We start from the raw sequence: 72,089 nt of genomic DNA, 5'->3' as shown, positions 1-72,089 counted from the left end.
TGTTTTGTTTCTCCTTACCCTCTTGGTAACGTATACATTACAGTTCTCTCTTCTGTTTTAAAGTTTTTATTGTCTATAATCTGCTGATACGCATCACTGCTAGATGCAAATAACCTAGTAGTTGGCGCACCATCACTCGTAGCGGTTTAACTCCTCCTTTGCGCTAACCTACTTCACTCCCTTGCGGCCACAAAACTCTTCGACTTGGCCGGAATTTGCCGCCTTTGTAGTCGCTTAAGAATTACCAACTGCTCCAGAGATTATCGGCTAAGTCCTGTGACGCGGGAAGGGGGTGGCAATAAAGAGGAGCTGTACTTGGGTGGCGAGAGGCGTCGGAAACGACTCCTTACACCATGCGAGGGCTCCTCGTGGAAGTGCAGGGCCCTAATCCACGTCATCAGTTGACGAGATTGAGCTCCTCTTCCTCCCACTTTTTAAGCTTGCGGGCAGTGTTGCCATCTCCGTACGAGCTGCGTGCTAAAGCTCCAGGAACGGATTGAGGACAAGACCCCTCAAAGAACTTGCTAGCTGGCCACGGATGACATATTTAGGGGGGGGGGGTTCAGGGAGACCAGATCCGCAAAAAGACATACCATATACTAAAATTAAATAACGAAAATATACCTGTTTTGTATTTGCTGTATAATCAAGGGTTATTTATTTTCTTTGAACTTATTGGAAGGCAAGGATTAGATAAGGATCATATGACTTTGGAGGACAGTACCAAAGAAGATTTATTCATATTAGTACTTATGATAATGTGCATACAATATTAATCAGGATCTTTACGTTTCGTCATCTGGATCCAGCATACTTTTTATTTAATAAATATTCAATTCTTTATCTTTTCGACATCAATTTCCTTGTCAGGGCAGTTGTTTTAGACTAGGACTAGAAACTATGCGTAAGCTAGATGATGAGTACGTGCTATTAAATCTCTGTTATTATACCGTATTTTTACCTATTCATGCAATATAACACTACAATATTAAGTTCCATATTATGAATTGACCTATTAATTATATTGAACTATTAATTTGAACATTTATATTACTAATATTATTTCTAAGATATTTATTTCGGACCCCCCCACCAAATATATTTCTAGATACGTGCCTGCTGGCAAGCACAATATGTTTGAATGTCCTGCATGTTCGTGTCACATTTGTGCTTGTCTTTATGTCGCTTTTCTTCTACTTTCGCCTCATGATAAAAGAATGAAACTACCATAGCTAGCGAAATCGCGATTGGTCACCAGAACGGCTTCATGCGCATGTCAAAACAGGTTGTACTATAAAGCAAGTTTTCGCAGGTGCTGAAACCACTCACCAGAATTAGGGCTTCTAAAGATTTTACATAAAGAAATAAAATCATTGGCGAACGCCCAGAAGGAAAGAGAGAGAGAGGACAAAGGAAAAAGAATGAAAACAAAATCCGAGAGTGCAGAAGAGAAATAATCATAATGATTGACAAGGATATATGAACTGGAAGACCAAGAGAAGAAGAGGAAAAGGGAAAGAAATTTATTTAAATACTTCGCTCTTTTTCAAGTGGAGCCTTTCTTCCACTTAACAATGGTTTCTTATCAGTTTTTGGATATGGAATTTATCAGACTTCATTTGTCATTACATAAATGGAAATATTAGTACATCAAGAACAACAAAGATATGCTCACGTACTCTGACAATAATTTGAAAAGGGCGCCCCGATGGCGCAGTGGTAGCGTCGTCGCCTTGTAATCAAGGGGTCCCGGGTTCAATACCAGGCGGAGGCACATAGTGGTTCGGATCCCACTTTAAACTGTAGGCCCAGTCCCAATTAGCCTTACTGTGCATAAAGCGAACTTAAAACACCAAATCAATCAATCAATAATTTGACATTTTTACTATTATCATAATCAGTGGCGGCGATTAGGGGACAGTTGCCCCTTTCCACTTTTGCCCCCGAACTATGCTAAACCTTATCTACGAGGGAAAAGTAAATTGTCTTTGCCCCTCCTCAGTTTTGGCCCCTTGGCCCTTACTTTTCGAACCTAATCGGCGCCACTGATCATAATTAATGAGTTTCAGTGCTATTCTGCAATTAATCGAAATCAATTTGTGTCCAGCACACGCTTCCATTAATATAATTAAGACTGAGGCCACTTTAAGAGAATAAAACACAATGTCCTCGCAAATTTCAATTTCTGTTAAGGTTATGAAAGCGTAAGAGTAGCAGGATTAAACTGGTCTCGACATTTAAAGTCAATCTATCACGAATGTTTCTGGAAATGCCAAAACGTCCAGCATCTAACATTCAGTTATTTGTCGGGTAAAGTCCAGGTACAGTTCGTCCAATCCTCCCCCACTTTTACCAACAGATGAACAGGGGAACGTAGCTCGGAGCTAGTTAACAGCGTTGGCACATTCTTGTATTTCAGCTGCCTGTTCCACTCTCGTGTCCTCTTCTGAAATTTCCGTGCGAAAGTGAATGGGCCTGGTCAAAACAAGGTACTGTAGATGGCAGCACCCGTGTTGTGTCCACACGCTTTTCATGGGCAATTGTTCTTCCATTTAAATAAATGGTTAATTTCATACTGAACGTGCTGCTATTACATTAATTTGAAAGTTTAATTTCATCTTAACCTGAGAAGTTATGTCTGAATATGGTAGATGGTGCTGTAAAACTAAGATTTTTAAAAATACGATCGTCAACAACAGAAGAGATATCGGAACTCAAAAAAGCCCTAAAATTTGCACAGCTTTTGTTTACGTCACTTGCCATTTTCACAATTTAAGTCCTTTTTTGTTGTGAATCCGGTAAAGAATAATACATAATCATTCCGTGTGACTGTACTTTTATTTTTATAGTTGTTATTAATACTTTTCCACATGGCTAGTAAATATGGTCCTCTGTTTTATATATACACATCTATCGAGAAGAATAGTTATTATCTTCTATTTCATGTCTTGCAACCTCTAGGGCTTTCTTATTAACAGGAATTATAATTTTAAAATGGTTGTAACAAAAAAAGAGGACGAAAATACGAGTGGAAAATATATCCGTAATACAAAGAAAACGTAAGTTAATATTAAGTTATCGGATAGGGCATACTGTAAGGTGTATAATAATAAATATCATGCACTTACGCACTTCATACATTTTTTCTTTATAATTTGGGGAGTTCCTCCTATTCCTACTCCCTCCGTTGAATTACACATACTCGCAACCAGAAAAAACATAAAGCGTAGTGCATAAATCTAATTCATGATGGGTTAAAACAAGGAGATGCATTATCTCCATTGCTCTTTAATTTTGCCTTAGAATATGCTGTTAGGAAGGTAAAAGAAACTAAAGAAGGACTAAAATTAAATGGTGTGACTCAGTTGTTAGCATATGCAGATGATGTAGACTTACTGGGGGATGATGTGAATACAATTAAGAATAATGCTAAAATATTTTTCAAAACTGCTAAAGAGATGGGTTTGGAAGTTAACAAAGAGAAAAGTAAATATATGCTTACAGGCCGAAACCAAGTGTTAGGTAATAATCAAAATCTAATTATTGATAACAACTCGTTTGAACCAGTTTCCAAATTCAAATACTTAGGAGTAATATTAACAAATGAAAATTATATTAAAGAGGAAATAAAAAGTAGGCTTAATTCAGGAAATGTATGTTACTACTCTCTTCATAAACCTTTGTCTTCTCGTTTAATATCTAAGAAACTAAAAGTTAAAATATACAAAACAGTAATTTTGCCTGTAGTATTATATGGATGTGAAACTTGGTCCCTTACATTGAAAGAGGAACATAAATTGAGAGTATTTGAAAATAAGATCCTTAGGAAAATATTTGGAACCAAAAGGGATGAGGAGACAGGTGAATGGAGAATGTTACATAATTTAGAACTACATAATTTGTATTCATGTCCAGATATTATTAGAATAATTAAATCAAGAAGACTTAGGTGGGCAGGCCATGTGGCACGAATAGGAGAGGAAAGAGGAGTTTACAGGATTCTTGTTGGGAAACCTGATGGTAAGAGACCTGTAGGAAGGCCAAGACGAAGATGGAGGGACAACGTTGAGATGGACCTAAGGGAAATCGGTAGGGATGGAAAAGAGTATATAGATCTTACTCAAGATAGGGAAGCATGGAAGGCCTGTGTTGTTGCAGCCATGAACCTTCGGGTTTAAGAAGGCTAGAGAGTTAGTTTAGTTAGTTAGCATAAATCTAAATTGTTATATTATCTACCCATGGCAGCTAGAGGCAACCAAAGTGATGCCAAGTTTAGTGCTCTTTGTGCATAAACAAACTATATTTAGCCCGTTCGAGCTACCCTGCCGTTGCATTTTAATATTATAATTCTTAGGTTCAGGAGAACATAATTTTTTGAAACGTATGACCTGCTACATGATCTTAAAGGTTTACTAAACATATTTTCATTATCGATTTACACGATAAATTCTTACCTTCGTTGAAAATAACTTTTGAATAGCCATCCTATCACGCTTCAATGTAAAGCTTAAGGCAACAAATGACCAACGAAATTATTTAAGGACATAACAGAGATGGCGCCGCCGGGAAAGGTTGGCAATGAACAGCCCAATTCTCCACTGACCACCGCTGCCCTTGCAACGTAGTTTTCCTTACAAGAATTGGCAACAACTGTTGGCTACACGCCTCGTCAACATTCTGAGGAAGATAAGGTCTGATTTCTCTTTTTTTTGACCAAGTTTTTTGGTCGGAACTTCTGCAAAGAATCCAATTGACAACGTATGCAGAATTGCAGACATTGATTTTATCGTCACTACCAACTGAATTACCAATGAAACTTGAAAAATATTAGTCTGAACAGAGTAGAATGACGCATCTTCTGCGCAGAATTGAAGACAATAAGGTAAAAACATGTATATGTAAAACTATTTGTTTATAGACGTAGCTTTTCTGTTTAAAAATCAAATGTGCATTATGATTACAAAACTTTGAACTTTTATGGTGCCATCTTCAGTTAAATTTGGTAAACAAAATAATATCGGCAATGCATAAATTAAAATGACCAACCCTCGTACACTCATGAACGGAAGAGATTTCATGTTTATATACAAAGCAATAATATTGATTGATTTGGTTTATTTTACTTCACATTTCTGCCACTTTTGGCTAATCGCGATAATTGATGAAAGGACACCCGTCCCCGGGTCGGCCGGTATTCTAACCCAGGGCCCTTGGCGTCAAAGTGCGCTGTGCTAACCACTCCGACACTGAGGTCGGCACAAAGCAATAAGAGAATGTCAACTTGCATCCAGGCGACGGGTAAGGACCTTTTAGAAATTCCGAGTTTGGTATTTGGACAAACTATAAAACGAAGACTAAAATTGGTAAACGCTCTAAGTGCCAAAATAATTCAAACACCGTTTTCCGCGTTAAACTGTGAAATGTGCCATGCTTTATAATGTGGTAAACGTGAAATGTGGCTGGTAGCCCTCTAAGTAGTTCAAAGGGCGTGTAAAGAGGTCACTAGTGTGAACGTTCTTACGCGCTGATGTGCGGAACGATGCGATTTCCCAACACTTTCGCTTTTAGCACTTACAACGTTTACCACTTTAGTCCTCAAACCATTCCAACGTGTTTGTTCTCATTATATTTTATTGTTCCATTTTTCCGCTTCTCTTCTCACTTTCTGTTATTTCCAAGGGCCCGGATTTTGATGACATTTCATCTTTTAACTTGTGCAACGTAGACATTGCTAACTAGTACAGAAATCCTGAACACTCTCCTCAGGTTGAAGAAATCTATTTTTTGGGTCATTTTTTTGGTTATTTTTTACAATTTCTTTATTTCTCGGTCTTTTTTTAAAAAATTTGGCGTCATTTTTAGGTCATTTTTTAAAATTTTGTGTGATTTTTAGGTCATTTTTTAAAAAAAATTTGTGTCATTGCATGCTGAAACATAAGAAGTTCAAGTCATTTTTCAAAGATTTTAGGTCATTTTACAGGATTTTTGTTGTCATTTTAAAGGTCATTTTTCAAAGGTTTTTAGGTCATTTTACAGGATTTTTGTTGTCATTTTAAAGGTCATTTTACAGGATTTTTGTTGTCATTTTAAAGGACATTTTTCAAAGGTTTTCAGGTCATCAAAATCCGGGCCTGTATTACAACGGTGGTGTTGTGGTGTTAACGTGCATCCTAATTCGTTAGGCAAATTGCCATATAATTGTGTGTTGTGCGTTGCCACTTTCTAAGGATTAACAAGACACTTGCACTGTAACACACTTTTGCTCTTTACTGTAATAACCCATTCGATCCCCGAATTCCACGATGCTACATAACAAACCAGAAACTGCCACAACGCTTGCCAGATGGCAACAGTGGTTTGGGCGATTGCCTCGTATGACCTCAACGTCCCAACCAGCTCATCTCCTGCGCTTCTTATCCCTCACACCCTAACGCCCCAACCCCCTCCCGTCAACCACGAAACCATCCCATCCTCTCAATATACCCACTTCAGAACTTTGAAAACGATGTTCTTTCGGGAAAGGGGGGGGGGGAGTTTCGTGTAATGATGCATTTAACCTGCTTGCATTTTGCGGCAAAATATAAGGGCAACAGAAGGGGGTCTAAACTGTTCGTCGCATTACTACAAGATTCCCCCCATTTCTGCAGGTCATCAGAGAACAGATTGAAGGTTCTTCCCAGTTTGCTTGAATAAGCTTGTCGAGATAAAGGATAAATTAGTTTCGGGAGCTCCCTCGTAGAGGGCCAAATTAGATCTACAGTACAATTTCGGTAATCAGAACTTCGGCGTGGAGTGCTGCGGAGGACAAAACAGGAAATAGTATGCGCCAAAATATACAGTACTGAAATGAAAAGATGAACAAAAGTATAAGACATGTTACAATATAGTGACTGGTCTATGTGCAACCCAAATAACAATCGTGCCTTTTGGGTTGCATAACTGTCAGGAAACCTAAGGTTAGGTTAGGTTAGGGCATGTGGAGTGGACGATTGTCATTTGGGTTGCATATAGACCAGTCACCTTTTTCAAACTCAGTCCACCTTCACCCGTGCAGCTGGAGCTATGCCCCGTCGATAAAACCAACCACGTGTTCGAGATGCGCGAGTTTCAGTACTGTATATTTTGGCGCATACCGTAGTTGTCAGTTAATATCAGAAGGGAGATATCGAGTGTACTGAAACAAGGGAGCTTTGTCCCTAATGTTTCTTTTTTAAATTCTGAATCTGTTCCGGATACTGGGGAAATTCAGGCACAAATAAATATTCAATATCATCATATATTGTAAAATGATCAATTATTGTAAACCACAATGAAATAGAAAAAATAAAGCACACAAGAAAAACGAGGGAACCACAATTCCAAGGATTTAAGGCACATTTAGGCGCATACCCCTAAATGTATGCGGGTGGAGGTTGGACATATTCGGGAGTTGACCTCTTTTTTTGTCCCTAATGTTCAATGGGAGGCTTACTCCGTGTCCACAATGTCTAAGACCGTTCTTGAAGCTAACATCTTTCAAGAATGTTCTCGTAGTCTCGACTGCAGCGCTTAATTCAGCCAGTAGATAAAACTAACAACACATATAGCTTTTCCTGCGTTATAACTACTTATTTTCGCCATAGAAATCTCATAGCACTTTCAAAAGTTCTTACGCTTTACATTTCCACACAACAGCACAACTCAACTAACACTTGGATGAATTTCGACTTCCTGAATTTAAATGGTTCCCCTGCCTTTTTTATTCTCGTTCCTTATTTTCAATTTTCATACATACATACAAATACAGGGTGTGTCAAAAGTCCCTGACCACCCCTTATTAAATGAAAGGGAGTGTAGACTGCAGCAATTGGTCATAGTAGCAATATGTTAGGCCTAGGGAGAAACTTCTGGTGCATGTCATTGCAACGTTAGCCGTCTTGGTCACGCCCATCTTGGATCCAACTTCATTTCTTTAAATATGAAGGGGAAACATGTGGGATATGGTTTTGGGCTAGAATTTCACCAGGAATTCAGTGGAGAAGTCAGATTTATGAAAACTTTAATGACCAATTGCTGCAATCTACAGTCCCTTTCATTTTATAAGGGGTGGTGAGGGACTTTTGACTCACCCTGTACAATAAGAAAAATTAATAGAAGAAGATTCTGTATATATATTTAATAATTTTGAGATTATAGTATTGTATTGACCCGTTCTCGTGTTCGGAACAGGATTTTCAATTGTTTATTTATTTACTGAGTATTGGTTTTATTGGTAGTATTGATTAAGTTGAGTTAGTTTTTGTTAGTTTACAGGTTACTTTAGTCATCTAGTTGTTTCACTTTCGAACTGCACTAGGTGACTTCACTTCCGACAAGATCATGCTTCAAGCTTGCTTTATGGACGTTTCGGACAAAGCCTTATATTTTCTTGTCAGGAAAATATGAGACTAAGAGATTCACTTTCATGGCAGATGGGACGGTGAAAACAATAGTAACTTCTTCTTACCCATGCCTGACTCCATGACTCTCCCCAATTGATGAGTTTTGTTTCTTAATCTTCAAAATTGGCATTTACTTTATTGTATGTATTGTAGAGGCAGAAATATCCCCTGCAATAAAGATTTTTTAAACTTCAGTGACATAATTTGTAAAATTACCGTTAAACACCCTCGCGAGTATTTTGAAAAATTTGAATAAATTATCACTCATAGTATGCGAATAATCTGTCTTGTCAATCCACTAAAAGCTAGTTCATTAGTTATGTAATACAATACACACATATAATAAAAATTAGGGCCTCTCCGATAGCGTCGTCGCCCTGTATTCAAGGGGTCTCTGCTCCGATACCCGGTGGAGGCACATAGTGGTTCGGATCCAACTTTAAACTGTAGGTCAAGTCTCGATTAGCCTTACTTTGCATAAAGTGGACTTAAAACAACAAATGAATCAATAAAAATCTTGTCAGAGATTTGAAAACATCAAAAGATAGTACTGAGAATAGGAAGGAAGCCCAATTGATCGAATGCTACTATTATCTTAAATAAGATTTACTATATATATGAAATGAATGTGTATGATAAAGGTAAAAAAACAACAAAAAAACAATATGTTTTCTGCGTTGCAATGCTAACCTATTCGAATGTCACCATATTGGAGTCAATATGACTTCAATTTCAATAGCATACAGTCAGAAGAATAAAATACACACAGTCATAGTGAAGGAAAGCTTAACTAATCAGATTTATTTCACAATTTTTCATCATCAACCATCTCATACGCCGAACAGTCGGTTTCTATGGCGAAGTGGTTAGCAATGCGCGCTGCACCAGGGTTCCCGGGTTCGAATCGCGACCTGGACGTAGGTGTTCTTGATCAGTGTCCCTTCATCAATTTCATCATATCATCACTCATCTTTGCGTTAAAACAAAATTGGCAGAAAAGGAAGTAAAATAAACCAAATCAACCAATCATACACCGAAGAGAGTTTGGCTATAGCTCACGAACTTTACCTTTTGATCTAATTTGTGTGAGGTGAAGAATTTCTGCAAGTTCTCCGAGTTTATAACGCTTGAGACCATAATAATTAGACTCCAAAATGAGACATCGAAAGGAAATCTTGAAAAATCGGTTAAGCCTTAATTGTAAAATTATTGTTATTATTAACGCATTATTATTATTATTATTTAATAAAGAATAGATCCATGAACAATAACTAAAATATGAACTCCCTTTGTCAAAACATATCAATTATTATAATCTCGGTATAACTTACCTAGTGTTTGTGGTTCCTTCTGATCAACCTTTGACGTTAGTCCTACGCTGAAGTTGAGGAGTGTCAGAAGTATTTAAAAGAAGAACCAATCTTGAGAACAACATTATTCTTCCCCAACCGTTCATAAACTTCCCCGAAAACCTTACCCCACATATCAGACACACAACGCGAGATTTGTCTCTTGAGTTTGTGTCAAGATGCAGGAACTTTAAATTCTTGTTGCAATTCCGTATTAAAACTACATGTACGCTTCTTGCCCATGGTAAAAAAACACTGCTCTACAAATAACGGAACACTCACAAAACATCTTTTTTTAAGCATGAAATGTCTCTCAAATTTAGACTTGGTTTTCAAGATAACTACTGGACGTTTATAAAACGGGACAATGGTGGCTTTTTAATAATATCGACGGGACGACCGGTACACGCCTCTGAAACGGGACTGTCCCGGACTGGGGGTAGAAGGGGCTACATTAATTTTTGCTCAACGAGAGAAAGAAGTGGACTAGCCTGGTTCCTGCTGGGTGGATGGAGGCAGAACATGCTGAAGGGGCGGGACGGGAGTGCAATCTGCGCATTGTGCGGTGAGGTTGAGACGAGGGGGCACATTCTCGTCCAGTGTTCATGGTCAGCTCCGAACAGACAGCGCAGATGGGGAGACGAGGCTGCGAACAGGATACAAAGAACTAGGCGTACGATAATTCAGGAAAGCTGGGCAACGGAGAACGCGCAGCGTCACATCAGAGCCCCAGGTATCTATCTGAACACTATCTGGAAGGAACGAAGGAAATCTTTGCAAACCTTAAGGGAAAGTGAAGGGTATGACATGACTGAGATAGGAAGATAGGAGGGATGGGGGGGAGTATACGGGGCAGGAGTGACTTCTGTGATTTCCTTCCTGTATAGGTGTACTACGGTATCGTTCCTCTGCTGTAGTGTGACCACAAACTGTAACCTGTATATGAATCGGTGAGACCAAGAAGGGAAAGATTCCACTCGACCTTACTTTCGGGAAATAAAAAAAAAGAAAACCTCATAGCAACCAAAACTAAAAGCCGGATGAAGAAACTTACAATTACAAAGTTATTCATCATAACCATAGTAACAATATTTCATAAGTGGTTTGTTTTTACAACCTTTATTTTAGCTCTGATATGTATTGAAAGTATTCAGCCCATTTTGTTCAAAAAATGGAATGTTTCCCTTCTTGGTCTCACCAGTTCATATGTGTGTATGGCAGTGGCGTATGCTGAGTCTAAGACCTGGGCTATCTCACTATGACACCTGGTCCTAGAATTCAGGTTGCCAACTCCTAAGAATTCAGGTTGCCAACTTCAGAATTGCCATTTTCTTCTCTTGAAAATCAATTTATTTCACAATTTATAATCGATTGTTCTTCAGTATTTAACTTTCTAGGCTTCAGGCTTCGCAGATAGCCTAGCTAGCCTGGAATATAGGCTACGCTCCTGGTGCATGGATATAGTTATTCATGTAACATTATATCTTTACATATGGTATGTGTGCGTACAGCCTTAGGGCTAGCATTTCAGAAATAAATAAAAATATTGTTTACCTATATTGAATAGGTGGTGGCCCTTTTTTGCTGCTGTCGTGAAGGATAAAGAAACTGTTGCTGTCATGCACAACAGAAGAAGAGGCGAGTCAAGACACTCGGTTGAAGAATGAAGCAAATCATTGGCTACTCGCGGGTGGAAGAAGACGACAACGCAGCCCCGTCTAGTTCGCTTCACTTTATGACTCTCCCTGCACTCACGCGTTGAGTTGGTTACTGATTGAATCGGTTTATTTTACTTCGCTTTTCTGACACATTTTGGCTAATCGCGAAGATGAAGATGAGTGATCATATGATGAAATTGATTAATGAACATTCACAAACAACCAAGCCCGAGCGGGATTCCGACACAGGTCTGTCTACTTCATTAATTTGGTGTCAAGTAGTGTGTTTGGTGTCTGCACCTTTTGCACTACGTTCTGGTGCGGTGTAGTGTGTGGTGTATGGTCACTAATCAAATGAACGTTTAAGGAATCAGACAGGCATTTGTTGAATCCTCTGAACTTGAGCACCGCTATTCGTTTACTTGGTTGAACGTCATTTCCTTGCACCAGCCTGACACCGGGATACACATGCACTACACCAAGTGTCAAAACGTGCAGCGAACTTTTCAGCTTTCTTTTCCATTGCCCTTGCACTCTTCGTGTCCCATTAAAGGGAGGAGGAGGAGGCCCTCAGTGCTTCGGATCCCACTTTAACCCAGGGTTGTTAAAGGTCCAGGAATTTTAAATATATTCAATTCCGGTCCAGGAGAGGAAATCAGCGAGCGTAAATGGCTTCTGGACCGTAAAGGACCTTTTTATCTGTAAAGTATTTTAATTCGGTCCAGGAACCTTTTTTCCGTCTCAATTTAAATACGGTCCAGGAACCTTCTCTTTTTTTTAAATGAACCAATACGCAACTTGGACCGAATTTGAATTGTTCTAGAAAAAAGGTTCCGGTCCTGCAGCGGAATCCAGTAGCACCCATTAGAATTTATGGACCTTTACCAACCATGCTTAAACTGTAGGTTTAGTCCTGATCAGCCTATCTGTGCAGAAAGTTACCTTAAAGCAACCAATCAAAATCAACTCAACTCTTCCTGTTCAGAACCATGAAAAAGTCCCTTTCGCTAAACCTCAACAGATCATCTTATTGTCTTCTGAAAACAAATAGCGCCGGACCCTGTGACTGAGTGGTTAGCACATCGCGCTGCGACGCCAAGGGTCCTAGTTTAGAATCCCGCTCATGCATGGTTGTTTGTGGATGTCCATTCATCAATTTCATCATTTCATCACTCATCCCCATCTTCGCAATTTAGCCAAGAGGCACAACACGCGAAGTAAAATAAAATCAATCAATCAATCAATCAAAACAAGTAGCTCCTTACGTTGCGCCTGTTAATTGACCGTACATCTTCGAAAATCTCTACTTCTTTTCTCTATCTTCAGATTTTGATGTTTTAGAATGTCTTAAAGTTATTTCAACATGCGGAAACCACAAATTCCCAAGATACTTAACCACGAAATGTGACCTCGCATCCCGAACCAATATCACCATTTTTAATAAATCAATTTCAGTTTTACTCGAAAAAGAACAGACGGAAATTGAAGAATATTGTAAAATTACTAAGCGTGTGATAGCTGCATGTACAGTGAGATCCATAAGTATTGCTCAGCAAATTGTCCATGACTATTTTCGTTGGTTTCTATATTCATATATGTATTTTAAGGGCTGTATTTTTACGTCTACTGGTTCAGAGGTTGTAAGCAGATTGTTTGGTGTTTTGTGTCAGTTCTTGAAGCTCTCGTTGCATAAAACAAAGGGAGTAAACGTGGTGATGGACAATTTGCTTGGTATTTATTATGGATCCCACTACCAGGTGGCCACATTTAAAGTTCATCTACTCAGAGCCCTCTGGAGCCCGTTCGAAGCAATGGATTGCGCCGAAACTTGGTAGAGAGGCTATGGCGACTGGAAAACGAATGCGGCCGAAAGAAAATAGTTAAAATTTTCACCACCAGGTGGAAATGTGGCGCTGAGAATTAGTCCCCCTACTCAGAGCCTTCTATAACCTGTTCGAAGCAACGAATTGCTCCGAAATTTGGAAGAGAGGCTATGGAGACTATTGGGAAAGCGAAAGCTGCCGAAATAAAATAGTTCAAATTTTCACCACCAGGTGGAAATGTTTGCGCTGAAATTGGTGCACAGTGAACAACATCCTGGAAAACGCTTCGTGTGACCATTGAACGCGCTCTCTTATGATTCTAAGGGATCATTCACGTTTAGAGGTCTCCATAGCTTCTACACCAAGTTTCAGCGTAATCTGTTGCTTCGAACAGGTTCCAGAGGGCTCTGAGTAGGGGGACTAATTCTCAGCGCCACATTTCCACCTGGTTGTGAAAATTCGAACTATTACTTTTTCGTCTTCGCTTCCCCCTGGTCTCCAAAACGAAGTTGCTTCGAACAGGCTCCAGACGGCTGTGAGTACGGTAATTTGTAGACCACCCTGTACTGTACAATAATGGGTCTGTCTTCAGGCACACGTCGCGGAAATCAGTTGCTAAGAACACTAAATCTGGCCTTCTAACTTAAAACGTAAACATTATTAGAGTTGTAATTTTGAAACCAGTGCATGTTGGTTAGTTAGGACAACTCCAGGAGATAAAGTGCCAAAGATGGGCCGCTGACGTCAAACTATCACGTCGTGACGTCATAAATATTAACGCATGAAATCGCTAAAAACAACGACAAACGTTCACGTAAAACACAACCTTTCCAACGCACTTAAAATTCTTGCGCGCGTAGTGAGTCTCACCAGCGCCATTACATTTTGCTAAAGTTGAATGAAAACTCAGATCTACATTCATTTGTTCTTTTGCCATATTCAAATTAACGTATACAGTACAACTGAGAGTAATGTAATTTAAATTACACATCATAGCATTCCAATATATTTTCTAAAGATGCATTATACACCATTGGTATGATACTATAGTTCTATTTCTGATACAAAAACATAACATAAGAAATTAAAGCAAATGAACATCTTTGCGCCAATCGCAACTGCAAAATGTTTATTACGTAAAGCTTTCCTGAAATATAGTAATTAAGTATTCACTATAATTACGCATTCTAAAATGTAATTACTTTGTAACAATCGAAGACAGAGCAATAATGTATTAGCTGAATTTGCTTTGCGAATTATATTTAGTAAGTAGCTCCATCTGTGTACAAGTTCAACGTTCCATGCTGCTACATAATTCAGTAACTTTGAGGGAGAAAATATGGAAGTTCTTGGATTCTTCATTCATTTGACTACATATCAATCAATGAAGATGTCTACGAGACGATTACCTCAGGGATCTCCGATGCTAGCGATCTGTCCAAGTCGGCATCTCAAAGCAATTATTCATGTGATCGAGAACTGTACTCGGAGGAAATCTCAAAACGAAAGGTCGGTGGATGTCTTTGAAATTAGATAAAAAAGGGTCTCATGGAAATTTGAAAGATATATGATTCATGCAACGGATTCTACGCATTTCTTTCGGGTTTCGGCTTGGAGGAGCAGAGAGGGAGCCATCAGGAATCTTGTAATTCGTAGCCTGCCAATAAGAGCAGGAGACTCTGGTGGCTGACAGGAGTTCAACGAAAATGGATTGCAACGTGATCGCCTTGTAATTGAATGCATTGCTTCAAATTTTCTTGGTCTGCGCCACCTACATAAAACAAACAGCAGTATTTTGTTTCACGTGTATTTGTATTAATTTATATTAAATTGTACCAATTGAAACCAATTTGGGTAACAGTTCACTATGGGTGTGACAGATTTCTTCACATTTACAGGAGTACCGAAATCATTTTCTGTAGCGTTGTGGAAGTTCTTGAATGTAGTTTTGATCCATTTTAATGCGAATACATTTTGTTTTCTGTGAAAATCTCTGTCCAACACGCTGTTTCTGCAGCCGCCATTTGCTTTCTGCACTAGAGCACAATGTTCCGTGTGTTAGATGACGTAAACCCCGTAGTCAGTGTTTCAAACTCGCCGTAGTTTCAATAGAACATGACGTGTCGAGTATTGTTTTTTTAACTATGCTTGCCTAACCTAACCTAACACAACCTTACGAAAAATGGTTTTTGGGGCTTACGTGAATGGTTTTTGGACTAACGTGAATGGTTTTTGGGGCTAAAGTCAATGGTTTGTGGGGCTAACATCAATGGTTTGCGAGGTATTAGCATAATTTCAAATCCGGGCACGAAGGTAGGTATTTTCCGGTGAACAAGGTTGCAACACTGCATAAATCGACAAAACACTCGCATAACGCGCGATGAACCGGTACACTGTCGCCATAATGTGTGTTACAGAATGAAATAACGAGTAACAGTAAGTACTCTTAAATGTAAGAAATATACATTATTTTCGTTAGAAATGCATTATTTCACCTTAGGAAATGTTCCGCATTCCAAAATAGTACGTTAGCAATGTAAAAAAGTGCGAAATATATGATTTATAGGTGTCACCCCCATAGTGAACTAGGACCCGAATTTGGTCAGTAAGCTAATGTATTAAAGGTGGGGGAATAAGCTTAAAATTGGCGCAAAGGAGTTATTAGTAGGGTGTGAAATTTTGCTTATTTTGTAATTTCTCTTTAGGCTTTAATATTCTATTTTCATTTCATGTTGTGTCTAGCCTGATAATGCACTTATAATCACTAAATAAAATAGGCAAATAAGCCTTTGACTTTTTTCAGTGTTGTACTCCCGAAATTTTCATAGGGTATACGTTAAGTTTCGTGAAACTTCCTTTAACTTGGTCCATTAAATATATGACTGAAATCATTTAACCTCTGAAACATGTCATTGAAAGCAGAATAGCGATGATGATGATGGTGATATACCCATACTTAGCAAGATTGCTACGCGTCTGGAAAACCTAGAAAACAGGGAAATGTCAGGAAATTTTGCAGATGGTATGGAATTTACGTGCATTTTGGAGTCTGCAAGATAAAAAATTGCAAAATGAACAAGCAGTTCACTTCCACTTCTGGATTCGGTTCTTGTGATTTCACTCCCAAAAAGATTCAATTTAGAAACTTGTTTCTTTCGTTCTTATGATTCTCAGTCTTGCGCAAAATTATGATTCCTTCGAATTTCTGTAATGAATTTTCGCTTTTATAATACTAGAAATTAGAAAGAATATCAAAGTAAAACTAGAAGTCCAGATATCTGATTGATAACTAAAGTACATTGACAATATGATCATAATTATCGGAAAGGTTGGTGAAGTTGACATTTCCTATAGAATTCCTATATGCAACAAAAATTTCTCCAGATGCTGTGTACTTATAAATGTAAGCAAGAAAGCAGCATTTTCTACGACAGTATAAATCCGCCAGAAAATGAAACATTGTGTATGGTTTATGAACTCTTTCTGTTGTTTTTATATTGTGGAGATCTGTCATGGTGAAATAATGTACCTCTGTTTCTTTAGGCTGAAGACTATATGTACGCGATTGTAGCACCCAATACATTTGATGCCGATTTTAATTTTACACTTTACTCTTTCGAATTTTCAGGTGTATTTTCAGGCGGTGTATATGTTATTGTGTAAAGTTAAGCAGACTACACCCATGACTTTGTTTTGCCTCTCGAAGCTTTCTGTTGATGCTTTGGCTTGCCCACAGTACACCGTAGAAGTTAATCTATTGTTTTGTGAGTTTCCATATCTATTTCATGTAATCACATCATCATCGTCGCGATTAGCGTAAAGTAACAACAAAACGAGGTAAAATTATTAAAAATTCAATAGAATACAAACAGGGGATCGGCTAGTCTTATTTCTTCCTTCCCAACTTGGTTAGGTCAGCCGCACACCGGATCTGACACGACGAGTCACGATGCGACGATACGCAACACGACGGGACACAAAGCGACACGACGAGTCACTTTGAAAAACTCAATATGCTGACCAAGGCTGAAATGTATTTTATTATAAAAAATATAAACTAAACGTAACGTTTCAACCTTCTAGCAAGGTCTTCATCAGACTCTGCACCAAGTACAAATGTAACAAGGTACAAAACAGGACGATATATATACACAATCATTACTCCCCTCCAGACTATTAAAAAGTTGTTCTGGAACATTCTAGCAGGTGACTTTCCCTTGTCAACTGTACTTTCACCTGAAAGTGAATGTGGTTGGGCTTTTTATCTCACGCTCTTTTTCCTTCATTCTTCTTCCCTCTTCTCTCCTCTTTCTCTCTTGTCCTTTCCACTCTTTCTAACACCTTCCTCCATTCTTTGTTTATCATCAGTCCCTCATTCCAGTTCATTGTGTCTTCTTCACCTTTCTACTCTATTTCCTTGCCTCTTTCCATTTTCTCACTAGTATTCTCTTCTCCCTTCCTATCTGCTTAGCCTCATCCCACTCTATGTCAAGTCCTGTTTCTCTCATCTGTTTAGATATCGTATTTCTCTCTCTCTCTTAAGTCGTACATCATCCCTATGTTGTTTCAACCTCTCTTTCAGCCTCTTTTTCGTTTCCCCTATGTACACAAACTGACATTCTTTACATTTCACTTCGTATATAATCCCTTCCTCTTCCTCTTCTCTGTTTTCCTTTTTCTTTTTTGCATTCTTCGCTATTCTTAAGATGCTTCTCCCTCCCTTCCTGTAAGTTTTAATTCCCACTTTCCTAAGCATTTTGCATATCTTTTCTGCGGTCTTCCCCATACTCCTTATTCCAAACTCTTCTCTTCCTCTTTTTCTTACTTTTCTGTTTATGTCCAGTCTATCCTCCTTCTCATAGCCATTATTTTCCAGCTGTTTCCATAGGCTATTTATTTTGCCTTCTTTTTCACATTCATTTTCATATTCTTTATAAAATTTATTTTTGTCATCTCACTTACATCACTTCTTTTGTGGCAGAATACCTTGCTGGAAGGTTGAAACGTTACATTTAGTTTATATTTTTTATAATCAAATAAATTTCTGCCTTGGTCAGCATATTGAGGTTTTCAAACCATGGAAACAAGGCTTAATGGAGTCACTTTGCTTCCCACAAAACAAATATTAATTATTCATATCAGCGTTTTTTTGTGGAGAGAAAGTTTTCGGTACAAGTTAGTTTGTTGTTATTATTTGTTATTGTGTTTATCATAAGAACTGCTCTAAATATTGTGGTATGTAAATGATCATTAGACTTCGGATTTTACGTATTTAACCTATTTTTTTCCTTTGCAGGTAAATGAGAAATAAAAGTTACATCAGCGTTTCATTAAAAAAAATGCAACAACTAATGAAGTTTTATAGTGCCTAAAATAACCTATTTTGCTTGTTAGAACCTATTTTAGGTTTTTGTGCCCAAATTAAACATTTTCTTGGGCTTTTGTATATTTTTTAAGGTTTTATATTATTGTTACATCACACAGAGGTATTTGTTCCGTTTCCTAACGAAAAAAATCAATGACTAACTTGTTTCAAACATACTCTAGAGAGTAAAATTGCTAATGATACAAGTATTAGTTTTACAATAATTAGTGGATCATTTTGAAAATGATGCATAGAAATAAACATTTGGTTAGAAAATTAATATTTTTGATGGTTATATATCTATTAAAATTTCTCACGGTCCCTTTCAAATTTTGTTTTTAACAATTGTATCTAATTAGTATTTTTCAGGAACTATGAACCATTTTAAGTAACACTTTTTCCACCATAATTTTCATTTTCTTTTTTTCCTGTTTCCAGTATTTCCATGTCATAGACCATCACTAAACACACCTTTTGTTGCCTTCAAACATCAACAGTGTTGCCACTGTACCTCATATTTTTTTAAAACACCCATTTGGACCGGTACGCCTTTACGAGGCATTTCAGGATTGGCTATACGCGAAAACGATCGGTTTTCTTCTCTGAACTATAGATGGCGAAATAGTCCACCTACCCAAGGTGGAAATTGACGTCCAAATTGCCGTACGAATGTTTGACATGCAATTTTCCATGCTTTGTGGAAAAATAAATTTACACTTTCACTTACATTTGGCAACACTGCATGAACAACTGCACCCCGTTTGTTGTTTCTATGTTTAAAAATATCTACTTGGACAGGGCTAACATTTGGTGTATGACTTATGTATGCACAGGTTTTGGTTACAAAGTAACGCCACTCTTAATTCCCAGTTGCGCCGTTCGTGGGACACCCTGTACTTCAGGATTTTTTTAGTCTAATTTAAAATTTTTAAAACCTATTTTAGGATTTGTAGGACCTATTTTAGGAACCTAAAAGTACATTTTTAGAACCTAAAAATCCGAAGTCTAATGATCATGCATACATGTACTCTCACACACACACACACACACACACACACACACACACACACACACACACACACACACACTTCTTTCGTTAAAATAAAATTCTTTTAGTTTCATTCTCACATATAAAAGTTACCGGTACGCTTGAAAAAAGCATTGCTTTTTATTATTATTGCATCTAAAGTAAATGTATAAACACAAGATCTATGACATCCGTCATTTCAGGAAATTAGGTTCTCATTTGCATCTTAAATGAATAGCACTCACCGAAATATATTATTTTTGTCTACATTTCCACCGACAAGGGACAAATTTAGTTTTTATCCATTTCATCTATTCTTTACAAGAATTAATGTAACAAAGAATGGACTTTTGTATGGTGCATTAAATAAATAAAATGGATGTTCAATGTCGCAGCAGGAACAGAGTTTTGCCGGAATGGAGTTCCGGTGCATTCCGACTCACTTTAAACGCTGCTTCCCTCCAAAAAAAAAGGAAAAAGTTTTATTCGCGTGCTGCAACCACATAGTTATTCGAGGAATAAATATCAAACTGCTCTGAACATCGTTTTCTTGTACAATTTATGAAATGTTTTGTACATTACAAGATAATTTCTAAGTCTATTTCTTTCACGTAATGTAATTGTAATGTAATTCATCTCCTGTGCCACCTCATTCCATAGCACATCAATTTTGTCCTTATTATTGAACCCATAACCTTCACCGCACTGTCAAACTTACATATATATGTGCTGCCAAGCAATACAGTGATGACGCAGGTGGTGTACTGAGAGGAAAGGATTCGCGCATGCGCAGAGCGATTTGTCGCATCGTGCTCCTCCGACACCAAATTCCTGGAACCTTCACTGTTTTGACGCAACGTGACTCGAGTCTGTATCGTCAGGTGTACGGCGGCTCATAAGAGCCCCATGTTAAACGTTCCCTAGAGTCGGTTTGCAACAAAATGACTCGTCGTGACTCGTAGCTTCGGATCCGGCCTTACTTTAAAGAGTGACGGGAAGAAGTACTACGTGCACCTTGTTCTACAGGCTGCTTCTTTTCTAATCGTACTGGATTGGTTGGATGAGGGTGAATGAAGAAATGGATAAAGGAACAAACAAGACGATGCTCCCATGACTTAACCAGGGCTTCTGGCTTCTAACAAAACACGACTCCTCACTAACTAAGGGCCAAGTATATTTTAACTTTTATAAAAAAAAGAGTCTCAACCTTAAAAGTCAGTATGGAAGTAAATGGTTCCCTCTCTCTCTAATACATGCGTATTGCCAATAGCTCTGTCCTTCTCTACCACCGCTGCGTTTCCAGATTTTAAAAAATTTACAAAATGTAAAAGTCAAAAATTTCAAACAGTGAAATCATTATCCTGTAGAGTTTTTTATGCTATATTTAATGACGGCATTATATAACCTGTCATAAATTCATGTGATCTGAATTTTTCATAATTATGCAATTTTGCAAAACGCTAAATTTTTTTCTAGTAAATACTTCAAAAGCCATAAATATCAAACCGCTTGAACAACTTCGCAAGTTTTTTTTCTTTCTATGGGATCTATGGTGTTTGTAGATATGATATTCTTCGCCTGAGTGAATTAATTTGCTTACGAGGAGAGTTATATAATATGAACATCGGATATTTTGTATAAATCATCAGACCCTAACACGAAAAAGTTCGTTAGCGAGAAACTTTTCGGATTTTCGCGATACACGTGCAGACCAAGCGAGAAAAGTGTTGACAATTGTTTGAAGTTATTTTTAGAATGCATTGTTACTCCACAGCACCGTTATTTATTCCGCAATCGTAGTTTGTTTATGCGGGCTGCCTCGCGTATCAAATTCATTGCGCGCCACCAAGGTTACAATTCAGTTGCAGGCAGGTGCCCCGGTTCGTAGGAAGTGCAGTGTGCTTTATTTTCCGTAAAAAATGTATCTTAATGTTTCTTTTTGCATTTATTTAATTCTGTTTATGTAAAGGATACAACATTCAACGAAAGAAGTAACAATAGTTGCGTGTATTACACATATAATGCAAATGTAAAATGGTAAATAGTTACGTCGAAATATAAAAAAATGCATGCAAATCTTGAGATAACTATCGTTTCTTTTTCCAAAATGCATCAAATACATAGATTTTGATAATTTCCTATACGATATTAAGGAAGTAAATTTGTAGCAATCATTAGCGATTAACAGCGACTCGATGCGACTCCGTTTGTTGATCTGACAACGCCGCGCTCCATTTAACCCATTCTGACTTTTAAGGTTGAGACGCGCTATAGAGAGGGTATAGCGCACAATAAACAGTGTTCAACCATTTCTGTCTCCCAAGCAGTATATTCCTTTGGAGTATATTTTCTAGTTAGCTGCCAATGCAGTACCTTCCGAGTATCCCCTTGCGATTTCCTATTGAACTTACCAATATTCTTCTAAACCTACCAATCGTTGATTGGGACTCACAGTGACTTCCTGTTTGACTTTTGTGCGCCAATTGGATTGTCTTTGAGGCAAACTTCATTTAGAGACTGTTGACAAACCTTATTTTAGAAGTGTTGCTCTTCGTGCGGAATGCAACGTGTCTCGTGGGCTAATTTTTCAAGATAACCTTGTTTAAATCATCACTTATCAATCCCGCATTTCTTATAACAGTAAGGGAAATGAAATTATATATATATAAGAACTTTTTTAAAATAAGATCATATATTTCGCAAATAATCCTTGCTTTTTCTGAAATTTGTGACTACAAGTCAGCGATCATTATTTAAAAATAACTTTTTAACAAAGAGAAAATGAGAAATTCATTTTCATTATCAGGAACCTTTAAAAAAAATAGCATGGAAATGAAGTGTAACGAGTACTTGAGCAACAGCCAGCGGTTGGCTGGATTACAACAGGAACCTCCTCCCAATGCTTAACAAGATATGACGTAATCTCCACGTGTCTCTTTGTCAACTGCTCGGCAGTGCGGAATGTCGTAAATAGGAAGTTATGAATAGGAATCAGAATATTAATCACAAAATCCAATTTTTCACATAAAATTTGTGAAAAAGAAAATTTGCATTTTGGCTAATCTCCTCTCGACTCCCAAGAAGTATTGTGCAGCATTTTTGCAGACTTCGTGTAAGACCAAAACACAGGAAAATAATCACCCATTGTTGATAAATGAATTTCAACTGATTGTTTCTGATACTGATATTACTCGTTTCAACCGATACCAATAGATCTGCCTTGACTTGGGTTAAGCCGTACTTTATACTAATCGGTTCAGGACTTAGCTTTGAGCTGTGCATTTTATTCAACCTATGCAGTCTCTGTACATATTGACATGAAGCTGCCAAAGGATAACAGAGGATATTATGAACATTATGCTTGTATGTTCTAGAGAGGAAATGCAAAAGACACACCAAACAGACTTCCAAAAGTTTAACAACATTTCCAATAGGATATACTAAGCACCAGGTTTAGCTCACTGGAGTACAATGCCAGATACATGACTGGTTCTTGATTATCAAGTAATCTTCATTGAGCATATCCAGTGTTCTGTTTCAGGTGAGCTTTTTGCTCCTTCTGTCAATGATGGAATAGTAATATGGTAGAGTAGCGGTTCATAGGTTCCGTTTTCTCTGTCAGCGAAGTGAATAAAACATTCACCTCAAGATCAGGGGCCGGTCCCCGTGGCGGAGTGGTTAGCACATCGCTCTACGACGCCAGGGGTCCCGGGTTTGAATCCTGGCCTGGACATGAATGTTTGTGAGTGTCCAGTCATCAATTTCATCATATTATGACTCATCCTCATCTAGCTAAAAGTAGCACAAGAAGCGAAGTAAAATAAAGCAAATCAATCAAGATGAGGGAAGATGTGAACTTTTGAAACATAATGTTAGCATAGCTAAAAATGTTAAACTAGACAATGGATAATGTCCAAGATTGCATACTAAAGAAGAGCGTTACATATAAAATCTAAGACCACGAAAGATATCACATTACATACTTTAACACTGCAGTTGTCGCGTGGATCACAATAGTGACCCACTCATATATTTCCAAATGCCTCTGCAGTTTGGCAACACTACCTTCCTGAAACACTCCAAAGACTATGTTCGTGCAGCCATTATTTGAAATGTATCCATTGTTTACTTGTTATTGGAGCTCATATTTCAGTGGAGCACAATAGTGATCCATGCGACCATTGACGGGAGTGTTTTCGGATACATAGTATATACATATTATATATAAGTACGTATTTCTAAAATTTGTTATAAATATATGCAATGGGTGTGTCCAGACCACCAAAACCCTGTTTTTCATTTTTTGGGGGAAAGAAAATAAAAGTAAGATTGTAAGATATGAATTTTTGTTTGGTTTCATCACATCCAAATGTAGTGCACTTGTTTAGTATTGCATCCCTCCTGTAATTTGTTGAGTGAAATAACTTAAGATTTTTGTTAAGTGAACCAGAATTGGTCGAGTGATCAGCTCGACAAATGACGAGAGTATTTTCCACGCGACCACTGCACTATTAATGTAATTATACATTTCAGGAATTTTCAATATATTCCACATATTCTGGTTACATAAAATCCAGACTTAACAGGAACCATATTCTTTTTATGTTCGAGAAGGGGGCTCAACCCCGTTAGCCCCGTCTAGAAGCGTCACTATGTATATTTACAGGCTTTATAGCCTCAAAGCAAGTATGGTAAAAATTCTCCCCCTAGTAAGAAAATATTCTGGGCTCGTGAAAATTCGGGTTTTCCATCGCGGTCCGCCACCGTTATGTTCCAAAAGAAGAAACTGCCATTTACGTGAATGCTCCAATAGACCGCGGTGCTTGGTGGGAGGTAGGGGAAGGTGAAGTTGAAAATATGGACGTTGTGCCCCAGGTGCGCTGGTGTTGGGGGTGGGGGGCGTTCTAGCTTTACATCACTTGGAACACCTTAGCGCTATAAACATTGCTCGACTTGCTCTGAATAATTGAAAGGAACAGCCGTGTGCGGTCTGTATTAAACTATGTCACAGAGGTGCGGGCGAAAGAAATTGCGAAGAGGAGGAGGAGATGAGGGGAGGGGGGCCAGGGAAGAAGTACTTTTAGATCGATAGGATCCTTCGGTTATCAATGACGTGGTCGTGGAAACAGGCCGAGGGGCATTCTCGAGCTGAATATTCTGAAAAGAGAAAGGGAAAGAGAAGATAAAGAACGAGAAGAAAGATAAAAGCGGAAAGAGAGAGAAACAGAAAAATGAGAAGAGAAAGGAAGGGAGAAAGAGCAAGAAAAGAGGAGAGAAAGACAGAGAAAAAGAGAAAAGAGAGAAGGAGAAAGAAAAGAGAAACAGAGAGAAAGATAAAATGTGGGAGAGATTAGAGAGAAAACGGAGAAATGAAAAAAGAGAGAAGGAGGAAAGATACATGGAAAATAAAGAAGAGAAAAAAAGAGAAGATAGAAGGACAGAGAAAAGGAGAATATAGAAAGAGAGAAAAAGAGAGAAGATAGAAATAGAAGAAAAAGATATAATAGAGATATAAAGAGAGAGAGAGGGGAGGGAGACAGAAGAGAATAAAGAGAGTGAAAAGAAAGAAGATAGAAAGAGAGGAAAAGAGAGAATGGAGATTAAAGAGAAACATAAAGGAGAGAAGATGAAAGAGAGAGAAAAAGGGAGTAGAGAGAGAAAAGGGGCAAATTTGGAAATAACATAGACATGAAAAGTTTCCTGCTACTTTTTTATTCAAATATTTTTACACTCTCGTGTACTCGTGTAGTATCAACGAATGTAATATTAATAATAGTAAAATAGTAATTGTTACTTCCAGACATCAAATCAGATCTCAGGTTGTTTCTTTGATGCCAGCTCAGGATCCAAGCGCGATAAGTGGTCGACTTTCTAACTCGCATGCGTGTTTTTGTGAGTGATCAATTACACCTAATCGTCAGTCATCTTCATAATCGCGATTAGCCAAAAGTGGCGGAAAGCGACGCTAAATGACACAAATGCATATTGTTGAATCTCCTTTAGTATCGTCTGAAAACTGAAGAACATATAAAAGAATGAAGAATACGAGGGTCACTATTTATATTTTGAGCCTAACAATGAAAAAACAGGAATTTGGCATTGAAAACTGCTTTATTGTTTTTCGAAGTATTCTCCTTTATGGTCAATACACTTTTGCATTCGTTCGAACCATTTGTCAAAGCAGTTTTTCCAATCTTCTTGAGACACCTCCATAATATGGTTTTTGAACGCATCAACGGCGTCTTCCGCCGACGAAAATCGTTGTCCACGCAATTTATTCTTGACATTCGGGAACAAAAAGAAGTCATTGGGTGCCAAATCAGGACTGTACGGCGGATGATCCATCAATTCGATTTTTTGACTGTTCATAAAGTCGGTTGTTAGACGAGATGTGTGACAGCTGGCATTGTCTTGATGAAGAATGATCCGACGGCGTTTGTTTGTTTTCCGTATTTGACCGAAGACCTCTGGCAAACAAATTGTTGTGTACCATTCAGAGTTGACCGTTCTACGTTCCTCTAAAGGCACAGTTGCCACATGACCAGTTTTCCCGAAAAAACAGGCGACCATTCGTTTCGATGTGCTTCGAGCGCGAACAACTTTTGTTGGATTGGGTTCATCTTGAAACACCCATATAGTCGACTGCTGTTTACGTTCCGGCTCATATGCATATATCCATGATTCGTCACCTCTTACAATCTTATATACGTCTTTTGAAGCACCACGATTGTATTTATTGAGCATTTGTTTGCACCAATTGACGCGAGCGTCTTTTTGAGTTTTTGTCAAATTGTGTGGGATCCAACGAGAACATACCTTTCTCACAGCTAAATGATCATGTAATATTTTATATATGCTGGTGGAACTAATGCCTATGGTTGCCTCAATCTCACAGTATGTCACATGACGATCTTGCAGTATTAGGTTTTGCACAGCATCAATGTTTTCTTGAACAACAACTGATTTTGGACGACCTTCGCGAATCTCGTCGGTGAGCGAATGGCGGCCACGATTAAATTCGTTATACCAGCGTTTCACAGTGGCAAAGGATGGGGCTTTATCGCCAAATGTGGAAGTAAGTTGATCGATGCACTCTTGTCTTGATAATCCACGTCGAAAATCGTAAAAAATCATCTCACGAAAATGTTCACGAGTTAATTCTATTTTATTGTTGTCGCGCAATCTCCAAGGCAACATAAACAACACAAATGAAGCTATTGACAAAACATTTGAAGTACGTTATGATCAATAATGCCAGACGATTCCGTGAAAACGTCAAATCGCGCCTAACTTCAATCAGTGTTGCCAAGGCTCAAAATATAAATAGTGGCCCTCGTAGAATCTAGTTCATCCAAAGAAGAAAAGTAGAAGAAAAATGTAGTAACAAGAAAAATACAGAAACGAATAAAAGAAAAAGTGAAAACAGGAATTCCCATCCCTTTTTGACCACTTTTGGATAATCGTGACGGCGATATTAAGGCTCGATTCCGAAAATTTGGGTGACGAGGTGGAAAGTGCATGACTATTGGACCAGCGAAAGGGGTAGAAAAGGAAACGGTGATTTGGAAAGTGACAAAGGTGGAATAACGAAACAATGAGGGAAGCAGAAAGGAATAAGAAAGAACGAAAGAAGTGAAAAAGAAACAGATACTAGGATAATGATGAAAACTGAAGGAACTGAGAAAGGATCACGAAAGAGGGGCTGAGACAGTGAAAAGGTAAGAAGAACCATCACAACTTTCAAACCGAAATGACAAGCGACACGGACACCTTCAGCCTGTAAAAGGCATTCACTGCACATGTTGCTATGATATATATATATACTATATACACAGTTGAACCTGAGTTATACGTGAGAGAAAGTGGTGGTTAGTTTCGGCCTTGGACGCTGTTATAGAATTGTGACCTCCTAAAACTTTTTGCTGGTATGTTGTAACTCAGCGTTTTCTGATTTCTCATCTGCTTTGAATAGGTTATGATATTAGCGGTACATAAGACAAATGTGGGCTTTTATAATGCCATGATTTGTTTGTGAAATACAGGGTGACAATTAATTAATGACCACATTTATTTTGAGTATAATTTTATGTGTGTTAAACTTGCAGCTACAAAAATAAAGGAGTAGGTAGTATGATATATGAAATTACAGGAAAATAACAAACACTGCTTATTTTTTTGAAAATAACAGATTTGAGGTACCCTTCATTGAATCGTATGCATTCCTGAATGCCTGGCATAGATTTAGACTTTAAGTACCCACTAAAAAAATCTGGAGCAGTTAGGTCTCGGGAACGAGGAGGCCAGTCAAAGTCACCAAACCTCGAAATCACATGATTGGGAAATTTCTGTTGCAATAATTGCATTGTTTCACGACTAGTGTCGCTTGTTACACTGTCTTGTTGAAAAAACATGTCCTCAAAATTGAGGTTTCGACGCTGTAACTAAGGGAAAAAAATGCTCTAAACATTTGTGTGTAACGATCACCGTTAACAATTACAGTAACACCATTTGCGTTTTCAAAAAAATATGGGCTTATGATCCATCATCTTGATAATGCACACCATACAGTAACTTTTGAACTATGTGTCGGGCGTTCATCGATTTCATTAGGGTTTTCTCCACACAACCGGATAATTGAAAATTAGCTTCATCGGTCATTATGAGCCTCTCTCCAAAATTCGGATTAGTGTTAAGTCCAATCATTATGTTGCAAAGCGCTAAACGTTTTTGAGAATCAATCGGTTTCAACTGATGGGATACCTGAAGTTTGTACGGAAACAAGTGAAAATCGTTTCTCAGGTTTTTGCGCACTGTTTCTCTATTGACACCAACTTCTTGTGACAACCTTCTTGCAGATTTCTTTGGGCTGTTTGTGATTGCCACTCTCACCCTTTCAATTGTCCCTTCATTGCGCACAGATCTCCGCCTACCAGTACGTTTAGAATCAGTTACACTGCCTCTGTTTCTATGGAATGCAACATATCGCAGAATTAATTATCTCGAAGGACACGCACACCCGCCAAACCTTGCACGGAACCTTCTTTGAGCAGTGATCACCTAGTAATTGCTAGCGAAATAAAATTCCACTATTGCTGCTCACTGTTGTGCACTCCACCTTTCCATGTTACACCACTAAATTTTGCAAAGGTCGATCTTTATATTCACCTGAAATGAAAAAGAAAAACCAAATTAGTACCACAAAATTTACAATATAAATGTGGTCATTAATTATTTGTCACCCTGTATATACCACAGAGAGCGAAAATAAATTGAAGAAGAAAAATAGCGCGATGGTCTAAATATGGGCTATGACATGAGGTCTAATGTTGAGATCACATTTTCAACAAATATTTGGATGTTTTTCTTAATTTCGATTTTACCCATTCCGCGTGATTTTCAAAACAACAGATTATTCATAAATATGAATTTAATAATGTTTTAGCGATAAATGCCTGTTTCTTAAATTTTTAATTGCTTTTTGTGATATTGCCACTAGTAGCCCATATTTAGACCACAATTTTGAAATACATCACTTTACCATTTTTTGGAATTTGCTTTTTTTAAGAAAAATGGAGACCTATACTTTAGCATGCTATTACATTTAAGTATATATTTCATAGATATGCATTTTAGAGGCAGGTGCTTGATATATTAATTTTTTTCCTCCGAAAATGACAACATAAAAAGGGGGGCCCATATTTAGACTTTTCCTCTACTACTAGTGGTGGTAGTAGTAGTATCATAGACCTTATTATCCTCATAAATTACGCAGAAAGAGGGTAGGTAGAACTCTGTGCTAAAGTATTTGTTTGAAACAAACGATTTGAAATATTTTTTCAACATCTTCAGTTTCACATGAGCTAGTAATAAAAAACAAGCACACAAACTGTATTTTTGAATGGCAGAAAATGAATGACAAATGCATTCCGAAGATAATTCTTTTTGACGTATATATAACATGCATAACTTTCATTTACAACATATCTTTTACACATATGCAACATGGAGCGACATAAAATAAGAAAATTCATTTGCAACATGCTAACACTAAATTGTGTACGTATTTAAAGTTTATTCAATACATATATACATTATACAACACATATTATTTAAATACATTACATTTCAGAAAACAATCATATTGCGAGCAAACCGAGCAAGAAAATTTTTAGATCCAAATTTTGCAATTGAAAACAATTTCATAGGGCAAATATTTTCACTGGACGCCATGGCATTCTCTCTTTTACAACTTTTTTTTCATTTAGATCGCTCGGCATCCATGGCCGGCTCCCGCCGCCCCCTAGCTACGGCTCTGAACTTCACGAGACTGAGAAAGCAGGTATTTTATTTGCATAAAATTTGAAATTGAAGGGTACAATTGCTTCTCTGTGTACCCCCCCTGAAGGTGCCCTTGGCCGTCAATGTTTGCCCCCTTTGCTCCCCCTAGAATTCACTTCCGTCGAAGGTTGGGGGGACTTCCCCCTGCCCCCTGTGGTTGCGCCACTGCTTACAAACCAGATTTAGAAACCATGACATATCATTATTAAAATTCTGCCTATTTTGAGGAACACGATATACGTAATTCAGGCTAATTCTGTCATAAGGTGGTAAATTGACGAATCTAAAAGTTAGATTCTTAGTTTTGTGTGTATTAGCGTCCACTTCTCGTATAAAGTTCACTTTCTGGTAAAGAGTGTAGCATTTCCTCTTTCAGTTTTCCATAGCTGACTAGCAGCAACTGAAAACATTCACTGAAGGAACGAACCGCTCATCTGTTTTTATTATAGAACACTGCAAACGTCAGCTATCGGCATCTCTTTAACGTGTGCAGTTTCGTATCGCGATTACGTACAAAAGAAAGTGCGTTTCATGTTCTGAACAACTGCTGCAAATCTTCCTCCTTTGATTTCATGCCGCGCCGCCTCTTCTCTGTAACACCTCCACGCCGCACTCGTCTTTCTCCCAACTCAAGACCGACCGAGCCATGCCCGCCTATCCTGTTTCGTGTTTGAAAATAGCCTTGTGCTTTTGTAGCCACAAGGAATGCATACTTTTATACCTTAGTTACGTACAGATCAACTGTACTGTATGAAAATTCGTACGTACAACCCCGAATTACGTATAAACGCATTACGTACAAATAAGGTTCAATTAACACGATTTTAAATTATATTTTGCCGGGACCTACAGTGATTTACGTATAAAACACACCTACACAGAACTGAGTTACGTATAAAGCAGTCTATGCATTTAATATTGGAATTGTATGTATCGCTTCTTATTAGAGCCCGGGAATTTATGTTATAACATATTTTCCATTTGGCTTCGGATCTATTATTGGGGTGAGATCTTTACATATCTGATGAAAATCAGCCGAAATAGACAAACTTGACACAGCATATTTTGACATATTTCACCAATTTTGCATTTTTACAACATATTTCTTCAATTTTGTTGTAATAAGACATATTTCTGTATAATTTCGTAATTCTCTCGCACATAATCGGTTATTTCATATTCTTTCTTCGTAGCTTTAGCACAACGGATAGTTCACATTGTCGATAGCAGGATATGGAAAGGTAGGAAGAAAGGTGCCGTCTTTTCTTAGTACAGAACAATAATATCCCACTGTTTTATCCCCCCGACAATTGATAGCCATGCAAACATTGTTGCACGGGAAGTAAAGAAGTTTCGTTCTCCTTTCTTTGCCTTTGTCGCTTTTCACAAAAATCAGTCAAAAGTAAAAATAACATTAGGTACATTACAGCCCCTACTCTACTCTATCGGGTATGGGAGAAATGCGAGAGTACTGTTGTGCATAATTTTGGCTTTATTGGGAATATTTCTGCATTTTTCTGACATATTTGTAATTTTTCATGGCATATTTTCCAATTTATATGACATAATTACATACATATTTTACACTTTTATAGGGCATAAAGTCCCGGTCCCTATGTAACCAACAGCAAAAAACACCTGCGCAGACCCGCGACTCCTGTGAACCGTACTCCCGCGAGGAGAATGCTTCCTTATGGACCGAGCTGAACGGATCGAGCTGAAGGTGCGCGAACGACTTTAGCCAAAGGATTTTTTGTTTGTGGTCGCGCTTCTGCTGTAGTTGGGGGTATACACCATACACCCTCTGGTGAACCTTACTCATCGTACATCTTCTGCAACAATGTGTGTACCTTGCACGTTCGTTTCTTGTTATTTGCTTATTTATGCAATTTGACCGTAACTCCAGTGAGATTCTTACGGGCAGATACTTCTGATTTCACGTGATAGGAAACTTGTTGAGAAGGGGAGATTATGAATACATGACGCACGTCAGTACACAATGAAAAAGTTTCACTTAAAATAACTTGAGATTTCGAACCCTCTAGCAAAACCCCAAACGAAAGTATCAATAATGTTCTTGTATCTCTTTCCCACAATTGGCGGCGGACTATAAAAGCACTTGAGGCGAGAATTGAGGTCTGTGTGAGAGAAAAAATAAAGCAAATTGTTAGCTACTTTTGTGTTCATTTTTCTCTTTTATGCAAGTACTTTTGCGGGTTTTTCATTTTTAGTGTAATTAGCAGTATTATTAAAATTATTAGCAGTATACAAACTTGTAACTCAGAAAAGTTATATCAACAAGAAAATAAATACAATAACATAGTGCTTTTTTTTAATGCAATAATCAAAACCTGCGTTTCATATAATTTTTAAATGCCTTGTTTATTATAATATGCCTCTTTTAAGCCGTTGTGGGTATAACATCATCATCAGTATTCTACCAGCAATTACATTCTTTTTGTAGAAGTTAATGGAAACGAATTGAATTAACACTTCACGATTGATTGATTGATTCGCTTTATTTTACATCGCTTTTTCTGCCATTTTTGGCTAATTGAAAGATGTGGATGAGTGATGACATGATGAAATTGATGAACGGACACTCAGAAACATCCATGCCCAGGCCGGGATTCGAACCCAATACCCCTGGCGTCGTGTGCTAACCACTCCGCCAGGGAGACCAGCATTAACACTTCACGAACCATAGTGTATATCCTGTGAAAATTTTCGGACTCCGCACTATCTTAGAGCTTCAAAAATAGGAAGTAGAAAAATAGAGAGAAGGTAGTAGAGAAGGCAATTAATAGAGTAAGAAAAGGAAGAAGACAAACTTAGAAAATGAGAAAATAAAACTTGACTAAAGAAGGGAAAGGGAAACAAAAGAAGATAGTTAAAAAACTACCCCGCTAGTACCCTCACACATAATATAATTGTATAATTATGATAAGGTGACCAAACATCCCGTATTAGCATGGACAGTCCCTTCTTTTGAGCCTACGTCCTTATCTTTTAAACGTAAAATGGGACACCAAAATAACTCTCTTTGTGACAATGACTTATCGGCATAGAATTACTGTAACATACACCTTTCATCGGCAAAATATCAATGAATAACTTCTAATCCTAAAGGACTGCTTGTTGGAGTACAGTGCATATAATTATTCAACTTATTAACATAGTATTTATTTATTTAATTAATTAGATTTCAAACATAAGTATTAATGACGAAACAGTTTTTATATTCATTTTGCGGTCATGTTTTTCCTTCAGAAAAATGTGTTGTTTCAAAAATTTCATCACCTTAAATTATGAATATGAATAATGTAACTCATACTTTGCATCCTGCGACAGAAGGTTCAAAGTTTAAATACAGAACATGAAAGGAAGCTCATTATTTTACCCCGGTATTGGTTATTCTGAACTTCAAATAATTGTTCGCTTTAGAGTCCAAAAGATGTCGGTGCATTCCTATAAAGCGACAATGGGTAAATCTATTTATATTATAACATACTTTCGAATGTTACATTACGTTGCAATGCATCGTTCGTCTCATGCGTTGTCGTTCGTGCACCCACATACACGGCACTTTAGCTCTTTTCTACTCTTACGGCGGGCGCTCTACATGCTGGCAAGGTAAGTGGGGGAGCGGGGAAGCAACCAGTCCAGAGCGATAGTAGTTCCTCCCCTCGACGTCGTAATTCTCGGCGTCACCGCTGTTGTCTGGTTGTTTTTCTGCTTATTCCCCGCTCCCCACTTCCCTTGCCACCATGAGGACCAGCTGCCGTAAGAGTAGAAAATACCTATAGCCGTTCCTCAGTCCGCTGACATCAGTCATGGCGCAACAACTGACATGCGAATTCGAGCGAGCGTTCCATGCGACCTTCGGAGCATGGGTGCCAACCGCGAAAACAAAAACATTTACAATCAACCGAATACCTGTCAATTTTCAATACTGTCGCAGCAGGATACATGCAAGCAGGGGTACGGGGACATCTCGAACACCCTGTACATGTATGCAATCGCGCAACACAGATTCATATCCGCTTTGCCCCAAAAAGTACTTGAAGTCGAGTTTGTAGGTCCTCTGCTGAACGCTGAGACGGAAATGCCCTTTCCCATAATGCCCCTCGCTATCAGATCCGGAATCCTGAAACCGCAGGGAAGTACGCACTTCAACGCCCAGACTGATGCAGGAGGCTCCACGGCGCCGCATTGTTCGTCGCGAAATAGAATTAAGCGAGCGGGTTAACCCTCCCCCTCCTGCCCCCACTCGCCTAGCGCAGCGAGATGTCATTACACTAATGCAATCACCTTGTTTCGTCCTCCCCGAACCCCCTCTAGCCCCCCCGACGCTCCTTGCAGGCGCGATCCCCCCTCCCCAAGTGCCCGGCAATTGTCTTCTTGTTCTCCTGAATTAAGAAGTGCGTAAATTCCAAGTGAAGTTTTCGGTTCTGTATGCTGCGCATGTTGCTGGCTGGGCTTAATCGGGTTTGCTTCGAGCGAAACGGCTGTGAATGTTTAGTGGACGTAAATATGATATCATGTCGCTAATTGATAATGATGACGTGAAAAACCATGTCACCAGCCGTCCTAAATAACCATGTTCTCTACTAGTCCCACTATGAGAGTACGAATTTACAGCATGTTGCAGGCGCGGTTGGCCCTATAGCGCACAGGATCAGTGAACCCCCCAGTAATATACGATAATCACCTCGAGAATGAACAATAAACAATGTCTTTACATTTTCACATTATTTCGCTAAAAATTCTACACAATAAGTCATGTATTTGTGCCCGTAATACGGTGAACTCTTTTGCTGAGAAGAAGAAACCGCGATTCGGTCGCCCTGATACAGACCCTCAGTTGAACCCCCACAGGACAGCTCTTGCCATTGTGAAAGCTTCGTGCGGGAGCAGAAGCTCGAGGAGGGTATAGGACAAAATACATGGGAGGTGAGATTTGCAGAACCTATGTTCAACCCAACGGTCATGCGCAGTTCGTTCTCTCGCAGAAGGCGCGGGACAAGGCTCCGATCTCGCTGCTTCCTCCCTTCCAGTGTTGCTATGTGCGGTTCAAGTTTGAAGCGCACACATTACATATTCAATATTCTCTTTGTATCATTTTTGTACTGAACTTCTTGGAATAAATGCAAAATTGTGGCAGAGATGGATGAGTGGAAACAAATAAAAGCTGGAATTAGATGCGATGAATTAAAATAAAGGAGATACATTACCAAAATAGCTCGTGCATGCATTCAGAGGTTTTTCCTTAAAGGTGGAAACACTTCGGGTTCGCGAGAGAGAAAGAATGGCGCGAAGACGTGACTCGCTGTCGCTCGGTGTCAATCGTCTCAAGTTTGTTAGTTTTTGAAGTGCTTGGATACTTGTTGGAAAGTATTAAGTGATGCTGCGAGTGAAGCGAGGGATGGACTTTACCTAGGTTATGTCACATGATGCAGTGTAGGCGTTGCTGTCCGCGCAGGTAAGAAATGACCGATAGAAATGCACGTAATTAACGTAAACGAACTTCCTTGTCCACTGAAAAAAAGCGTGTGCTGGTCGACCAGCCCCAAATTCGAACAAAGCTATCTTGTATCAATGAAAGGGTCTCAGGTTCGATTTCTAGTATGCGCATGCCATTAGTTGCCATTTCCCTTTAACAAATGTAGGACCAGTTCTGATTAGTCAGCATGGACGTCCGGAAGGGGAATAGGGGGCCGCTCACCATGGAAATTGAATGTAAACCAAAAATTATATATTACACGCATATAATTTAATTTCAGTCACAGTAATTTTTGGTAATTATTATAAAAGCGTTGCAGTAACTTCAGACTGAAGGAGTGTTTTTTGCTCCTCCTGAGGAAAAAATATATTACTTGCCCCTACTTGAGGACGTCCATTCCAACAAAACTCAACTTTTTTCATAAAGGCACAATTTATTGTAGTTTCAGCCCTAAATTTATTCGCACACCCCTAATACAAAACCTTATACTCCCATATAAAAAAAATTCTGGACAAATCTTTTAAGCCCGCCCCCATCCTTTTGTTAGGCGAAGGAAGTTTATTTTGAGGAAACTGAATATATGTCACATGACTTCAGTGAACCCCCGGGTAAATAATGCACGAGCCGCGCCTGGCATGTTGTTATCAACTGTTAAAGTGCGTTAATGTCCATATTGTTACATAGTGTACGGGACCCTTTGGGGGTGACCTGACAATAGATGTGTCCACGAAACATTTGGAAGCAATTCACAGACAGTTCAGTATCAACAATGTCCAAGCAAGGAAGAAGAAAATATGCTTTAATGATTGGCGAAGATGAGAAAAACCCTCCGGTGTTGTCGAATTTTCAACCGCGAGTGGAGGGAACTTGGGCGATGCAATCAGCTGCTTACCTTGCAGTCCTGCCCTTGCGTTGCCAAAGTGTGCGTCGTTTTTCAACACATTATCACCACCTCTATTCAGTGCAAAGTGATTGATTTGGTTTATTTTACTTCGCTTTTCTGCCACTGTTGATTAGTCTCGAAGATGAGAATGAGTATGATGAAATTGATGAAAGCAGACTCACAAAGAACACCCTTGCCCACTGTGCTAACCACTCCGTCACGGAAGTCGCCCACGTGCCAGATGTTTGTGTCGTCACGAAGGGGAAAAGCAGACGTAACAAGTAGCGTAAACGTAAAAAAAAGCAAGGTGCTCCCTTGTGCTTTGCACCACGCCACGAAGGCGTATAGGGGGTGTGTGTATTTAGGGCCCCACACTTTCTGGATCACGACCGAAGATGGGGATGATGCGATCAGCAACACGCCCCTGTCCGCCTTTAGCTTCACAGAGTTTCCTCCAGTACCACTTTACTGGGTGAGCGCCGGAGCCGCTTGAACAGGTTGAAAAAATCTCGGTTCTAACAACACGGTAGAACAACATGGATCCGCCACCATAGTGTACCATTAAGGCTGAATCACACGAGGCTAGATCCTACTGGATTCTCTGCTTGGACTTGGACTAGTGGAGCGGTAATTTCACATCTGCTAGTTCTCTCCTCACACGATATTCGATTCGCTTTTGTTGCAACTACATTGCGCAGAATTGACAAGCTAAAAAGATGGACGAGCGACTGGGCCAGATAAAGAAATTCATTATCGACTAATCGCATTTATCGTGTACAAATCTCATTGCTACGGATAAATTCCTAATTATTAATAAAGACGAATGCACCTAATCTCTGCTACTTTAAAAAAAATAGCAATGAGCAAAAATAATCGCACAATTAACCCTCGAAAACCAGACAAAAACAGCTTTTCCTCGCCAAACTCAGATTATTTTCCTATGACCAAATGTTCTCTCTGATTTGTTGCTACAGCAGCATCGAACAGAGAAGCAAGTTGCAATTAGAACATGGTCTAGTCTGGCCTCCATCATTTCTAGCCTGGTAGCAAGTGCAGAGGCAACAAGGTAATTCCAGTAGGGAATCCAGTTCTGTGTGATTCGGCTTTTATGCACAGTGGCGGCGATTGGGTTCCAAAACTGGGGGTTGCAGGGTGGCAAAACTAGGGGGCCAAAGGCACCTTGGTACATAAGGTTTAGCATAGTGCGGGGGCAAAAGTGATAAAAGGTGGGGGTGGGCAACTGCCCCCCCCCCCACGTCCCCCTAATCCTTACTGCATCAGTTTCAGGAAGCTTCACACCTTTAGCTCATTTTATCATCGATATCTTCTGTAGTTCCACAACTTTTGGAGTCAAGGGTTACTGGGATTAATTGTTTGAGTTGCTGTTTTAAGTCCACTTTATGCATAGTAAGACTAATCGGGACTGGACATACAGTTTAAAGTGGGATCCGAACCACTATGTGCTACCACCGGGTATCGAACCCGGGACCACTTGATTACAAGGCGACGAAGCTACCACTACGACAACGAGGGGGCCAAGGGTTACTGGTAAGCCACACCAGCAGTTTATCAGCGTCAAGAGAGCATGATCAGTGACACAGGCACACGAGCAATGACGAATGACACATTTCGCCATTTCCCCCGTTGGTGTTACATCACGGGTTAACATGTCCGTTCTATACTGTTTCAAAGGTGCCGGGAAAACAGGCCAAATTATATTCGAAGCACAGGGGAAAAGAAGTCCCTCAGGAACCGTCGAATTCCGCGGAGCTCGCGTCAAGCGACGCAATTCAAACCCGGAACTAGATTGGAAACCGGGAAACAAAGGAACGATGACACTTTGGCGGGAACAACAATTGGTTCCGCTGCACGCCTCTCTTTTGTTTTCTCTCTTCGTTTTCATCAAATGAAGGGTTGGAAGAAAGGAGGAGGAAGGAAGGGAGGGGGGTTGAAATGAAGAGGAGAACAGGAAGGGGGTGGAAATCTGGTTCTTATTGTAGAGCCTGTCCAAATAATATACCAGTGTAACATTGTTGTTGATTGCTACTCAAAAGAATGAGAAATCTTTCAACAGAAAATATAAGGAAGCTTGGCGAACTGTCACAATATCACAGGACGTAAACGTTATATTTGAAAAACATTAAAATAAGTTCCTTTTAGATATGATGAAACTAACTGTGAAAATATAATAGTAGTTTGCGTTACCACAACAAATCAGTTTGTGAAGATCGAATTTATACATGAAATAATATAGTAGTCAATTTTCTAGTTTTCCATGTCACAAACTTACAATTTATTTTCAAGAACTCAGTAGTTTCTACTAACACTTGTTTCAAAATGGAGTTGCAAATCAAGGATACTTCTGGTTTCTAACGATACCGCTGACTTTCAAAGGGATCGTTACAACCCAGAAGTGCATGACTGTACAAACATGGCTAACATCAGCAAAAATAATATTCAGTGCTTTTCAAACTGCTACTGAAAGAGATTTAACCGTTAAGACGATTGAAAAATGACAGATGTAATTGAATTATGATAATGAACAATTATGATAACTTTTGGTACAATCTAATCTGAAGGAGGCTTACATTTCTACATCTACCATGAACATTGTAGAGAAAAGGTCAATTAATTTGTTACAGTCACATTCTACAAAGATGTCTTTCCATTGCCGCTGGACCAAAGTTTTTATATGTGATGCTAATGAAGGTGTAGTTTACTGGGCGCCATTATCAAACCGCAATATTTGGTTGATGCAGACATGTGCCTTTTGAAGCACTATTAGCATGTTGGGTAAATTTCTTGTATCGGACAAACGGCTGAAATTTGCTACTTCATTTAATTTGAATATTCGTACTTACGTATTCTGCTTTGAGAAACATTGTTGAGGTGGCATTTCGCTGATTTCACGGAAATAAGCTCTATTTGCGACATATCGAGTAGGTTTTCTTCGTTTCTTTTTGCCTTCGGTAACAAGGTCACATTTTCACTACCGTACTCGGCATGCAGTGTTTCCACCCTACTGCATCCCAAAATATCTACGTAGCCCCACAAACCATTGACGCATAGCCCCAAGAACCATTTCCGGTAAGATTAGGTTAGGTTGGGTCACGTTTAGGTTACAATAGTTAAAAATTGGTTTAGAAAAATAAATTCGTAGCCCCACGCACCATTCTCGCATAGCCCCACGAACCATTGACACATAGCCCCATAACATTTGCGGAAACGTACCTTCCTCAGTTACAAAACACGTGTTTGGAAACACTGACCGGCATTGACCGTGATTACGTCATCACACACAGGCAACATCCGGCTGGAAGGAAATAGATGCAACAGCTTTCGTGTATCGGTCACACATTTATATCGAAAAATAGATGATTTGCCGGCAAAATTCAATGAACGATGCGAGAAAACACTTCCCCGAACTTCCATAACTATAAAGAAACTACATTCGGTAAGTAATTTCTCCTGTAAATTTGAAGAAATCCGTTTGTCCGATATAAGAAATTTACCGCATGTTATTCAGGGGCATCTAAGCTAATTCCCCACCAATTTTCAGCTTAATAATATTTTTGTAAAATACATGTGAAAATACGGAGGTTAAAGTTTCAAAGCTGCGCGCTGACATCACATCACCTAAACTCTAGAATCCCTGCCATTTACGAACTAATACTAACACACTACATTTCAAATCTCACGCATTATAATTTTCTTTGTTACCCATTTTTATTACAAAACCCACTTATTATTTCTTTAAATTTTCCTACCATTTATCTCCATTTGTGCATTTTTTTTAAAAAATGACACTACACTGCTCAAAAGATAAAACGATATAAATATTAAATATAATAGAAAGCGAAAATAAAAATTGATTCAATTCTTTTTCTCACTAACAACCCAGGAGAACAGTATGTTCACATCAGCAACATCTATTGGTTACTTTTTTATGTTCTCCTTGCCTTGAATATTAATAATTTTCCCTTTTGAGCAGTGTATAAAATCAAGCTTTATATATATATTTTAAATCGGTTCAATTTAGCTGAGAAAACGCGATTGAAAGAGAGGGGTGGGAAAAGGCCAGTATGGTGTCCTATTTTCAAGATTGCAGCGATAAGCTTTAAGCTCTACCTCAAAATTGTTTGTATGCATAGATAAATATAAAAGGTTTCACGATTCTTCTCCAGAAACGCACAATTTTCTCACCTACAGACGTATTTAAACTTTTCAAAGCTTGTAAATAGTTTTACAAATTCCACATTCAATGCAAGTACAACGACTATATTAAATATTTTTGAATGTTTTTCATTATTTTAGAGCTTTACAGACTTACTATGTTGTTGACCGTGTGAGGTTTCATTATCTTCATGTTAAGCTGTTTGCAGAATTAAATTGTCTTTGAAAACCTTGAAAAGTCTTTAAAGCTTTAAAATAATGAAAAACATTCAAAAATATTTCATATAGTCGTTGTACCCCTTTCCCTTTCTCTTTTTCTTACACACACGTGTATATGTATATGTAAATATACATACACGCATACTAATTAATAATATGTATATAATCTAGGGGTATGGGATTTCTCGGACCTCCTGTTTAAGTAGATTAACAATAAAACAAATGTCGACATTAGGCTGAAAGACGAGGGAAAAATTGTCTGCAGAGAGAATTTCCACATACGCAACGCTGCGACGACGCATTTCGCCGGCCCTAGAAGCAAGAGTAAGGTTGCGAGTGTCATTTTTCGCCCTCGAAACCCGTCGCTCGACGTATAAATCATCAGCCGACAGCGGAGGGGTGGTGGGGGGCAAACGAGACCCGCTAAGGTCAAAATTTATGGCTCAACTTTCCGGACTAATTATGAACTGCTACACACAATCGTTGTCGGTTTGGCTTAGAGAGTCGGGGTCGGGAGTTCCCTCACACCTAACGTCCCCTCCTCCCCCAAGCCCCGGGTTGGTATCGAAAGTTAATCGAATGAGAATGACTGGAAAAGTTTAGTTTTCATGTTTGTTCCGACCATTGCTGGCTTAGCGGAGTGACGCAGTTATCCGGGAACTACTTTCGCTAAGGGAAAAATGTTCAGTACTACGCTTGCGATTTGTAAGATACGGGTTATGATGCGCTTAAACATGGGTTCTAACACGGTTCCCTTAATTTCAAACCAATTCTCACAAGAGAAGCCCGAGAAACAGACAACTTCAAAATTATTCATCGTTGTACACTCACCGGCAATAAAAATGGGACACATAGATCCTGAAATACTCTCTTCCCTGCAAGGCGTTCTGTGTGTTGCCTAACTCTACTGCTGTGGTAGAAGTTGCAATTGAAAATTTGCTGTTAAAATCCACTTATTGCCCATTAATATTGCCAGTAACTGTACAGGCGATGTAGTAATTTCACCTGGAAGGAAACCCTTAAAACCGAAATTACAAAGCAGTATTGCGGGTTGCATAAGACGAAAGGTAAATTTCTACAGAGGAAAGAGCAATGAGAAAGACCATTGTTAGTTCTATCTCTTGTGGCTAGATCACATTCACCTTTTACGCCTGCTGTACACTTGTGGATAAAATGACTCCGCCCATAGAGCCTTAACACCAGTAGTCTTCTGGGGGAAGCATTTCTTTCCACGACTGTATGTGTAATGGAATTCAAGATACAAAGGAGAATTCTTTCCTCCTATCCCCACTTAAATATTTTTCTCTAAATGGATTATAACTACGCCTCATATTTTAGGTTTTTAACCTATTTTTTCCTTTGCAGGTAAATAAGAAATAACAAGTTATGTCAGCGTTTCATTAAAAAATACAACTGACGAAGTTTTACAGTGCCTAAAATAACCTATTTTTGTATGCCTAAATTAACCCTTTTCTTAGGTTATTATATATTTTTTTGGTTTTACAGGATTTTTATATCTCTTAGAAGTATTTACTCGGTTTGGTGACTAAACAATTCAATGACTGGTGTGTTTGAAACATGTTTTCTATTGATTTCCCTTCCTCCAAGTACGGTATGCGCCAAAATATACAGTACTGAAACTCGCGCATCTCGAACACGTGGTTGCGTTTGTCGACGGGGCATAGCTCCAGTTGCACGTGTTCGCAGTAGTGAAAAGGAAGTTGTGTTGTGCAGTTGTTGTTGGAAATGGGTCTCTCGACGGAGGAAAAAGTATTCATAGTTGAGCATTATTTCCGCTCATACGGAAGCGGTCGTGAAGGTGGACCGAGTTTGAAAAAGGTGACTGGTCTATATGCAACCCAAATGACAATCGTCCACTCCACATGCCCTAACCTAACCTAACCTAACGTTAGGTTTCCTGACAGTTATGCAACCCAAAAGGCACGATTGTTATTTGGGTTGCATATAGACCAGTCACTGTATTGTAACATGTCTTATACTTTTGTTCATCTTTTCATTTCAGTACTGTATCTTTTAGCGTATACTGTATATGATGTTTTTCAACGCTCTAAACAAAATGTCTAAAGACACTTTTTACCTGCACACATTGGCGATTCGTGGGGTCAGTTCCACACTACTTTTTGCCCCCGCACTATGGACTTTTAGTGCTAAGTCTTGTCTACTAAGAGCAAGTTTGTCCTTGCACCCCTTCCCAGTTTTGGTACCCAATCCCCTCTGCACAGTCCAAAGTGAAAACTTCTGATCCGTGTTGTCTTCTTCACTTTCGCGTCAGTTCGGTCCTTTTGTGGCATTCACGCGTTGCGAAGTAACGTTCCAGCATACAAATTTGCACCACGGACTATTTTTCTGTTGAAAGATAATTTTCAGTATATAAAATTATCCTTACAGACAAAAGGCGGAGTTTGACTGTGGATGACATGAAAAAATATTCAGGGTGGTCAATAGGACCATGAAAAAATTCAAGGGTACAAGCAGATGTTTTCTCTATTCCAACCTTACATATTACTGACTCTACAACCCCCCTCCACACACACACAAATATATTAACAATGTAAAGGGTCTGTGTTATTCCAATGTACCGAACATTTTATCTAATCAACTTCAAGATATCTTATTTTGCAATAATCTTCCGTCTGTCAGATAGATTGTACTGCAAAAGACACTAACGAAGTAAAAGAGCCTATTTTAGAATTTTAGAGCCTATTTTAGAATTTTAGAGCCTATTTTAGGAACCTGAAAGCACACTTTTCAGAACCTAAAAATCAGAGGTATAGTTATAACGCTGGCTTGAAAATGGACGAGGTGAAAGTAGAACAAAGAGGAAGAGAGAAAGAAGAATTAGAGAGGGATAAATGTAAAAAATGTGAAAAGACAAAAAGAGAGTGAGGAAAGACAGTTAGGAAGAGAGGAAAAGATAGGGAGAGAATAAACTGATATGCTAGTGTCGTGTATTTAGTATGAGTGAGGTTAGAAGTGAGTGAGTGAGTGATATATACGTATATCAGGGGCGAGAAGGAATGAGAGAAATATGAGAAGATGATGGGAGCATACAGAAAAAGGATACAGAGATAGATAGAGAAAGAGAGAGAGAGAGAAAGATAGAATAATAGAGGGAGTGGAATAAAAAATAATGAGATGAGTTGCGAGAGAAAGGTAAAGATTTGAATGTAAAGAAAAGGGAGAGGACAAGACCCATATCCAGGATTTGTTTTAAAGGGGGAAGAAGAGCATATCCAAAAATGTGGAACAACAAATGGGTTGGATGGATTGAAATAGATTATTCTAAGTCATTTTCTGCCATTTTTGGCTAATCGGGACAACGAGGATGAGTAATGATAAGATGAAATTGATGAAGGAACGTTCACAAAGGACGCCAGGCCAGGATTCGAACCCGGGACTCGTGGCGTCGTAGCGCGTTGTGCTAACCACTCCACCACGGTGGTAGGCGAAATTCTGTTGGAGTATTAGATGTGACCACCAATTCTATGGTAGTATTTGTTGCTAGAGTTCAGCATACAGCCAACGGCAAATTTAAAAGCAGGGGATTTGTCCATTACTATATTTTCATTCAGTCAGTTTTTCACAGTGGGATGATTATGGATTGAAATAAAAACGCCAGTAAGCAGATGTCAACATCCGCTTCGTTTCAACAGAATTTCATTCCTTAATACAATACAAGATGTAGAGTTTAAAATTAATGATAATAGTGATGGACAATTTGCCTACCTTGTATTTTCGTTCTCTGTACAATTGTAAAATTGCAATGTTGTGATCCAAATAAACAAAATAAAATTAAATCGTTGATAGACCCCCCCCCCAATTGTTATAAAACTAAAATTACTCAATGTTGCAGACTGTAGATTTCTGAATCCAGTCTCTGTCCACAAACAAACCATTCATTTATGCAATGACAAAATTGAAATTCTTTTCAATCTGAAAAACCATGAGGGTTTCTTGTTTGTTTGATTGATTGAGTTGGGGCTTTTATTCCACTTTATGCACAGTAAGGCTAATCGGGACTGGACCTACAGTTTAAAGTGAGATCAGAACCACTATGTGCTTCCACCGGGTATTGAACCCAAGACCTCTTGATTACAATGCGACGACGCTACCACTGCGCCATCGGGGAAGCTCTCATGAGCTCTTTATATTGGTTCACATTTTAATATTTCAGAGGGGGCATGGCCCCTCCCTTGGGTACGAATCTTGAGAGAACAAAATACGAGAGAGACAGGGGGAGGGAATGGTAGACGCATAGAAAGAGGAAGAAAGAATGCCAGAGAGAAAGGGAATGAGAGAAAACGTTGCGAGAAAGAGGGGGGTGAGAGAGGAGGAAATAAAATAAATATTGGGAGAGAAAGAGAGAGAGGGAAGAAGGGAGAGAAATAAGAGAAAACATTGCAAAAGAGAGAGAGAGAGAGAGAAAGAAAGAATGGGAAAAGAGGATGAAGGGAAGAATAATGAAAGAGAGAGATAGACAAAAACGGGAGAATGAAGACAACACAGAGATAGAAAGCGACAGAGTGAAAGAAAGGAAAAGGTAAGTGAGTAAGAAGGAAGATGAATAGGGAAATGGAGTGAAGTAAAGATAGGATACGTAGATAGAAAACGACAGTGCGTGGATATAAACTGCAAACTGTTCCTTGTCCAGCGAATTCTGTGGTCCTAAGCAGATAAACAATGTATGGAGTATTACTGAGGATAATGTGGTCTTGAGCTCGGCTGATAAGGAATCATGTCGTAATTTTACTGCTATACGAGCTTAGCCTTCCCGTGGAGGAGGTGGAGACCGGTCTCGCATGGGAGAAAGCAATAAACTTCCCAGCAACAAGAGAAAGGAGACGCAAGGATGGAATTTCCGAAACGTATCTTCTACGCACTGCACTAGTTTCCTGCATACCGAATAAGCTCTTGGTCCCCTATCAGATGAGCGCTTGAGGACAAGCTCTGGGGTTCTGGTGCTGATCACATCTATGGAAGACGTAAATAAGACACGCCCTCTATGCCCTAATATCACCAAGTCGCTTATCTTTTTAGCTTGGCCGCGTACGAAAAAAAACGGACGGAAGGACAGACGCTAGCCCCGAACACGTTCTTTTAAGTCCACTTTATACCTTAGAAAGGGTAATCGGGACTGGACCTACAGTGGGATCCGAACCACTTGGTTACAGACCTCGACGTTTCTACTACGCCATCGAGGAGGCACACAACCACTGAATGCAGTAACTTTCTAGGCATGTTTCTTTGTCAGTATCCCTTCATCAATTTCATCATATAATCACTCATCCTCATCTTCGCGATTAGCCAAAACTGGCAGAAACGAAAAACTAAAATAAACCAAATCAACCAATCAATATGGGAGATTTTCAGTCCTTTAAAGTATGAACCACACATACATAGAGGAATGATTGATTCATTGATTTGGTGTTTTAAGTCCACTTTATGCACGGAAAGGCTAATTTGGACTGAACCTACAGTTTCAAGTGGGATCCGAACCAGTATGTGCCTCCACCGAGAATCGAACCCGGGACCCCTTGATTACAAAGCATGACGCTACCACTGCGCCATCGGGAGGTTTAGGGGAATGAAGAGGGACAAAGTGATAAAAAGAGATAGATGGGGAGGAACGAGGTAAATAGAGGTAGAGAGAGAAAAGAGAGGGTTACGAAATAGAGAAAGAGATAGGAATTGAGCATCGGAAAAGAGAGAAACAGGAAGATATGGCAGAGAAACAATGGAAAAGAGAACGAGAGAACAAGTGAAAATAGATAACTATAGGGAAACAGAAGAAGAGATAGAGAAAAGGGAGAGGAACAGAGGAGCAAATAGACAGATTGAAACAGTAAGAAAGGGATCGAGAGAAACAAAGGAAAAAAAAGAGAAAGATAGAGAGGACCACAAGGTCAAAGAAAGTGAGAGAACAGGAGGAAAGAAAAAGAGAGAGGAAGACTAATGAAGGGAGAACGAAGATAGAGGAATAGTGCAAGGAAGCAGGAGAGAGAATGAGAGACAGAAAACGAAGAGAGGAAAAAGCTAGAAAATGAGATAAAAAGAGACAGATAGAATCTGAGTAACCGAAGAAGAGCAGAGTTCAGCTGACAATATTTCTTCCACACCCATCATCCCACTCAAACAAAATTCTTTGGATACATCACTGCCTAACAACACACAAATTCAGAATCCGTTTCTGAAGGAAGAGACATATGTAAAAGATATGTCAAAGCATCGGCCTGCTTCGAAACTTTAGCCTGTATTTTACCATTATGCCAAGTCTCATACATGGAAGCGAATCAATAATCGGTACTGTTAGGACATTGGCTGCAAAAAAAATGACGCCATCTTGATGTCATTTTTTAAAATCATAAATAGAACCACTACCACGTACTAGATTTTCAATAAATTTTGAAGAGTTTTTCATTTTAAGGAAATCAGCAATATATTTTTTAATGGTGAAACGAAGTAATGATAGAATTGGATAAATTTGACGAGATTTACGACTATAGTTATTTACATTTTTACATATTGTTATTATTGCAAAGAACAATCCTATAATAATTTTAACTATTTAATAAAGAAATGCGTTAATTTCGAAATCAATAGCTAAAGAAGTTCAGAATTCTCATGTCACCAATATGCAAAACCTGTGTCGTTACTAATTTCTAAAAGCACTGCCTGGCCTTCGTGGACCAGACTTGTATTCTGAGAACTTTGAGCAGAAAATGAAGCTCCTGTTCCGGAGCTAGATGGCAGCACAAAACAAGGGAACAAGAGACAGTCTGATAATGTCATTGAGAGTTAGTTACTCCAAGGAAGGCAATTCTTGTGCGACCATGTAGTTACGAGGAAACGCTGGCAAAAACAGTTTCTACGTTGAGTTCGTTCCTTTTTGCGAGAGCGGCAAGAATGTTATTAGAGATGCATGTTGTCCGGTGCCACAAAAGACGCCTTTTGTTGTCTCCTCGCACGTCTTATCGATTTATCCATTGTATTAATGTCTTCACACCAGCTACCTTCTTTTCCGTCGAGATAGAAAGGAGGGGGGGGGGAGGAAGAAGAGAAAAACAGACACACAGAGCACATGGGGAGGGAAGGAAGAGAATCAAACAGACAGAGAGAGAGAGAGAGAGAGAGAGAGAGAGAGAGATTAACTAACTAACTCTCTAGCCTTCTTAAACTAGAAGGTTCATGGCTGCAGCAACACAGGCCTTACATCTGTCCCTAGCCTACGCAAGAGCTATATACTCTTTTCCATCCCTACCGATTTCCTTTAGGTCCATCTCAACGTTGTCCCTCCATCGTCTTGGCCTTCCTACAGGTCTCTTACCATCAGGTTTCCCAACAAGAATCCTGTAAACTCCTCTTTCCTCTCCCATTCGTGCCACATGGCCTGCCCACATAAGTCTTCTTGATTTAATTATTCTAATAATATCTGGACATGAATACAAATTATGTAGTTCTAAATTATGTAACCTTCTCCACTCACCTGTCTCCTCATCCCTTTTAGGTCCAAATATTTTCCTAAGGATCTTATTTTCAAATACTCTCAATTTATGTTCCCCTTTCAATATAAGGGACCAAGTTTCACACCTATATAATACTACAGGCAAAATTACTGTTTTGTATATTTTAACTTTTAGTTTCTTAGATATTAAACGAGCAGACAAAAGTTTATGAAGAGAGAAGTAACATGCATTAAGCCTACTTTATATTTCCTCTTTAATACAAATTTTCATTTGTTAATATTACTCCTCAGTATTTGAATTTGGAAACTGGTTCAAACGAGTTGTTATCAATAATTAGATTTGATTATTACCTAACACTTGGTTTCGGCCTGTAAGCATATATTTAGTTTTCTCTTTGCTAACTTCCAAACCTATCTCTTTAGCAGTTTTGAAAAATATTTTAGCATTATTCTTAATTGTATTTATATCATCCCCTAATAAGTCTACATCATCTGCATATGCTGACAAGTGAGTCAACTGAGAAGAGAGAGAGAGAGAGAAAGCGAGATCGATTGATTGATTTTCTCTGTCACTTTTGACTAATCGCGAAGCTGAGGAACAAAGAAAAGCTATTCCCAGGCTGGGATTCGAAACCGCGAGCCATGACGTGGAGCGCCTGCGCTAAACACTGTGGCGGAGGTCGGCGAGAGAATGGGAGAGAAAATGAAATAGACAGAGAAAAGATAACACTACACTATTAACAAACCAGACACAACCAGAGAAAAACAAGGAGAGAGAGAAAGATAGAGGGGAAATAAGAGAAGGCAGAGAGAGATGGAAGAGAAACAGACACATAGAAAAAAGTAAGAAGGGCATAGTAAGGCATGGAAAAAGAGGGACAGAGAGAATGAGGGAAAGAAAAAGAAGGAGAAGAGAAGAGAAGGAGAGAAATGTAGGGAAAGAAAAAATCAAAATGAGAGACGCAGAGGGCAAGAGAAAAAAATATTAAACTGGAAAAATCTCTCTTACTTTCCCTCTCGCCTTTTACTTTTCTCTGCCTCCGCGTTCTCTCTCTCTCTCTCTTGCCCTTTGCATCGGTCTTCGTCTTCCTCTTTTCATAGGTATGCACAAATGAAAAGGAGACTACGGTTATATGTAAAGAATATTATATTACCGAATATTGGCATTACATAATATGTGAATTACAGCTAATGTGTAACATGATACCTACACATAATTGCCATTGATATTGATGCACTGTTCCCAGCACGTAGGAAGGGAGTGGATGGCTTCAGTGTCGAAACTCCTGGGTTGCTTACGGATCCAGTTTTCCACTGTGTTCTGCACTTCCTCGTCACAGGTGAACCGTTGACCTTTCACTGATTGAGGGGCCGAAGATACAAGAGTCACATGGGGAAATATCTGGGCTGTACGGAGGATGTGTGAGGACTTCCCATTCTCAGCAGGTCGAGGGTCTTCTTGGCCACATGTGGCCTAGCGTTGTCCTGGAGCAGCAACGTACGCTTGCCCGGGTTGTGGCAAGTGTTTGGTGCTATCGCGTCCCGCCTTATAACGCTGACACCAACGTAATATGGTGCAACATGCGAGACACTGCTCTCCGTAAACGCCCTTCATCCTGTGATAAATTTGTGAAGCATGCTCGCCTTGTCCGCGAAGAAATTGGATTACAGCTCTCTGCACTGATCTGGAGGAATCCATAATGCACCCGTCCACGTAAAACAACTCTCACCAACTGAGGAAACAGCAGGCGAAGCTGTTCGCTACACCTGCAAACTGGGACAAGCACCGCGCCATCTATCGGGCAAGCATATTTGCCTTCTTCGATTAGATATAACGCCGCTACAGCAAAGGTCTCCTTTTCATTTGGGCATAGTAGCTAACTTGAAGACAACGAATACATGACGAGATGAAATACCTACACTGATTACTAATCTTTCCCTTCCTGAACACGCCTGCACCTATTTACTATGAAGAGATGGTAGTTAAACTTTCGAGATTGTGAACCGAAAAAGTAAGTTTGTGCCTCTGTGTTTGTTCCACCTGCAATGGTGTTTTACTTCCTCATGTGTCAGTGGCGTATCTCACTATGTCACAAGGTCCTAGACTATGAATAGAAAATGTTTACTAAGTCCTAAGAAATCAAGTTGCCAACTCATAAGAAATCAGGTTGCCAACTCATGAGAAATCAGGTTGCCAACTCATAGGATATCAGGTTGCCAACTCATGAGAAATCAGGTTGCCAACTCATAGGAAATCAGGTTGCCAACTCATAAGAAATCAGGTTGCCAACTCATAAGAAATCAGGTTGCCAACTCATAAGAAATCAGGTTGCCAAGTCATAGGAAATCAGGTTGCCAACTCATAAGAAGTCAGGTTGCCAACTCATAGGAAATCAGGTTGCCAAGTCATAGGAAATCAGGTTGCCAAGTCATGAGAAATCAGGTTGCCAACTCATAGGAAATCAGGTTGTCAACTCATAAGAAATCAGGTTGCCAACTCATAGGAAATCAGGTTGCCAACTCCATCATCTCACTGATATGAATAATTTTATTTACAATTTCTGATCTATTTTTCTCCTGTATTTTATTCTCTAGACTTGAGGCTTCGCAGATAGCCTAGAATATACGCTCCTGTCATATGTTTATTTAGATGTTTGGTGACGGTTTGTGAAGTTTCCTCATTTCATTGACCGCAAAATACTATTTCACGTGCGCAACGTCCTTCTCCCCTTTCCTCCTTCTGCTTTCCTATGTCACTTCTCATTTTTCTCCATGCTCCTTTTAAATTTCAATCTCCGCTGACCTTTAACGAAGAATTTCCATTTCTTAGGAGCTACGATATTTGGGAATATTCTTCTTTTCTTTTACTGTTTATTTTATGTTAGAAGCAATTTTAAATTATTAATGTGTGTTTAAATATATTTGTGTCAATTTTCCATCTTGACGTTCACTTCTTGTTTAGAACTTATAGTCACCTATCCGGATTTAGAACCTATGTTCCAACTTCGAATTTTCGAACTTTTAGAACGTATTCTGCATTTTTTGTTCTTACGACTCTTAGAGCTTACTTCCTACTCTTTAGTTCTCATTTATCACTTTTAGAACTTATTCTGCATGTTTTAGCTCGCACTTAGGACTTATAGAACATGTTTTGTCGACCTTTTGTCCCCATTTACTTCTTTCTAAAACTACAGGGTTATTACAAATGATTGGAGCGGTTTCATGAGTTTGCTGTAGCTCTAATATTTACCATAAGGGCATGAAAGTTTACAATAATGTAGAAAAACTCAAAAAGTTTTCTTCTCTTACCGGCGTGTTTCGGATTTCTGTCGGGAGAGCGCAGCACTGAGCAGTGAGTAAAGATTGCAACAGGCTTTGAGAAAGCTTATGCTGTGCTGGAATTTCATGCATACCAGTCGGTCAAAACAGTGCAACAACACTTTAGAACAAAGTTGAAGAAAGATGCACCGATGCCAACTCCATTCGGCGATGGTTTAGAACTACAAGATGCCTCTGTAAGGGGAAATCAACAGGTCGGCCTCCAGTGAGTAAGGAAACTGTTGAGCGTGTGCGAGCGAGTTACAGCCGACGAATAGAGCAAGAAGAGCACTGAACATTTCACAACCAACCATTTGGAAGATCCTACGGAAACGATAGCACTGTTTTGAAGGACTGATATGCATGGAATTATAGCATAAGCTTTCTCAGCGCCTGTCGTCATCTTTACTCACTTCTCAGTGCTGCACTCTCCCGACAGAAATCCGAAATACGCCTGTAAGATAAGAAAACTTTTTGAATTTCTCTACATTACTGTATAATTTCATGGCAATATGTCAAATATTAGAGCTACAGCAAACTCATGAAACTGCTTCAATCATTTGTAATAACCCTGTATATTACATACTACTTACCTATTTTAAACTCTACTTTCTACTTGTCAGTTAAAAATATGTAGTTAGAGTACTTCCCGTATTTTTGCTATCCTCATCATCTCTGTTATCTGCAAATCTCTCCATCAGTCCAAATGGAAAATTATGAATTTAGTTACAGCTAATACTGGCCTTTGTACGGCATGGTAGTTAGGTGTCGAGATGTGACTATGGGGAATTTGGAATCCGTGTATTTTTCTTTCTTTTTTAAAAAATGAAAAAAACAGGCCCCCTCTCGCAGGGGTTCAGAGTAGAGGGGGGGGGAGGCTATCAACTTTATAGCCTCGTCATACCTTAAAACCAAGTGACAGATAATTATTACGGATGAGTGCCGGTCATTATCCATGATAGTTCCCAATGCGCTGTTTTGATTGCAAATTTATCGCTGGCAAATGCGAGAACCATTATTGTTCGTTTGGATTTCGGAGAGAGAGAGAGAGAGAGAGAGAGAGAGAGAGAGAGAGAGAGAGAGAGAGAGGAGAGTCTGATAGATGGACGCCCAGATTCACCCACTCACTCCATTCCTTTTGTTGCTCTTGTTATATTGGCGATCAAATTTTTCATTGGGGGCGGGATGCGTCAACAAAGATGGCGCTTCGGTGCCTGTTGTCGTCTGCGCCGTGCGATTCGCATCTGTTTAATTGATGCAAATGGCGGAAAGAACGTAAAAATAACAATGGATATTATGGCCAATGTGCGGCCAGAATATTGCCAACAATACGGTGAATAATGTGACGACCATTCTGCATTGTGGTGGTGTGATTTTTACGTCATGTGTTTTAGTCCTAGGTACAGGGTGGCCCCAAAAAAGGTAACCGAAATATAAGGCAATGAAAATTATTCGGTTTCGTTTTTTTTTCGGCCATCCTGTATATATTTTGTTTTAAGTGGACTTGTGCACAAATAGGCTAAGAGAGACTGGATCGAACTGGGATCCACTCGATTACAAGGCGACGACACTACGTCATACAACTGGTTTTGAACTCCATATATTGTAATAAAATAAATACATGAAGACTTACAGCTCACCGCTCACGAGAAGATCCCCAAACGAGGGGAGACGGGGAGCGGGGCTGAAGGGAAGGACCGGTCCATTTTGCAGATTTTAGGGGTACCAGAAACCCTTCCGCTGCGGCTTTTCGAAGTGCGTGGGAGTTGATTTGCGTCAATCACGCAGAGCGTGTGTCCGCAGAAACAGTTTGCTGCTTTTATTTCAGTGGCCAGAAAACTTTTGTATTGCTTATCCTGTGCAGTATTTCGACTGCATTTCAAAGAATTTCAAAAGAATATACGGCAACGACTTTAGGGCTACCAGATGACAAACTTGAAAAAAGAAGGCATTTTTAGATTGCAAAATGTTAACTTTAGACGAAGACACACGTTTTGTGCTTACTGGTGTTTTGGTGGGTTTATAGATCACAAAATAATTTTACACCGTTTCCGTATAACTAATAATAGGCCTCATTGTAGGCAAATGTCTGAATATTCTAATATTTATTCACTATGCTCCTAATATTATACGGTTGTGGAGTTTGGTCTCTTACTTTAAAATAATAACATAAATTGACATTCTGCCTTGGAGTTGTTTCTTCCAGGCCTAAAGTCAGGAAACCGTTTTTGTAAGGTAAGTCGTTACTAAAATCACATTTGCGTTTCGGCATGGTTCAGATCGCTGATCCACAGAGATCCTTCTCCACTACCACGTAACAACTAAGAGTACAACAGTTAAAAACTATTGTTAATTTCTGAATTCTGATGACGTGAAACTCAAATCAAAAAAAGCCGCGGCTTATCGCATATTCTTGCCTATTGTTAGAAACTTGCTGATCACCATGAGTCGCGGTAGATGCCACAAATGCTTTGAAATCAAAACCTTACGCGACGAGCGGCGACAACAGAAGAGACGCAAAAGTCCAACATTTTTTCTTTGTTGGAAGAAACATTTCTTGGCTTTGCGCTTGCAACTGAGAGTGTCGTATTTCTTTACTTTGAGATTGAAGACGGAAATAATATTAACAATTATTATTAAATAACATTTTGTTACTAATCTTGAAGTTAAGCAGTTGTCTTTATTCCAGAAAAGAGAACATTTCCAAATTTTCCTAAAAATCTGGACCATTTTTAGAACCCCAAGAGGATTAGTCCAGGTAAAACAGGATGTCTGGTAATCCTACACTACTTGTATCGCTGCACCGGTTACAACGAGCCCACGTCTGATTCTCACTCAAGGTGCACTCCCCTAACACTAACAGTGTAGTCGCCTGTCGCTACGTCACTGCACTTCCGTTGGGGATCATCATCTCCTGAGCGATGAGCTATACACGTGTATTATTTATGTTGAATTCTGCAAGCGCAATGAGTATGAAGAATTGCAATAGAGTGTGGATGGATGCAACGAAGCTTGTCTTCCTAGCCTTTCTTGCGATTACACGAAAAATCCTTTCACCTTCGCATCCAGAGGAGACACATAATTGGAAACAGAGTTGCGAACTTTAGCTCATCCTCCACGTTACAAATTTTCAAGTAGGGCAAAAATCTGTTGTTTTTTTATAGTTAGGCAATCAGTGTAAATAGATTGTAAGCTTAAATGTAACCTTGCTTCAAATAATAATAGTAACAATTTAAGTGTCGTAAGGTAATTATTGATTATGTCACTTAAATAACTGTGTTACAGTTACGCTACTTACTTCTAAAAGTGGAAGTACAGTTTGAATTCCTCAAAACGTAAATGTTACTTGTAAGTGTCTTACAAATAAATAGTTAGTTCCAAGCACTGATAAATACCTTGAAAGTATACATATCAAAAATTCATTGATAGCTTGTTATAATTCGTTTAAAATGCGAGCTGTTGATTGACAGACGTGGATTGTATCCTTACAAAAGGTATTGCGACACGGATTACAAGAAATTACCATGGATTATCATAAAGTTTCCAAACCCAATTTCCTGGTTCACTGTAATAGTCAAGTTTGGGATTAGAAAAACAAAATAACACTGGTGAGCGCTATCATTCCAAATTTGTCCTCCCAGGAGGATAGGGCGAACGAAAAAAGTGACAATCGCCGGGAAAATTACTGACGTACACATGTCGTTCGCTAGATATACTACAACTGCAGAACGACTTTTATCGCGAGCAGAAACTCAGGTAACGTGAAGGCCGCGATAAAATTATTGGTCCATATTTTGGACCCAATGCGGGCTCGGACTGCGTGTGCGGTGCGTCGATGCTGACAAATAATTTACAAATTGCAGATATCGGGGGGCTCCGGTAAGCGGCATGCTATACCCTATCGATCGGCATTATATAGGTGTCGCAGTCGCTGACGCTGAGGTCAGATCCGGAGGTGCTTTTGGAGAGCTCCGCCCCTTATCTCTCTCTCGCAAACCCTACCGACGTAATCCGCTAGTCCAAGGAATCCGTTGGGTTCGATATCTACGCATCGCATTCGTACCAAGGTGCAACGTTTCAAATCCTCCCCCTTCTTTCCCAGAATGCATGCAGAGGGAGACTAGGTAGTGGTAGACAAAAAATGGATGCATTTATCCCCCAGTTTGAGAATTTCATGTTGGAGCGGGCTAGGTTATTGCAAACGCTGCGAAAGTTTAAGTCCTGTTTATGCGCACTGAGGGCTATCGGCAGTGCACACCGGGGGTCAAACCCGGAGACGTGGATTACAAGTGGAAGCGGGCTTCGGCACAAAATTGAGGGGTAGAACTTTGCTTGAGATGTACAACATTATACCGAGAATGAGATCAACTTCGAAACGAGAACGATTGTTTGATTGGCTTAGTTTACTTCGCATTTCTTCCACCTTTATCTAATCGCGCAAATGAAGATTATACTGCAGGAGGCCTTAGAAAGAGCGCTTCGCGGGCTAACAGCAGACGTCGCTCGCACACTGTTGCCGATGCTCTCGTGTCGTCTGCTCCTCAGCCGAACAAACAGGCCGAGGTAGCAAGAGGCAGAGGTCACTGACCCTTCCAGAAGGGTGCAGCGAGCTAGCTGTGGCAACCGGGCTCGCTCATTCGCGGAAGTGATTGGTTCTCGCAGACACACCCCCATATTGTCGTCAGCTGCAAGCCCGCGAAGCGATCTCTTTAAGGCCTCATGGAGTATAGCGATTATATGACGAAATGGATGAAGGGATTCGAACAAAGAAAATCCATGCCCAGGGCAGGAGTCGTAGCGCGTTGTGCTAACCTCTCTGTCACAGAGGTCGGCAGAACCGAAGACGAAATGACCACGACACGGAATAGAGAATATATCTTCAATAGTGAGATTATCTTCTTTTTCTTTCTGCCGACCTGCCTGTCGGAGTGGTTAGCACTTGGTGTCGTGTCGTTTGCGCCGAGGCTTCTTATCGGTTCATTTGCGCCGCGACATATGTCAAGACCTTCCTTGGTGGGTTTTCCCACAATCGGGAGTGTCATTACCGCCGCGCGCACGTGTGTTTATGGGAACATGGTGCATAGTGCATGAAATCAAACAAACAAACAAACAAACGTGTGTTTATGACGTTGCACAGCTGTGTTACACTGAAATCTTAAACCTATCCAGAGAGTCAAATATGACTTTTCTTCACTTATTTCAAAAGACGTTACACGGGATTACTTGTATCAATTTTATTCTACAACACAAAATACATAAATCAGCATCGGCCTATTAACTATTAATCATTTATACACTACATAAAATCGTTAAAAAAAACATTGTAAATACAGTATTGTTAAAATATTGCAAGCATTCTACAAGTACGCTTTCGAAGCAACATAAATGTGCCAGTCTATTACACTTAATTATTATGCACTCAAGAAAGTGTGGGGCGTTACCCCCACACCCCCTATACGCCTTCATGGCGTGGTGCTAAGCACAGGGGAGCACTTTACCTTTTACATAAAATCGTCAAAAATATTATATATACTGCTGGCCTTCGTAAATAAGGGACGGCTTTCCACGCTTTGTTTCTATCATGTCCATATTCTCAGCCATCTTGTCTCTCTCAAGTCTCAGTTCTACATAAATACTAATTTCCCAATGTAGATCCCTCATATATACTTTCATCTTACATTCATTTACCAATCACCTTCGTTTTCAATCGAAGATAAACACAGCTACAGCTGGGCAACGTCATAGACACACATGCGCGCGGCGGTAATGACACTCCCGATTGTGGGAAAACCCACCAAGGAAGGTCTTGACATATGTCGCGGCGCAAATGACTCGGCGCAAACGACACGGACTCGGTTAGCACAGCCTACTACGACGCCAGGGGACACGGGTTCGAGCCTTGGTCTGGGTATGGGTGTTCTTTATTAGTGTCCCTTCATCAATTTCATCATATCACCATTCTTCGTCATATTCGTGGTTAGCCAAAAATGACAGAAATAAAATAAATCAATTCTCACTTAGACCGCGCTACGACTCCCGAGTACGAATCCCGGCCTGAGCATGGTTGGTCTTTGTGAGTGTATCAATTTCATTTCATCATCACTCATCTTCATCTTCGTGATTAGCCAAAAGGGCAGAAAAGAGAAATCAAACAAATAAAGCCAACCAAGCAATCAATTCTGTCCGCCTGTCAACCAAGACCTATTCTCTGTCCGTTAAAAGAACAAAGTTAATATAATTAAATACACGTGGTTTTGACAATTATTCTTATGCCAGCTGTACATGAATCTTGCTAGCAGGAACGCGGTACATGGAATAAAGCCATACAACTCAACGTAGCTTATATATTGAAGTTGTGGAACCTTATATTGCAAGCTCCTACGACCATGGACAAATATAACACCTGAAGAATACATTGGAGAGAGACTATTTCTTAGTAATCACGTGACTTTATTTACATTAACTTCTTTCTTACAGTGAATGGAGAATAGTGAATAGTGAATTACTGAATTAATATGTTGCTTATCTTGCACCACTTCTCTAACCCTTTAATGGCAATCAGAAGAATGATGAACTCCCTACCTCAATTCCCACATTCCTAGTATTTCGTCTCTAAAAGATATCGCTGCAACTCGAACTGCATGCTTTCTTTACCTCCGGCGCCAAACACCTCGCAGCATCCGATTCTCTTTCTCCTGTATGACGAATCCCCCCCGCCCCTTTCCTCTCTCCGGGGGGCAGCTAGCTAGTACCGCTAATTGTGAATCTGTTCCCGGTAATTAGGTTATTCATGAACTCATCCCGCGACCCAATCGCTCAAGAGGGATGACTAAACGCGCTGGTGTTTCAACTTGATGATTATGTCAAGAGGTGGAGGATGAAGTGCGCGCAGCCACCCCCCTCCAATCCCACCCCCTCTCTCTCCGGACTCATCTGGTGCGCTCTTTCACTCCCACGCACTCTACACGTGACGTCATGTTGTGAATAACGGGTATTGTAACGTTGCATGTTCTCCCCCGTCTATGTCGTTTTCGAACAATAACGCCAAGTTTGAAAAATAAATACGAGGTGCGATCAAAATGTTCTTGGGCTATAATATAGATAGCTAGTGTAGGCCGAATGAAATTGATGAAACACCCACGCCCAGTTCAAAAGCTAAACCGTAATATGAGGTAACGACATCTTCAGTCCATTTCTCAGCCACCAAGATAGCTGTTCACGAGCAGGAATAAATTACATCGAACGACTGCTAACTATTTTTTTTCTGTCCCAAAAAGTTGAACGCTTTGAAAGATATATGAATAATAGACCCGAAGCAGTGGGAAAAATTACAACAGATTACAGCTGTTTGTAGATAGAAAACTTTCCGTGATATATACAGGGTGATTCAGTAAAAACGGTCAAAAAGAAAATGGGAAATAAGTGATGCACAACTGAACAATTTGAGATAGGGAACCTAGTACCGGAGAAGGCACCGTATGAGATGTTTGCTGAACCATGTCGAGCTTTAGCATGTACTAACGTCCATAGCAATGACAAATGAGTGACATGTACTGACAGGTAGTGACAATGGTGACAATGAGTACTGACATTACGCGCATGCGTTATGCTTGACATTTGGAAACTAGTGGCATAGCATTGACAAACAGGTGTTAACAAGGTACAATTAGGTACCTAGCAACAGTTGTTCAAAGTGACTGTGACCGACCATTTCCATTTTTTTGCTCCGAATCGTTTTGCACAAATATTTTAACATCTCTCGCTCGTATTTCATACATTTGCCTTATTCTATACTGCCTCCAAAGCCAAGATTATCTCGCGACATCACTTCCAAAGGTTGTGTGTTCGAGTTCAAAGTTGGGGGGGGGGGGAGAGAAGAGCGAAAAACATTATTCATACTCATCGTCAGGATTAACTTACAGAGTGATCCGTAAGTCTGGACCTATTGGAGCTTTCAACAGGATGGCGCCCCTTCACATTACGTGCTTACAGTACAATACCTTAACATATAGTTTCCCGCATAGTGGACTGAACGCCGAGGATGGATCAAGTGGTCTTCAAGAAAGCCAGATCTCAATCCGCTTAATTTGTTTTTGTGGCGTGTCACACAAGGTCAAAATTCAGAGAATTCTTCTTCTTAAAGAATGCTCTGCGCATGCGTGTCAGCAAATTTCTACGACTGGGATCCATGAAGTGTTGCAGGAGGGAAGATTTCGTCTTCAACTGTATGTACAATACAATGACGGATACTTTGAAAAAATTCTGTAGTTCTATGTGCTTTTCTCCTCTGGGCCCACACTTATGTGACACCCTGTAGAAAAGCGGGCAGACACAAACAATCTGGAAAGGAATGTTGAAGTGGTAGTTAAAAGGAGATGCTTATATTTCCTTGTCCTTTCCTCTTCGTCCCACAATCCTTCTCGTCGCGATCAAACTGATACAAAAAGACGACGTTAATCCATCGCCGATTTGGACATTTGCTCCGATAATTATCTTCATCCGTTTAACTTCCTGTCCTCGGATTGGTGCACTTAACGGTTTTCTTATTAGGCTATAAAGAGACCGAAAGAACGTCTGAAGCAGGGCGGGATTGAGAGGGAGGGGGTGGGGGAGAAATTCATTCGAGACTGTTACTCAGCTTCTCCCAATAGCATCCATCCGGGCTCGCGCCCCCTCTTCCTCCCAGTGTATCACTCCAAGAATCCCTAAGTTTCCCCCCTTTATCCTGTAGGAACGCAACCCTCACAGTGAAACGGATGATTTACCATGTTCCACTCCATTCGGCCACAAGACCACTGTCATTCCCCGGCTTAAGTACCAGAGATTCATTCCATCTTACCAACCCCCCTCCCTATTTTTTCCACTCATTCCTTGCCCTCTCCAGAGTTTCGTTTGTTTCTCCCGGAACGAAGACTGATAGTGCTGCCCTCTGTGGTCGTGCTCGGAAGCTTCCTCCGGGATCAAGAAGGACTCTGGGAAAGCATCGTACCAGACCCCGACATCGGGCGTATTATCCAACTTGGATGAGTTATTTCTAACTTAATTTGAGGCCAGCGACTGCTCCCTGAAACTTAAGACCTTCCGGCTGTTTTCCTGCGATGCTGCAACCATTTTAACAAGGCTGTGGAGAGAGGGTTCGTGGGAGAGCCTGGCGTGGGTTCTCTAGCCAAGGGGGGACGGAACGGGGTGTGGAAAGGCGTTGGGAGCATCAGCAGAAGAAACACCCTTGAGTAGGATCGTGATTGATTTATATACCGTCGCTTATTTGTGCACGTTAAGGGTAATCGCGACGGAAGTCAAACTTTATTTTAAGTACACTTTATGTAGGCGTTATAACACCATTAAGCCTTGTTTCCATGATATGAAAAACTCAATATGCTGACCAAGGCAGAAATTTATTTTATTTTACAACATAAACTAAACGTAACGTTTCAACCTTCTAGCAAGTTCTTCTTCAGACTCTGCACCAAGTACAAATGTAACAAGGTACAAAACAGGACGATATATATATACACAAAAGAACGAGAACAAGAACTGAAGATAAAGAAAGAATGGAAGAAGGTGTTAGAAAGAGTAGAAAGAACAAGAGCAAAAGAGGAGAGAAGAAGGAAGAGGAATTAAGAAAGAAAGGATAAGGAAAAAGAGCGTGAGATTAAGAGTCCAACCACTTTCCAGATGATAGGAGATGTTTAGCTATATCGCCTGTCAGGTGAAAGTACAGTTGACAAGGGAAGGCCACCTGCTGGAATGTTCCAGAAAAAACAACTTCTAATAAACTTGTGTTAGGAGGCAAGTGATTTTTGTGTATATATATCTTCCTGTTTTGTACCTTGTTTCATTTGTACTTGGTACAGAGTCTGAAGAAGACCTTGCTAGAAGGTTGAAACGTTACGTTTAGTTTATGTTTTAAAATAAAATAAATTTCTGCCTTGGTCAGCATATTTATTTTACATATAGCCGTATTTCCCCTACGTCACAGACTGTTGCATTGTGGCTTCGAGCAGCCATGATTGAGGCCAGTACTTGTATGCATACGGAATGCAAGCAGGCGGGCGGGAGATACTAATACAGACATTCGTGATTTAAAATCAAACTTGCAGTTGGTGCACAAGTAAAATTGGCCGCAAACATGGCGGCTGTGCGCATCCTGACGTCACAAGGCTAGTTGGACTGTACCCACTGTGCCAGGGTTTCAATGATAACATAGTGGTAACGCTGTCACTTTCTAAACAAGGTATCCGATTCGATCCCAGGCGGAGGCACGTTGCACAGTACTTCGGTTCCCACTTAAAACTGTAAGACCCGTACAGATTATCCACCCGAAGATAAACTTGGCTTAAAATACAATTTGGGTTCAAAATTGAAACGAACCCGGCCTGTGAACCCTTGAGTACAAGACCAAGAAAATTGTAGAAAGCGTAGTGATCTTACTAAAGGTATCGTGGCTCCCCGATGGAGCAGTGGTACCCTCGTCGCGTTGTGATCAAGGGACCCTGGGTTCGATACCCTGTTGAGGTACATAGTGGTTCCGGCCCCACTTTAAAACTGTAGGTCCAGTCCCGATTAGCCTTTCTGTGCATGAAGTGGACTTAAAACACCAAATCAATCGATAAAGGTACCGTACCGGCATTCTCCAGGAGTGGGTAGTAAAAACCATGAAGATATCTCACTCAGAATGGCCAAAGGCGTAGGACTAAACAACGCAATCCTTCTAGTATTGGCCCAAAATCGTTGACTTAAGTTAGGTTAAGTCTTGCCATATCTACATACATGAGTATCTAAGCAAACATGCAAGACATCAACTATTTTACACACCCACCTTACGTCCAACAGTAGGAAAATAGGAGTAGGATTTTATTCGTAAAATCTTGTGAAGTTAAAGGAGTCACTACAGTAGGGGAAAAAAGTAATGTGCTCCCCTGTGATTTGCACTACGCCATGAATACGTATAAGGGGTGTTGAGTAAGGGCTACACACTTTCTTGGTCAGGGCCCAAGTTTGGGGTGATGTGATCAGCACCACGTCCCTGGCCGCCTTTACCCCCCAGATCCTCCAGGTACTCACAACTGTAAAATATGTATGTAATTTGCTTCAAGCTTCGAGATAACAGTTGGGCTGAAAAGTTCGTAGGCTAACATAGTAAAAAAATATTTTTTTGACAAAATTCGATTTTATTACTCAATATAGTTGCCTTTGAGGGCGATACAACGATTATAGCGGTCATACAATTTTTCGATGCCATTTTTATAGTACGATTTCTCTTTAGCCTCAAAATAGGCCTCAGTTTCGGCGATTACCTCTTCATCAGTGCTAAATTTCTTTCCAGCGAGCATTCTTTTAAGGTCTGCAAACAGGAAAAAGTCACTGGGGGCCAGATCTGGAGAATATGGTGGATGGGGAAGCAATTCGTAGTCTAATTCATATAATTTTGCCATCGTTTTCATTGATTTGTGACACGGTGCATTGTCTTGATGAAACAGCACTTTTTTCTTCTTCAAATGGGGCCGTTTTTTCGTGATTTCATCCTTTAAACTCTCCAACAACGCTATGTAATAATCGCTGCTGATAGTCTGGCCCTTTTTGAGGTAATCGATGAATATAATACCATGCGCATCCCAGAATACTGAAGCCATAACCTTGCCAGCCGACTGTTGCGTCTTTCCACGCTTTGGATTCGGTTCATCACGTGCAGTCCACTCGGCTGACTGTCGATTGGACCCTGGAGTGTAGTTATGGAGCCATGTTTCATCCATTGTAATATATCGACGGAAAAATTCGTGTTTATTTCGGTTGAATATCGCTAAACATTGCTCCGAATCATCAAAACGTTGTTGCTTTTGATCGATTGTGAGCACGCGCGGCACCCATTTTGCACACAGCTTTCGCATGTTCAAATATTCATGCACAATATGTCCAACACGTTCCTTTGATATTTTTAAAGTCTCAGCTATCTCGATCAACTTCACTTTACGATCATTTAAAATTATTTTGTGGACTTTTTTTATGTTTTCGTCGGTAACAGCTTCTTTGGGGCGTCCACTGCGTACATCGTCTTCGATGCTCATTTCGCCTCGTTTAAATTTAGCAAACCACTTCTCAACGGTTGATTTTCCTGGTACAGAGTCCGAATAATGTTTATCAAGCCAAGCCTCGGCTTCAACAGTATTTTTTTTCGCCAAAAAGCAATGCTTTATTAACACACGAAATTCTTTTTTATCCATTTTTTCACAATAACAAAAGCTGCTTCACTCACAATGCTATATCTCACGAACTAATTATCCGGCAGCTGTGAAATTTATACACGTATCTTTTGAAGGTTAGTACTAAGTAAAAATCACATGGATTTAATTCTAGTAACGCCATCTACGAGTCAGCCAATGAACTTTTCAGCCCAACTGTTAAGTGTCGTAATGTCTTGAACCTTATAGTCTGATACTTCAATACGTCATACTTTCAATTTACTATGCAAAGAATCAACCGATATGCCTAACGGCGCTGATCGGAAAATAAGTAAGATGTCATCGGCGATCTCCAAGTCGACAAGTCAACAGGTGTCATTGCTGGAAACACGGAAATGTATAAATACCGACACGAGAGGTGAGGAATGTCTCTTTTCATCAACCCAGGTCTATCTCCAAAACCATACTTTAAGTGGGTAATGAAATGACATACCGACGGCAAAGTTAATGTATCACTAGATAAAACGGCGCAGGTGAATCATCTCTAGGTTAGGAAAAGCGAATGCGGAATTTACTAGGGCCAACAAACTGTTGGACAACTTGAGGTCACAAGCTCATGGACACGCGATTGGTCCGGGGCCAACATGAAGCTCAAAAGTTATTTACTAAATATCATCAAATTATATTCAAGGGTGTATTGTGCCTTTTGTTTGAAACAAAACCTTTTACATTACACATTCTAAACATCGGGCAATACTTTTTGTTTCATGTTACGTATAATAAGCACCTGTTCTTGTTACATTTTTACTTTTTAAGCTAGAGACTGTAAATTGCATGAAGAACGAAGCATCTGAGATCTGAAAATGTGTACGAGGGGATGCTGATAAGTCCTTAGCTTTCCTAAGAAAAAAAAGACGAAGTTAAATTTTTATGAAGTATTTATTGAACATACTCTCCCATCAATTCGATGCATTTGTTGTTGCGGCCCTGCAGTTTGTTTAGGCCATCTACAAAAAATTCTTTAGGTTGGGTGTCAAATCATGCATTTACAGCTACAATTGCGTCAGAAATGTTGCTGCATTTTTATCCATTCAAGTGATTCTTTAAATTTGGGAATAGGTGGTAGTCCGATGGGGTCAGGTCAGGTGAATAGGATGGGTGATCCAAGGTTTCACATCCTAACGTAGCCAATTTTTGCATTGCAACATTGCCCTTGTTAGGGGATGCGTTGTAGTGAAGGTAGACAACTTTTCGAGACAACTTTCCACGGCGTTTTTTCTTCAGCTCTGAGTGAAGCCTGTCCAGTAATGAAGCATGGTAAGCCCCGGTAATGGTGTGACCTTGTTGTAGATAATCAAAAAAAGATTACCCCATCCCTATCCCAAAAAAAACACTGGCGAGAACCTTTGCACTTGATTTTTGAACACGAAACTTTTTTGGTCTCGGTGAACCACTGTGACGCCATTATTTTGATTGGTCTTTTGTCTCTGGATCATACAAATAGCTCCATGTTTCATCCTCCGTGACCAAACGTTCCACAAAATCATTACCGTCCTGCTCAAAACAGCTTAAAACGTCTCTGGAAGCAAGCACCTTTGGTGCTTTTGGCACCCACTTGGCAGACAGCTTTGTCATGTGAAGATGATGACGAATAATGACTCCAACGCGTTCACGGAATATGCATAGGTCCTCTGCTATCTTTTTAGCAGAAATTCGTCGATCTGAGAGAATAATTTCGTGCACCCGTTCAGTTGTTTCGGGCACAATCACTATGGAGGGTCTCCCACGCTGTGGTTCATCCTCAGTGACAAAATGTCCTGTCCTAAATTTGACAATCCAGTTCTTAACAGTAGCATGGCACGGAGCTTGGTGTCCCATTCTTTGTAGCATCTCATCACATATGTTTTTTTGCAGACTTTCCCTGGAGAAAGAGGAACTTGATCACTGCTCTGCTCTCAGCATCACTGAACTTGACTGACTGAACAGCCATCTCAACTAATCACCTGAAAAAGAAATAGTTCCATTAGTACCACGAAATTTGATTTTCGGTAACAAACATATAGAAACATGTAGCTTTCAAACAACAAAAAAAAAGAATTCTTAAAATAGGAAAATGGGAAGGGGGCAAAACTAAGGACTTATCAGCGCCTCGTCATATTTGTGTACTCAATTTCGTGGATTCAGTTGAGACATTTTTTTTATCTGCATAGCGCAACACTAGCAGATACATTTCGTATACTTTTCGTGGATAGATTCACCTTCTACTGTCGTTACATCATGACAACCTCTATACTTCTAACAACCTTGCTTTTCACTACTTTACTTTTTTTAAAAAAAAGAAGGAAAGGAAAGAAAAATCTAACATTGCTTGTAAAGTTATATATGAGGGAAAAACCTCTAAAAATGTACGCCTTTCAATTGTAATCACAACCTGGGAAGGCTCAGTGTCGTATGGTCGAGTCTTCATGCGTACTGCAGGAGAAACAAGGGGCAATTCCCCAGTGGTAGGAAATAAATCATTCAAGAGTGAGTGAGAGGTAGTTTTAAAGGTTAATGCTTGAACGGGCCTTAATTTGTTTTTGCGGACATTCAAATAAATAGTCCAAACATAAAGTAGATGATTTCCAGACATCGTATCCCTACACTACTAATATAAATATTAAACAACCTTATACAGGCGTGACAATGTGCAGATACCGTTCTAGAAACTAAACTCCATATTGCTAATAATAGCACGAACTGCATTGGTCTCCGTGGTAGGGTTGCTAGCTTCACGCGCTGCAAAGGCAAGGTCCCAGGTTAGAAACCTGGTCAAGGCGTTTGTCTCACATTCATTTCATCAATTCAACATTAATCCCATCGCCGCGATGAACTCAAGATTTAGAAAACCAGCGTAAAATAACAACAGCAATGCTAGCTCAAAGTACACTTTCTGGCAACACTGCTAAGAGCAAGGTTAGGGAGGATTGTTAAGGAATTGATTCAGAGCTAAGTTGCTCTTCTCTCCCGCGGTGGAAGCCGGAGGAGGAAAAAGGAAGGGAAAATGGAATAAACAAGGATAAAGGGAAAGGAGGGATCAATGTTCCTTCGCCCCCTCCCTGGGGGTGTATTAGGAGTCTCCTCACGTACCCCTATTTGGCAATTACTCGTCCCCGTGAGAAGTGGTGGGGTGCTTCATGGGCCGTGCAGGAAACGTTCCCCCACACGTTACAAGCGCCAGAAGGTTTCCCGTTTGCTCTGGTTCCGGTTAGCCTCGTGCGGGTAACAAACCCTACATGCAAATACTGATGAGGTACGAGCGGATACTAATGGTTCCGCAAATAGGATCCAAGATCCGGATATCGGATCCAGGATTCAGATATCGGATACAGGATTCGGGATTACGATATCGGATACAGGATTCGGGATTCGGATATCGGGTCCATGATTCGGATATCATCCAGAATTCTGGATTCGCATATAGGTTTCAAGATTCAGATATCTGATCAAGAAATCATGATTGGGCTATCTGATCCTAAATTTGGAATTTTGATATGGGATACAGGATTCGGAGGATTCGGGATTGGGATATCGGATGCACGATTTAGGATTGAGATATCTGACAGGATTCATACATCATGTAAAGGATGCGGATATCGGATAAAGAATTCGAGATTCTGATATCTGATCCAGAATTCGGGATTTTGACATGGGTTACACGATACGAGATTGGGATATCGTATACAGGATTCATGTATCAATGCACAGAATTCGGATAATTGGATGCAGGATACATGTTTCAATGTAGAAAATTCAGGATTCGGATAACGGATGCAGGACTCAGATATCATATAGAGGATTCGGGATTGGGATATCCGATACAGGATTCAGATATCATATACAGGATTCGGGATTGCGATATCGGATTCAGGATTCAGATATCAATGTAAAGGATTCGGGATTCGGATATCCGATGCAGGATTCGGAATTGGGATATCGGATACATGATTAAGATATCATATAGAAGATTCAGGATTCGAATATCGAACTCAGGATTCTAAATTTGTCTCTGTATCGTCTCCGTCTCGACGGCCAAGACTCAGTTTCGTTCGAGTCCAAGCCACTGAAAAATCGATATTCTATCCATGATCTGTTCAACCACAAGTACAGTTTCACTATTGCCTCAAATAGAAAACTTCCTACTATAAACAAGAATATATATATATATATATATATTATATATATATATATATATATATATATATATATATATAAAAACGAACAGATATTCGCTCTCATGACTGAATAATACTGAAGTCAATTTAGTTGATGTAATTATTTCAAATATCATGCGAAATCTCTAGTTATACTGATAGTCAGCTTCGCCTCGTTATTATACAGGCCTTCCTCAAACGTAACAAGTTCCGCCTCTGGATTATCCCTAGGGTGAACATCCAATCAGAGTGTCTTCTCCTTGCACACATGTGGAGGCGCATTGTTTTCGACAACGAATTTCGATGCTCGCAAGGTTTCATGATCAGCATATGGATATTGGGAAATGGTGGTGGGTGAACAGATTGGATAGGCATAAATTGGTTTAGAAACGTTTTGGTTTTCCAAGATATTATAAGGTACATCGGACCTAGTGACCACAGAGTATAAGTAAGGTGGGTGTGCGCAATTTCGCCATGTTTTCAATTCTGCCAGATACCTGTATTTCCCAACACGTCGGCCTAAGTCGGCAGATGGTGCTAGTGTATAGGTAGGTAGCGCACGCTGATCGTGTTTTGTCTCATTTTGATGGGGAGGAGCTAGACGGAAAAGACAGGCAGCCATTGTGTGTGCGAGACGTAGCGTTGTTATAAGATCGAGAGCAACAAAGTGCGGTCCTTTTGTCCAGGAAGGAGGGTTCGAAGCTATGTAGCAAGTATTGCATTGTGAAGACGAACGCTTTCTGCCTACAATGATATGTGTAGTGTTGTGTCGTATACATTGAGAGTCATATTTTCACCCCATTTGTGTAGTCATTGGAAGTGCTTGCAATTTCGCCATGTATCGCATGCCTACCTTCCTATTTACAAAACTGGACTTGTATCCAAGATGGCGACTTTCAAGATGGCCGCCGTCAAGGGCACCCCCCCTTATGACTTCCCCCTAGGCCTAATGTGGTCACACATGGTTGTTATTCATCAATTTCCACTAAAACGATTTTTACAAGGGGTGGTAAGGGACTTTTGGCCCACCCTGTATATTATGTATGTCATTACTATCTATACTTTTTTCATTATATTCATGGGGTGAAAATATGTTTGTTTTGTAGCGCAGTTTGTCCTGTCCCCTCTGTTTACAGTGGGTGGCAAAATTGTGTACAGGGTGTATGCAATTTCGCCAGTTGCAAGGTTTTTTTCTTTTGTCTTTTGAAGTACCTGATTAATAGCGCATGAACGTGATTTTTTTTCCACACATAACATATACTATCAATTTCCAGTACAGACGTTATCATCATACTTATCAGGAATTTGTAACGGTCGTTCAAAGCTTAACGTGGCGAAATTGCGCACACCTACCTTACTATTAAAATTGAAGTCTTGACGTGACTCCTTGCTATCTAATTGCCGACCTCCATGGACAGGAAGATCATCCTTATCCCTCCCTTCTTCTCTCTGCCCATGCTGTAGTGGTTAGCACAGAGCGCTACGACGCGACGACTTGGGTCCCGACTTTAATCCCCACCTGGGCATGCGTTCTTTGTGAGCGTCCCGTCATCAATTTCATCATATCATCACTCATCATCAACGTCGAGATTAGCCAAAAGTGATAGAAAAACGTCGCTAAATAATAAAAATTGAATCAAATTGTTACCCAATCAATCAGAAACTAAATTTACTGATTAACTCTCAAAGATCCGTTGCCTCTTGTAATAACACATCAATGAATTTCACAAATTTTGAACTTTCCACGACTACATTGACATCTATGAAGAGAAAATATAATCTCGTTAAAAATATCTCTAATAGTAACATTTTATGTCATTGTTTATGTATTTAGAGAGAGAGAGAGAGAGAGAGAGAGAGATGTATTTAATTAATCGAGAGAGGAAACACGAATAAGGTCTACATTTCTTAATTTATTCGAGAAGTGGGTTGCCTTGTACATTCGGTAATTCATTCGAGAATCTTCGTTAACGTCGAAGAACTAAAGCAAAATGCTGCCAGAAACGTGGGTGGGGAGAAATAGCGGGCGAGTTGTTTTCGTCCAATGGCACTGAAGCTTCAGCCAATGGGCGAAGCTGTCACTCTGCTCGTCTAATCCACGTGGAGTCTCAGTCACATGACTGCGGATACGCTGTTGCCGTACTTTGCAACTTCAATGTGGAGACCGTGGGAAGGTGATTGTGCGCGGAGGGACAAGGTGGCGTAGAGTAGATGTGGAGAGTAGATGTGTGGCAGCACTGTGCGGTGAAATTGATTGTTGTGGCCGGTGGGCGCGCTCCGTCGACTTCAAAGCCAGCCGGTCGTTAACGTAACTAGCGCGTCGACTATACAGTCTGAATAACATTGATTTCAGAGCACGCGATAAGTACTAAAGGTATGAGGTGATGTATTGGTATAATTCATATCCTTGTCAGCTTTGATCTGGAGGTGAGCAGAATCGCGCTCTCTCATAAGTAAAATAATATTGTGGGTCATCCAAGGGGACGCGTTTTTTTTATATAGGACTATGTTTGCCAAAAGGTGTAAGATTAGACTATTTAGTTTATAAGCTTGTTGTTAATATTAGTAAAACTCTGAACTATATCTTAAGATTGATTAGATTTATTTTACTTCTCTGCTCTGCCACTTTTACTAACAGCGAAGATGAGGATGAGTGATGATATGGAATTGATGAAGGGTCAACTCACAAAGAACACCCACGCCCAGGCGGATATTCGAAGCGGGTAACCGGTCTCCGAGGTGGAGTGGTTAGCACAGCGTGGGTGTTTTTTTTTGTGATTGCCACATCAGCAATTTCATTCAATTCTTCATCGTCACAATTAGCCAAAAGTGGAAGAAAAGCGACCCTAAATAATAAAATGTAATCGAATCCGGGGGTGCTGGCGTCATAACGCCCTAAGCTAACCACTCTGCCACGGATCTTGGCTCACTCATCTTCATTTAAAACAGCAAGATATTAATCTTTAAATTGCGATGTTCAATTATGTTTGGCATGGATATTGTGGTATTCAACGAGTAAGCAACATAAATAAGGTCGTGGAACGAGAGACCGCAGGCACTCATTGGTCCATGGTTAATGATTCGAGTGCAGTCCCCTGTGAAAATGGCAAAAGTGCTCTCTTCTAGCCCGACTGTGCATTTTGGTATTATATTTAGGAACGTGCTAAATGTGAATGGCCACACACATCTTTATCTGGCGCCGTCGCTGACTACATTGGGTAAGATACGTACTACAAATAGGTAATTTGATTTGATTTTTGTTATTTAGCGTAGCTTTTCTGTCACTTTGGCTAATCGCAACGATGAGGATGAGTAATGATATGCTGAAATTGATGGACACTCACAAAGAACACGCATGCCCTACCCAGCCTGGGATTACAATTCGGAACGCCTGGCGTCATAGCGTGCTGTGCTAACAACTATGCCATGGAGTCGGCTAGAAATAGGTAAGTTAGATAGTGAATGAGGTAAAACGACGTAAATGTGAAGCATTAACAATAAGAGAATTAGGCGCTAAGACAGGTAAAGTGTACAGTCACCGCCAATAAAAAAGGGGCAGCTAGATCCTGAAGTATTCACTTCCCTGCAACGCGTTATGTGTGTTGCGTAACTCAAGGCGATAAGTGGATTTTAATGGCAAACTTTCAATGGCAACTTCTATCACACATAACGCCTTGCAGGCAAGGGAATACTTCAGGATCTAGCTGCCCCATTTTTATTGTAGGTGGCTGTACAACAATAACCAATGAACCAAGATAAAGAAGACACTCTAGAAACATTCAATACAAGGACATTGCTGGAGCCACCCACCCAGGGAATCAGACTGTACCATCGCGGCTCCTAACCAATGGCGTAGAAACTAAAAATGAAAAAAATACAGGTTCTTGTAGAAATTATGAGTGGTTCTGTTTAGGGCTTCTTCCCCCCATTGCAAAAAAACGCCCTTTTTTGATGAAGGAAGTAATGGGAATAAGAAAGTGAAATATGTTTCCTTTGTTTAATTACCACGAGTAGCAAAGTGGAGGGGGCTTCAAAAATGAACACGGAAAAAAAAATATTCGCATCCGTGGCAGTGTTGGATTCAAGAGAATAATTTATGGCGGTCCCAGATGGGGATCGTTTCTTCCACCGCCCGATTTGGTACTTCCACATCCATTT

This window comes from Lepisma saccharinum, chromosome 3 (genome assembly GCF_977018435.1).
Source record: "Lepisma saccharinum chromosome 3, izLepSacc3.1, whole genome shotgun sequence".
Taxonomy (NCBI): Eukaryota; Metazoa; Arthropoda; class Insecta; order Zygentoma; family Lepismatidae; genus Lepisma; species Lepisma saccharinum.
Note: the sequence above shows the minus strand (reverse complement) of the source record.